This window comes from Miscanthus floridulus, chromosome 17, assembly GCF_019320115.1.
Source record: "Miscanthus floridulus cultivar M001 chromosome 17, ASM1932011v1, whole genome shotgun sequence".
In the NCBI taxonomy this organism is placed as follows: domain Eukaryota; kingdom Viridiplantae; phylum Streptophyta; class Magnoliopsida; order Poales; family Poaceae; genus Miscanthus; species Miscanthus floridulus.
Window position 1 is genome coordinate 77,395,516 of NC_089596.1, and position 72,089 is coordinate 77,467,604.

The 72,089-nt window shown below is 41.8% G+C and overlaps 3 protein-coding genes across 3 annotated transcripts; all 3 read right to left on the reverse strand.

Moving 5' to 3' along the window:
* Positions 1 to 15,729: 15,729 nt before the first annotated feature.
* On the reverse strand, positions 15,730 to 19,711 carry LOC136517189 (BI1-like protein). The gene is made up of 4 exons (XM_066510717.1): positions 19,306 to 19,711; positions 16,527 to 16,640; positions 16,283 to 16,440; positions 15,730 to 16,164 (listed from the first exon to the last, which is right to left on the reverse strand). The coding sequence occupies exons 1-4, from the start codon at positions 19,613 to 19,615 to the stop codon at positions 15,952 to 15,954; spliced, it is 795 nt and encodes a 264-aa protein (XP_066366814.1). The 5' UTR covers positions 19,616 to 19,711; the 3' UTR covers positions 15,730 to 15,951.
* Positions 19,712 to 25,355: 5,644 nt separating this feature from the next.
* Positions 25,356 to 29,323, reverse strand: LOC136518810 (uncharacterized). Its single transcript, XM_066512500.1, has 6 exons — positions 29,064 to 29,323; positions 28,174 to 28,275; positions 27,668 to 28,090; positions 27,511 to 27,596; positions 25,841 to 26,192; positions 25,356 to 25,727 (listed from the first exon to the last, which is right to left on the reverse strand). Exons 2-6 carry the CDS (start codon positions 28,229 to 28,231, stop codon positions 25,573 to 25,575), a joined length of 1,074 nt encoding a protein of 357 aa, XP_066368597.1. The 5' UTR covers positions 28,232 to 28,275; positions 29,064 to 29,323; the 3' UTR covers positions 25,356 to 25,572.
* A 1,293-nt stretch (positions 29,324 to 30,616) lies between these two features.
* Positions 30,617 to 41,168, reverse strand: LOC136516535 (probable manganese-transporting ATPase PDR2). The gene is made up of 22 exons (XM_066509951.1): positions 40,947 to 41,168; positions 40,584 to 40,872; positions 40,387 to 40,479; positions 40,091 to 40,293; positions 38,470 to 38,542; positions 38,228 to 38,400; positions 37,979 to 38,144; positions 37,394 to 37,498; positions 37,218 to 37,328; positions 37,049 to 37,135; positions 36,753 to 36,935; positions 36,631 to 36,681; positions 36,435 to 36,560; positions 36,251 to 36,330; positions 35,933 to 36,041; positions 34,751 to 34,879; positions 33,841 to 33,906; positions 33,656 to 33,727; positions 33,290 to 33,438; positions 32,779 to 32,890; positions 32,567 to 32,683; positions 30,617 to 31,909 (listed from the first exon to the last, which is right to left on the reverse strand). The coding sequence occupies exons 2-22, from the start codon at positions 40,830 to 40,832 to the stop codon at positions 30,848 to 30,850; spliced, it is 3,516 nt and encodes a 1,171-aa protein (XP_066366048.1). The 5' UTR covers positions 40,833 to 40,872; positions 40,947 to 41,168; the 3' UTR covers positions 30,617 to 30,847.
* Positions 41,169 to 72,089: the final 30,921 nt, after the last annotated feature.

Consider the following 72,089-nt stretch of genomic DNA (forward strand, 5'->3'; position numbering starts at 1 on the left):
TAGCATTCGGATTACATCCATCAGAGTTTAAATAGAATATTACAAACCAAGTTTGAGTGTGCGAAAGCAATATAGTTTAGTACAAAACATCATAGTTTTCAATTACATTGCCAAGTCTGAGTCATGTCCCACAAAAGCATTATCAGGTACGAGAACTAGTAGAGACCACGCCTAATGGTCTAGTCTTCATCCCCAGCTGGGAGAAGGCAGTACTTGCAGCAACCAAAGTAGAACTGGTCATCTACAATAGGTGGGAGATAAACCCTGAGTACAAGAAGGCACTCAGCTAGACTTACCTGTCAAAACCAAAAATAAAGGACACCAAGGGTCATGCAAGGCTTTTCAGGTGGGCTAGCTTGACACAGTTGCATAAAAGAGCTTATGATTATAGTAACCAATTTAAACTTAGCATCAAGCTTAACATCATTTACCTGTCTACTAGATTAGCACCTGTACTAGAGCACTCATTAGGAGCAAACAATATTAACCATAGCAGGTATAATAAGGCTGTCATCATCATATCATCATTTCCGAACCCTTATGTTATTTAGTGTATCTACTTTGGAGATAAGCCCATCAAGTTCTCACTAACCGGGAGAGACGACGACTCAAATCGAATTACAACTCAGCTGAGGGGGTATTCCTAACTCTCACCCTAGCATACTTAGCAAGGGTAGCCATGGGTCACCTTTGGAACATGTCAGGAACCAAATTCATGGGTTCGATCAGTGCTAGCACTCTCAGGGATTACCCTTCTGCCAGGACGATCAAGACTTTTAAATCACCTGCCCTTGGACTCACGCCTATGGCTCCCTTCCAAGGTGCACTTTATACTTATCGACTCCCGGCCTAAGGTGAGCTACTCAGCTTCGCGGTCGGTCATCGGACACGGCCAACTAAGAGAGAGGCATGCGTTCAACATGAACAGGAAAGGCTCCAAGATTCAGTCCTTAATCGACATAGACGGAGTCACTGTAAACCGGCAAGCCTCCGTCCGGTCTTCATTTCAAATTAAGACTGGTTCTTTTCCACGATAGCAAATATAGCCAACCGTGCCATATGTATCTTCCTATATCTCGCAGGTGATAGGAAATCACCTGACTTCTACCATGTTTAAGCAGGGCTAAGCACTACACAAGCCTGAGCTACATAGGATTCAGGGTAATAATATTTGGACAAGGATTGGGTAACCAATGCAGCAAGTGTTTACATCCAACACCTAAACTTAATGCAATAATATATATATGTAACAATAATACTGTAACTGCATTTCGGAAATTAGGAGGCTTAATATGCTCCGGGGCTTGCCTTTCACAAAGTTGCAAGGACGGTGATCCGGGCACTCAATGGCGACCTCGTCTGGCACTTCTCCTGAAGGCTGCACCTCCTGAACTTCCGGTGTCGGCTGCTGCTGCTCGCTCGGTTCCTCGAACTCCAGCAGTGTTACTCCCTCCGGTACACCTATTGCATGCCGATGCATGAGATAAATCTCATGGATGCATAAGGAATGACATGATGCTCATGATGAATGGATCACAGTAAGTGTTTACGAAAGCATTACTGGACACCCATTTACCGAGTAAAATAGCTCTATTCAAATCACTTTAAGCATGTATCTAACTTAACTTAAAGAACATGATCAACTTACCTAACTTGCATAACCTAAGATAAAGATGCTCATCTTCAGTTAAAGGCCTAATACCTAGGAACATTACCACAAACTTAGAAATAGTAAAGGTATACATAATTTAACATTTAAAGTTTCATATGCATTCAAGTAGTCCCTTAATTCAATCACAACCAGAGTTCTACAATTCCAAATGACTTGTATGAGGACATTCTGGAAAGCTTATGAAATTCTCTATAAATCAATGGTAAACAACAAAGCATGATTCTTACGTTAACTAAATCAATTTCCAGTAAACCTAGAATCTGTCTAGAAATGACAGGATTACTAGCTTAATTATTTAATGATGATGCAAAAGCATAATTTGACCAAGCCAAGTTAACCAACTTGTTGCACATACTAGAGAAACACTAGAAAGTATAGTGCCAACTTCTAAATAAATTATTTAATATCCTTTTCAAATTTATTTAGTTAATTAGGTGATTAAAGCAATATATAGTAAAACTGTTCATAAAAATCTACAAAAATTACAGTAGCTATCTCATGCTTCACATAGACTAGAATAAAAATTTCAAAGCCATTGAGTAAGCAGAACTTGCTGTATCCAAAATAACAAGTGGCATGTCCATTTTTAGCATAATTAGGAAACCCTATTACAAAGTGTCAAGCAACAGATTTCTTATTTTTCCTAGCATCATTCTAGCATAAGAATAGCACTCACCAAATTTTACCTTTACTGGATCTATAAAAAAATTATGAAAATTCACACAAGATCCATCCATGCAAACAAGAGAATTTTATATCTCCTACATACAGTGTCCAAAATATATAAAAATTTAACTACAAGCTATTCATGATATGAGCAATACACCACAAAAATTTCATGCCATTTGGAGCTACCTAGAAAAAGATATAATTACCCCTATTTCTTGCATGCTTAAAAGAGATAAATAGAAACTCCCATTTTCATAACAGAACATGGCATGAACTATATTTTTCCTAGAAACTAGACATTACCATGAACTCAACAAAATTAGAACCACATCATTTGGATCTACCATCTAAGAGCTACATATTTTTGAATATGTACATAAATCTGTGAAATAATAAAACAAAACAAAATAAGAAAACAAATCTCAGCCACTGTTGGGCCGGCCTGAAGAAACGGCGGCCCACGACGCGTGCGTGAGCAGCCCAGCCATGGCACAGCCTAGCTAGGCTCCCGCCTCGGCGCGCGGTCACTGACGAAGCGGTCCCATGCGACAGAGAGGCAAGCAGGGGAGAAGAACAGGGCGGCGGCGAAGCTCATCGCCGGTGACTCCTCCAGCGAACCCGATGGTGCTACGGTGTTCACTACATCAGTGCACATCTAGCAGTGTCCTTGATTGATGCTTTTGGCATGGCTACCGGGGTTGGCGACGAGTACGGCGGCGCGCGGCCATAGCATGGCCGGCTCTGGCGAGACGACGGCGTCGTAGCCCCTAATGGTGACCCTACGAGCTTCCGCAGTGCTCCTAGGACCTAGCGCGAGGCAGAGGAGGGGATGGGAGGGTCACGGTGGCGGTTGTCCACATGGAGCAACAACGCTGACGAGGTCAGCCATGGCGGCGGTGGAAGAAAAACGACGATTCGCCCTTACCAAGGCTCGATTGACCCGATTGCACGGTGGATAAGGTAGAGGGGATCATGGTGAGGCTCAGGGTGAATGGAGCAATGTGTTTTCACGGTGGCAAGCACGCACGACGACGGCGACGCGTGGTCGGCAATGGCGGAGCTGCTGCTCTGTTACTGTAGAGCCACGGGCGAGCGGAGGAAAGGAAATGGGACTGGTGAGCTGGTTGACAGGCGCATTGGGCGAGCTCAAGTCGTGGCCGGCCGTGCCAGGGCATCTGCGGCGCGTGGCAGCGTGCGTAGGCAGCCGGCAACACGCGGCATACACGTGTTGAAGGTTTTCTAAAACGGCCAACACTGTAGCTGGTCTGAAACGCGATTCAGTCATCCAATTCCTCGACTGACAGAGCAAGTTCTACGGTGATTAGCTCCTAATCCATGACGATCTAGACTATGCCACAGTTAACAAAGTTGAACATCTATATGTGAACTACAACTCTTACCATTGGAGCTCGAGCTGGTTTGGCTTTGTTAGGGAGATGCAAGGTGAAAAAGTTGAGTACATGAAACGAAATCCAGTTATAACACTTAGAAATTTTTCAAGTGTTGGAATCAGCCTTCAATTTTGACTTGTGGGCCATGTTTGAGTATGTTCTAACCATTTTCATGAAATGATCATAAAACAACTTTTGTTCCTTAATAAATTAGCTACAACTTTGGTAAAGAGTGCATAGCCATGCAAGGTCTCTAAGTTGGTCTTTTGAATCAGTCAAATAGTGACACTCCAAGGGTTATTAAAAGTCAAACCTTCACTTGAGGGCATTTTGGTCATTTTTATCTACATGAACAATGTCCCAACAAGTAACCTAAGTGTAGTTAAGGTGTATTAGACTATGATCAACCACTTTACCCAATTGTTATACCAATCCAAATGATCACATGTGATGAAACAACAAAACAAGCATTTCACCCAATTGTTGCAATGCAATGTTTCACATGTTTCATGACTTGGTTGTTATTCTATACTTGTCACATTACTACCATGTTGCCATGTTTCAAGGTATGAGAAATTCATGTTGCATTCATATGTTGCACTACCACCATTCATAAGCAATAAAGTACGAAACAAACAGAATATGCGAATGTTGCATATGTATGTTTCAACGATAATGGCATGATGACATAGATGATGCATAAGTTTATGAAATGACATGCAATTTAGTGGAAGCCAAACACCTAGGGTGTTACAGCCACATCACGGATGACCGGGGTCGTCAGCGACACGGTGGCACGTGGGTCCGAGACGTCGGCGTCGTGGCATCCAACGCCAAGTGCCCAACCTCGGCGCGGCTAGACTGCGTGCCGAGCTACTGGCTCCATCTGGAGCGTGGCCTAGGTGGCCCAACAAAGCACGGTGGCCCAGTAGCTTGGCGTGGGGTCACTTAACACCGAGCCTCCAGACCTCGGTGCGGCCCGACTCAACGCCGAGGTCTGGTCCCTTTAGGCCACGCCGAGGCCCCCTTCTTCTTCCTCCCTCCATTATGAAACCGCCATCCTCCTCTCTTTCTCTTCTCCCCCGCACCGCCACCAAACCCTAGGCCCCAAAATCGACCCTAGGTGCCACGATCTCGGCTCTCGAAGCTTCCTCGAGGTAATGGTCCCTCCCCTCCTCCAATCTATCCACGTAGATGTGCTTAGATTGTCCCTAATCATGTGGAATCATAGTTGTATGGTGTTTTGGTATATTTGTGTTTGCATTTGCAAAATGTATGGCTTATGATGATTGAGTGCATTGTTGTTTAACTGTTTTATGTGCTGAACATGTTAGGTTAGTTTGGTTTCTAGTTATTTTGGTCATTAGGGTTCTTTGTCTATTGTAGGTGTCATTTGGGTTAGTTATTTGTTGGTCATTAGGGTTAGTATGTATTTTATTTATTTGTTGGTCATTACATTTCAATTTTTATGACTAGAAATGATTATGTTGTTGGGGTTGAAAAAGATGAAATGATATATTTTAGTTTCTACTTATTGGATTGAAACTCGCATGATATATTCATATGTTACACTACTTGTTGTGTGATGGCTGTAGATGGATAAATTAGTGAGGTTGCATCATGGAGGCCATATTGTTAGGACAAGAGATGATAGTTTGGAATTTCTGGACATGTGTGAGGAGTTGTTGATTTTTCTGAAACACCATCTTTGACCTAGTTAGTGGAGCGAGTGAAGGTTAAGTTAGGCTGGAATGAAGGAGACGTGCATGTTCAGTTTGAAGGTGTCATTGATGTTGGGTCGTCGAAGGGTCCTCGGATCAAGCGTCTGCTCAAAATTACAAGCGAGTCTGAATGGAATGACTACAAGGCAGTTGTATTGGCCTCAGAAGTGAGATCTTTGGATTTAGTAGTAAGTAAGGAGTTCGGCTTAGGAAATGATAACTTCGAAGCATGGCCATGTTCCCCCGCTCACATAGGTTATGGTCCTTTGCCTAAAGAAGAAATACTTGTCACACAACTAGGCTACGGTGGAGATGAGGAAGAGAATCCGGTTGCCGATGGTGAGGGCAATCATGATAGTGATGAAGAGGATGATAATTATGTAATTGTTGATGCAGAAGAAGGTTTGGACGACGCTAGCGGAGACTTTTCTATTGAGGATGAGCTTAGCGACGAAGATGATCTTAGTAGTGAAGAAGACTTTGGTGATGCTAGGGCTATGAACCGTTTTGACATGGAGATAGCTAGAGATAATGAGTCCTTCATAGAGGAGATAGCCGAAGACTCTGATGACGATCGCCCTGTTGGTCGTCTGAATTTTAGGGAAATAGAGATATAGTCTAGGGTCTTGCCTTGGAGAGATCCACTAGTTGGTGATTTCGAGGACCTTAGCCATGGTCATAGGGCAGTAGCTGATGGTGGGCTAAGTGATACAACTGTGCCTGATGTTAGCGGTTGCCTCATCATACAGAAGGGCATATTATTTGCTACCATGGATGAGTTAAAATCATAGTTGCAAGAGTACTCCATTGTACACAACCGACCTTTTAGGGTCATCAATTCATTCAAGGAGAAGAGGTACACTATTGCTTGTGAAGAACAACAGTGTGGTTGGAGAGTATGTGCTAGGAAGACGAAGGCAGGCAAATGGAAGATTACCTCAGTGAAGCAACCACATGTTTGTGCCACTGCTGAGGCAGAAGAGAACCATCTGCAGCTCAATTCTAGGTTCATTGCAAGGCAATTATGCCCTGTGGTGAAGCATATGCCAACCATTACGGTGTCTACGTTGGTTGAGATCATCTTCCAATGGTACAATTACTATGTCAAGTATGGGAAAGCATGGAGGGCAAAGCAACGTGCACTGGAAATAATATTTGGAAATTGGGAAGAAGCTTATGAGTGCCTCCCTGTAATGTTGAACACAATGAGGGCTGTAAATCTTGGGATGCACTTCGAGTATTTACCTAAGGAGGGTGAAACAAGGAATGGTAGCCAGGTATTTGGAAGGGCGTTTTGGGCGTTCGGGCAGAGCATCGAAGCATTCAAGCATTGCAGGCCTATCGTCTCAATTGACAGGACCTTTCTTATAGGGAAATTTGAAGGCACAATGCTTATTTGTATTGGGATAGATGCAGAAGACCAGCTTATGCCATTGGCCTTTGCGATTGTTCGGAAGGAGGACACGGATAGTTGGTGTTGGTTTCTTAGGCTAGTAAGACAAGTGGTAATTGGTCTGGGACGTGATGTTTGTGTGATATCCGATAGGCATGCTGGCATTCTAAATGCCGTAGAACAAGAGTTTCCTGGTTACGGCCAAATACATCACCGGTGGTGCACCAGACACCTTGCTCAGAATCTTATAAGGCATGATCACACAAAGGACAACTTTAAATTATTTGAGGAGGTTTACAGGCAGCAAGAGGTTCAATTATTCAAAGACAAGTTAGATGCCCTAAAGTTAGCCACAAATGTTGATGGCAGGCAATTCTTGAGAGAGTTGATGGCATCGAAGGATAAGTGGTCACTTGCATATGACACCGGTGGTTGGAGATGGGGCTTCATGACTAGTAACATGGTAGAGATGTTCAACGGCCTTCTAAGAGGTTGTCGTGGTCTGCCTGTGACTGCTATTGCCTCATTCACCTTCTACAAGTTGAATTCTTGGTTTGTTTCGAGAAAGAAGCATGCGAGGTCTCTATGGACAGCAGGCAAAGCTTGGCCACTTTTAGCATCTCAGGAACTAGCTTTCTCAAAGAAAAAGTCTAAACGATAGAAGGGTTTATGTTTTGATCCGATCAACCATGGATATGAGATTCTAGAGGGTGGTGGAACTAACATTGGTGGTGAAGACCGGGGTGCTCAAAAACATAAAGTAGTGATCAATGAGAACAAGTGTACGTGTGGAAAACCGATCATATACCATAGGCCTTGCTCCCACATGATTACAGCCTGTCGCCTTAGACGTGTTGACGCTAAGGTCCCTCCCCATATGGCCACAGAGTTCTCTTTGAGGAACCTAATGAGCACCTGGAATCCTTAGTTCGAGCCATTTCTTGATGAGAGTCAATGGCCTACTTATGATGGCCCTAAGTATGTGGCTGATCTTGGTTTACTCTAGAAGAGTAGAGGACCTAGGCGGCGAAAGCGGTTCAGGATGGACATGGACCGAGCCACGAAAGGTAGATCAACCACGAGTAAGTTTGGGAGACATTTTGTAGAGGACACCCAAAAGAGCTGTTGCTCTGGTTGCCATAAGCTGGGCCACAATAAGAGAAAATGTCCTGAACTACTTAGACAACAGGTATCCACCAAGCTAGCTACTTGAATTGCTTTGTGTAATAGTACATTGGTTTACTTTTGTTTTTTTATTTTTATGTTACTTCATACCACATACACATGCTTTAACTTATACTAATGCTTTGGCATTGCTTATGTTGCAGGATGGATCGGTTCCCCTTCTTGATCCAAGGTTCGATGAGCACCACCGGGCTCGAAGGATCGAGAACGGAGAGGTATATTCAACAATTCGTATGAAATAGTGCATTGTTCATCTTTTGCTCTATAGTCCATGCTCTTTATAAAGTGACATGAACTAATACTTTTTCATGCTTGTCTTTTTTTGCAGGTTTTGAATGTGCTGAGGCCAATGACACATGAGGCCTCTACAACCATGGTCTACGACGAGAGGTACACGCCCCTCCTAAAGCTGGCGAACCTTGCTACCGTTGCTCGTGTTTGTCGTCGAGGCACGCCACCTTTCAACCCAGCGGCGCTGACGGTGTTGATAGATCGGTGGCGTTCGGAGACACACAGCTTTCACCTACCATGCGGGGAGATGACGGTCACTCTCGAGGATGTTGCCATGATCCTTGGAGTCAAAATCCGAGGATTCCTAGTGATAGGAGACACGAAGTCTGAAGGATGGCAGCAGCGGGTTGAGCACTTCTTGGGATGGCCCCTAGCGGCAGTTGAGGCTGGCAAGAAACAGCGTAGCAGTGGGGTGTCCCTGAGGTGGCTTTGTCAGCAGTTTCGGGAGTGCCCACCCAACGTAGACGCCGAGACCGTGACATACTATTATCAGGCCTATGTCCTGCACATGTTTGGTACAGTTCTCTTCCCTGACGGCACTGGAGACACGGCGTCCTGGATGTACATCCTGTGCCTTTTGAACTAGGAGGATGCCGACAATAGGAGTTGGGGCTCGGCTATACTTGCCTTCCTGTACCGTCAGCTTTGCGAGGCTTGCCGTCGTCCTGGAGGCGTGCATGCTACAATGTCAGGGTGCATTACACTGTTGTAGGTAATAAAGCAAAGTTGTATAAGTTTCCACTACAATTCAATATTTTTTCTTAACAAAAGTGATTAACATTAAAGTTTCTACTCTTTTTTGCAGATTTGGATGTGGGAGAGGCTTCCAGTTGGGAGACCGCATCAGCTTGATCCTCCACAACCTTGGTTTCCTCAAGGAGACGCAGTTGTCGCCCCTACCGTGGCACACCTCTATGAGCGAGCCCACGGAACATACCACGTGTCACGCCACGCGTACATCAGCTTCACCAACAAGCTGGACACCCTTTTGCCATAGCATGTAAGTTTCCCACCCTTTTGGCCTAATCGAGGATATGTGCACAAATTGAGCATCGACTAGTTGATGACGACGTTGTGTACAGGTTCAATGGCACCCATATCGGTGGAGGCAAGTCACGGATCTCAACTTGAGCTCCTTGTGCATGGCAGATGAGGACGTCTAGACGATGAGGACCCCCCTTATTTGTTTCTATGCAGTGGAGTACCATCTCCCTCACCGTGTAGCACGGTAGTTTGGTAGGCTGCAGCCTTCTCCACCCGATGATTTCTCCACCGGTTGGCAGCTCCACAAGTACGTAACATGCAATATTTTGTTCGTTTCACATGAATGAATCATTGAGTAGGCCTTCATATTGCCGCTTTGGTGTAAAATTTGCAGGTTCAGTAGACAAAAAAATAAGAAGATCACCAACTGGCAGCTAGAGCACCAACACTACATTGATGAGTGGATGTTGATGGAGCAGAACAACATGGGCATCCACACCGTCCATCATGACAAGGCATTCGATGATTACCTTGTTTGGTTTGGTCAACGAACAAGGCTTTAATTGAGGCCCGCTTGGACGGAGCAAGACATTGCTAACATTGCGAGCGACGATGAGGGCAACAACCCATATGACTAAGCTACCCAAGAAGGCAGGCAAGTTGAGATCGCCCCTGTGTTAGCCAGAGCTATAAGTGATACAACTATTTCCATCTTTGAGGTCTTTACTGTGATGGAGACTTAAATTCTTGTTTTTGTTGCATAGAGCACGGAGATAATGAGGACAGTGGCTGAGCAAGGAAGGGCATTGATGATTCCTGTGGGTGATCCTGATGAGGCCTCCATGTTACGACAGCACATTCAGGTAGTCTCCTCTCATTCAGTTGATGTTACATCTTTATATAGTTTTGTGACCAACCCCACTTACTAATAGTGCTTTCAAAATGCAGCGTGCCATGCATCGCCTCCGAAAGGTAGCTGCATGCCTTGGATGTAGACATTCCCCGGATGTGGCAGTCCCACAATAGCTTGGTGCTGGACCTTCTACTGCACATGTTGGAGGGACTTCATCTTCACATGGTGCACATGGTGGCAGGACTTCTTCTTCACATGGTGCAGCAACTAGTGCAGAGGGTGGTCAAGGACATGGTCATTATGATGATGAAGATGATGAAGGACAGGGAGAGTACTATGATCATGAGTATGATGAGATTGGCATGTCCCAGCTTGGAGATGCACCTCAAGGAACTCAAGGCCCCTCCGGTTCTGGACGTCCACAGAGGACGCTCAGACCAGTGGACAGGTACACTCCAGGTACCTATCTGTTTGGGAGGGGAAAGCGTTACGCTCGCCGTCCACGTTAAGGTACAAGGAGCGATAAAAGATCCAAAGACTTCATATGCTATATTTTGTGCATGGATTATGTATGCATTGGACCTTATGTAATGCACTATGTATGGACCTTGTACTATGTTTGGACTATGTTGGTTGATTGATGAAGCATATGTATGGACTATGTTGGATGTTGAATGTGTTGGACTATGTTGGATGTTGAATGTGTTGGACCTTATGTATGTATGGATGTTGAATGAATGTGTATGGACGAAGTGGCTTAGGAGAGTCAGGGAACTAGCGAGCTCAGGTCCGTTGTTGGCACAAGGTCATCATCGGCTGATTAGAGTAGTGGGCAATAGTGAAGCAAATCAAAGAAGAGATGATATATTTTGGTGAACCCAGGAGCTCAGCGTCAAGTGAACACACACCGAGTGTGGGAACCTTGGCGTTTAGTCATTTGACGCCGATGACTGGTACATACTAGAAACCCTTGCCTCGAAGCGCCGAGGTGCCCAAGCTCGGCATGTCGTAAATTGACGCTGAGCCATTAACCTTGGCGTGGGACGACTAAGCGTCGAGGTTTGGGCCAAACTTGGCCAAGGCCGTTGCCAAACCCTAGGGTTGGCGTGGGCCGACTCGACACCGAGCCTCAGCCCAACTTGCAAACGGCCGAGCCAAACCCTAGGGTTGGCGTGGGCCGACTCAACGCCGAGCCTCAGCCCAACACGTAAATGGCCAGCCAAACCCTAGGGTTGGCGTGGGCCGAATCAACGCCATGGTCATCTACCTCGGCGTCGTCCGACTTGACGCCGAGCCTATGAATCATAAAATAGAAAGAATAAAGTATTAAAGACAGAGGTAGGTAAACTTGTATGGTTGATTCCCAAACCCTTGGGCCGATTTGTATGTTTGTTCCTGTAGGAAAAACCGAATGTTGGTTCGATTTCAATCCCCTATTTTTAGAGAGAGTCAAATCTTTTTTTTAGTTTGGGAATCAACCATAGTACATGAAACTTAGAGGTAGGTAAACTGCAATTTATGAAATAGCAAATGCACAACGATTACACTCACATCAAAACTAACAATGGCATGTCGTAAACTAAACCTAGCATGCCTTAGGGGATTGAAAGAAACAAGTGATACAGACATTGCAAAGGGTACACACTCACATGAAAACTAACAATGGCATGTTGCAAACTAAACCTAGCATGCCTTACGAGATTGAAAAGAACAACTCATACAAGCATTCCACATTCGGATTGACTAACAAAGGTTGGTCCTAATAATGCTCCCACATATTGAACTGAGTTGCGCCTTCCCCATAGTATCCTCCAGTTGACGGAGGCGGTGGTGGTGGCGGTGGCGGTGGAGAAGGAGGCCCGTCCTTCTTATGGTACGGGCACTCGCAGTACGGATTATTGCATAGTGCCTCCTCTGCATCATTGCTGTTGTCATCGTCCGACTTGTCCCTATTACCACTTCTAGGGCCATACTCTAGGTCAAAGATGCGTCCCTATAGATATGTGATGTACTATTGATGGGGATAGATAGGAGGAGGGTCGACCCATCTAGTGAAGCCACAGTTATCTGGATAGCTTGAATCCTGAAAACCCATCTACCAATAAGTACTACTAGAAACCAAATGCAAATCTAAAATATGAGAGAGTTCAAAGGAAATATAAATCCTCGTGGGCATCTGAAGAAACGACGGCCTCCATCGTCACAGTCGTTGTACATCTACACAACGCAATCCAAACCGTGGCAGCATTTTGGCCAATCTTCAATGCGCTTCTCGTATGATCTAAGAGGTCTCTCACGGGTGAAGTCACTCTTCCTCTCCAAAGGAAATTCCTCTATTGGTTCTTCAAAAGAATCAGGACCTAGAGAACCCTCCCACACAATTGGAGGTCCCTTCCTCACCCCCCTTTCCTCTCCCTCCGCCGAAACCCTTCCCACTCGAGGAACCTCCGCTCGACATTTGCTAAAACTAAACCAGAAAACAAGTTGTGTGGATGTGGAGCAAGACATGGAGCACTATATATAGAGATGAAGGCAGGTTCACCATGAATGCTACTTGACAAAAAACTTGTGTGCGTACTCATTTATTGAATCTGCAAAGGCTAGATGCTTCATCTGAAAAGCCTACAACCATGACTGGTCATTTCATCTGAAAAGGCTACACCTGTGTTTTGTCACTTCATCTAAATGCAATACATCACTCTGATATTAATTCATTGCGTATACGGATACAACAGTAAACGAATCTAGGCTTTTCAGTGAGTTTTCAAATAGACTTGTAGCCCTTTCAGTGACTGCAACAGTACTTGTAGCCCTTTTAGTAACTGCAACAACACAAGTAGTCTTTTCAGTGATACAAACAGTAGCACTATAGTCTTAGGATAGTTAACGAAGTACAGGGCATAAGACCATCTGAAATAAAATCATAGTGCATTATAACATAATAAAAAAAGTCCAGGGAATAAGTTCATCTGAAATAAAAGCAGAGTGCATTACAACATAGTAAAAAAAGTTCAGGGCTACACGACATCGCTCGTGAATGAACCAAATACCTACTGAGTGCAACGAGGCCACTTTCCCTTTCTCTCGACATCGGGATTCTCCTCCATCGCTGCCTTCGCTCGATGCACACGCTCAAGCTTCTTCTCCCTCTCTGCCCTGTACGCAGCAACACGCCTCCTTTCCTCCTCTTCCTTATGCTCCTTTTCTATAGCCTCCAGTCTGCGTCTCTGCTCAAACCTCTCCTTAACCTCCGCATCCCACTCCTTCAGGCCTTCTAGACGCTGCTTGTCCGACTCCTTGATCTCAGTGTCAATCCACTGCTTAAAGTCACACAGTGGTGGAACGGTCTGCAAGAAAAACAAATTGTTACAAAACAAATAAATAAGCAATACTTAATATCACAAGAAAATTAATTAACATAATAAAAATTCCTCATAAACGATGCACGGCGCTGTTGCTTTGTAGGTTCCCATGCATAATTGGGACACATCCAGTACCTCTGTCTATATGTTTCCTCATCTTCAGAGATGTCTACCTTGCAAGGATCACCATAAAAGCACATTGGTCGAGGAACACCTTCAGGGAGAGGCTTTAGGTCGTAGGGATTTGCCCTCTGGCGACCATAGCTACAATTGAAAGAATTTAGTCATATTAACGGAGAACCAAACCTAAACCTAGGGTTTTCTATTTGTTGCACAGATAATGAATAAACATTGGGATTACCTTGGAATACGAGCTTTACCACGCCTTGGCATCCTAACATTACGTAGAAAAAAAATCAATCCAAAGTACCTTGCAACGAATGTAAAGGTACTAACACTAAATCACCATACCTCCCAAATAAGCTTTTCATTACTAACCCTAATGACACCTACAATAAACAAAGAACCCTAATGACCAAAATAACTAGAAACCAAACTAACCTAACATGTTCAGCACATAAAACAGTTAAACAACAATGCACTCAATCATCCTAAGCCATATATTTTGCAAATGCAAACACAAATATACCAAAACACCATACAACCATGATTTCACATGATTAGGGTAAGCACATCTACGCGGATAGGTTGGAGGAGGGGAGGGACCATTACCTCGAGGAAGCTTCGGGAGACAAGATCCGGGCACCTAGAGTCACATTTGGGGGTTAGAGTTTCGTGGGGGCCGTGGGGGATTTGGGAGCCGGCGGTCTTCAGAATTTGGGAGCCGTGGGGGAATGGAGGAGGGGAGGGAAGAAGAAGAAGGGGGCCTCGGCCTAAAGGGACCAGACCTCGGCGTTGAGTCAGGCCACGCCGAGGTCTGGAGGCTCGGCGTTAAGTGACCCAACGCCGAGCTACTGGGCCACCGTGCTTTGTTGGGCCGCCTGGGCCGCGCTCCGGATGGGGCCAGTAGTTCGGCGCACAGTCCAGCCGCACCGAGGTTGGGCACTTGGCGTCGGCTGACACGACGCCGACGTCTCGGACCCACGCGCCACCGTGTCAACGACGACCCCGGTCGTCCGTGACGTGGCAATACCTCGACGCCGAGCCTCATATCTCGGCGTCATATGCTAAGACGCCTAAAAATGGTCTATTTTCAGAAAATGTTTTGGCGTAGGTATTTTTCTAAAAATTGTTTTCAAAAGAGACCAAAATACAAAAATTTCACAAATTCAGGGTCAGGTGTGGTCCAGTATGAAGTCGGCGTTGACAAAAATTATCATAAGGTAGTAGTGCTAGAAGATACTTCGAAAGGAAGACAACTATTTTATCAGATTTGGATCATTACATTGGACTGATGGAGGAGCAGAGGAATCAAAACACAAGGTTGACATGGATCCAAGGGGACGGTGCAGATTTGGCAATTGGGACAGGGCTCCTCTGAGCACCTGACCCCTTATCGGTATCCCTAATAAAATCCTACGGGGCAAAGGTATCTTTTGTTTCAATTCGAACAACGGCCTTCGCCTTCCTCGGAACGAGCGAAACCTACGCATAAGTCGGGGAGAGGGAGCAACAGGAGTAGAACCAGTGAACTTCCAAACCGTTGTCAGCTGTGAGGATGATGCTTAATGCTTATCGGAGAGCCATGAGGCCTCGGCAGAATTTTGTAGAAAATGATCATTACTGGTTTTAGCGCGCGTGCCTATGCACGAGAGAGAGAGAACGATCAGTTCAGGGAGATTTCAGCACAAGCGTAATGTATACTTCCATGTCTCAAATTTCTTCGACGAGGATGAAAACAGTACGGATATTTTGCGACCGTATTCGAAACCAAATCCGTTTAGAGAGGTTGAGATCTATCCGTATCCAAGTTCGAATATCCAACATCCGATACCGTATCCGAATACTCAAATCACATATTTATGATATTGATATCCAATCGTATCCTATCCGTATTCGAATCCAAATCCGGACAGAAATATGAAAACAAATGTAATATCGGTGATATCCGTCCGTATCCGATCCATTTTCATCCCCAACACGTACGACAATTGAACTGTAAACAGATCGATATCTACGCAAGTTCCTTTGCCGGCAACGAATGAAATGTGGTGCACCTTTAACCAAAGCAAAATGAAAGAGAGCAAATAACGCGCAAAGCACAAACGATACAAGGTAATACCAATTATTGGCAGTATCGCAGTACATATTTGGTAACAGGCACGTGATGGGCAGACTCACTATACATTATGTTGCACTTTGATCCCATCCTCCAACTAGAGTGCAGGACCACATTACCATGGGTATACTGTGTTCAAAACATCACGACGCCCTGACCAGGTTGGCACAAGGTACATCTTGCTTGAGCCACTAGTTGTCGGATTGCATGCTCCTGAGCATGTTTAGGATGGAAAGGAACAGGTTCAGGATGTCAAGGTATAGCCCAACTGATGCCCAGATATACTCATCATAGGTGTGGCGCCTGATCAGGTTCTCGGTGTCATACAGAATGAAGCCTGCGAACACCAAAGCTCCTAGCCCACCAAACAAACCAACTGACACTGGTCCCAATGGGAAGAAAATCTGCAACACAGAATTCCACAGAACAAAAGGGTTATTGCAAGCAGTGGATTGCTCGTCTGGTAACAAAGCAGCATTTGCGAGTAGAGCCCATTCTTTCAGAGCTTATCATAGGCATTACCTGAAGAAAGCTAGTTAGGACAAGGATAGTAAGCGCAGAAGACAGAATAGGCCCCAGATACCCAAATTCCTTGCCCTTCTTTGAGGCCCAGAAAGCATACGCAGTCAAAGAAACCACCACACCAGCCGTCAATACTAAAGCCTCCAGAACAATTTTTCCTGCAATAAGTAAATGATTGTTAAACAAAAACTACAAGAAGCATCTACTAGAAACAAATCAAACTATTTGAAGAAAAGAAACAGACCTTGAGTGTTAGCACAAGCCACACCAATGCTGAAGCTCAAGCACAAAGTGAACAAACCCAGGTAAACGAAATTGTGTGGGTGCTTGTGCTGATAATGATACAATGGGATCATCACTGCCGCAAATATCAGAAAAGAAGTTAGTGAACAAAAACCAACCTACTAAGAGAAAATAACAATAATGGAAGTCCCTCTGCTAAGATTCTAAGCAAAAGAGAAGGGTATATTTTGGTGTGCTACGACCTACAAGGATACAATAACACTGGACAGCTTCTGATTAAACCCAGAAAAACCCAAAAAAAAAATCTTGCACTCTCAGATCTAATAACTGAGACTGTTTCTGATTCCTCCATAATCCACACAAAGATAAATCTATTGCTTTCATTATCAAAGCATTCTCCTCTGCCTGCGACAAACAGCACACCAAAAACTCTATGTTGAGCTAGATAACCAAAACCCTCAATTTGGTCCAACCATATATCAAAGTACCTACATTTTCATTTACTTGACATCATTGTCTTTGACTGTTACTTTTTGATTAACCACCAGAGAAACTATGCAGATTTAGCAAAGTACTTTTTGATTACATGTCTACCATGCCACTTTTATGCTACATAAACAAATACTTCAAAATTGTTACTGGCCAAAAACCTTGATCAGTCAAAGTCAAGCCAACAATATCAAGCAAACGAAAATGGATGGGAGTATGCATACAACTGATTCTCAAAGGCTGTCGCCCTACCTCCCTCTCTGAACTCCACACTCGACTTGTACTCTTTTGTATGAACAATGAAGAGGGTAAGATAATAGGGATACTCCTTGAAACTGAAAAATGACAACTCAGTTTCATGCCTCCTTAGCAAGATGCCATTATTTTCTATTTTCTCATATTCTCAAATCATTCCTCAACTCAAATCCCACTATCAACCACATGACATTAGAAATACTGAATCAGCCTTCTTTGTAAGCCTTCATTATGCAATTATGTCTTATGTTGTACATGGATTCTTGTGTGGGTAAGTAACTAAACTCAGGCCAATTAGAACTTAGCAGCGACTCCTATTGCTAATTCTAATTCAACAGGGAAGTAGGATGTCTCACTGTTGATAAATAAACAATATAACAATAACAACAGTGAGATAAAGCACAGCACTACAAGTCTACATCACATATCTCCTGTTCAAGTTTGACATTAGTATTTCTTCATCAGCAACATAATCACAATACAACAGATTATCAGCACAATAACAAACTACTAAGCTTCCTGTGTGTTAAATCAAGGCAACTTGCTGTGATGCTCATGTGAGCCCATTATCATGTTACTAATGTGCTGCAACATCATTAATGAGCAGCTGACAATCAAGCACTCTATCACATAGATATTAAACTAGAACAAGAGACAAAGGAAAATGGGCTCACTAATACTGTAATATGTTTTTCCCGGGTGAACAGTTTAGCTAAACTAAGGCCCATTAGAAGCAACCGGCTACAAACTGCTTCTTCTATTGCGAAGGGAACCTCTCCATCTCCTTATAATATTCATAGTAACCACTTATACAGGGCCAGGGAATCTCATCTACATGCAATATCAAGGGCATAAATAAAGTTGAGATAAAGCTTGGGACAACAACGCATCTCTCTTGTTTCAATTTATATTTTCATTGAATCATCAGCAACATGACCATAACATCACAACACGTTATCAGCACGATAACAGTCTCACATTGACTTTCCGGTAAGTAGTAAGTCAAACATGTTAGATGGAGGCAGCCACCAGGAGCTATGTGAGACCATTATCATGTTGTAACGTGTTGCAACATTATGGTTAGGTTGAAGATGATCAAGAAAAATATTAAATTGGAACAAGAGAAATGGGTAGCAATCCAATCTCAACTTTGTTGTGCAATTAGCCCATTTTAATGTTGTACCATGGGTTTAACTGCACTAAAGCTCATGAGATGCAAATGGTTCCCATATACTGCTTATTCATTTACACAGTGAAGTTCCCAACTCCTGACGTCAAAGAGGCTTCATTATACTTGTAGTGTCAAATCCACAATATACTCGTGGTTGTATTATTGTGGAGAGACATTTAAGGACTACAACACGTTTCTCTTGTCCCAATTTAATATTCATTTGATCATTGGTAATACAACCACGAGTTCAACAACACGTCTTCAGCACAATAATGCTCATGTAGGTTTGTTGGTAACTTGATACAAAACATGTTAGACCAAGGCAAGTTACCATGAAGCCTGCATGAGATCATCGGCTTATAATGTGTTGCAATATCATGATTGAGTTGCCAAGGATCAGTTGTACACAACCATATAAACATTAAACCGGAACAAGAGACAAGTGTAAGTAACATCCTTCAGAATCCATAATTAAATAACATGCGACTAAACTAAGGTACTAGACCTAGCAAGCCAATTGCCCCTACGAAACCTTAGTTTAGGTAACATCTACCCAATAGCAAAGCAAAAGGAATTTGAGCAGCAAATTTGCATTTCAAGCTTGGATCGGTTATTTATCTAAGATCTACATGCCAAAGTCCTGATCCAAACAGCCATTCATCATAAATAACAAGATAACCTAATAGGAACACTGCACCGACCTGTCTAGAATCTGGATCCAACCAACTCATCTAACTTATCGACAATTTGTGTAGTTTCAGCAACACATCTCCCTAACCAAGTGGTGATTGATGACCAGAAAAGAGTAGATTTCCCCACCCAGCACATCAAACCCCGGCATCGGATGGAGAACAGGGGCGCTTACGGATGAAGGGCAGGACGGCGAGCACGAGCGCGAGGCCCGCGGAGTCGGAGAGCGTGGCGTTGAGGGTGGGGTGGAGGACGGTGAGGGCGGAGACGGCGGTGGTGAGGAGCAGCTGCGCGGCGAGGATGCCGTAGACCTTGCGGACGAAGCCCCAGCGGAGGGCGCTCTCCCCGCGCGAGATCCCCGGGTACAGCGTCTCCCCGGTCCCGGCCTCCAGATCGACCTCCGACGCCTCCACCTTCTCCTTCATCTCCGGCGCCCGTCGGTACCCCGCCGGCGCGAGGGGCTGCATCTCCGCAACCGACGCCATCTCCCTCTCTCTCTCGCTCTCCGACGGGGATGGGGATTGGGTGCGGTGCGGGGAAGGGGAAGGGGAAATGCGGATTCTTCGCCCGAGACGCGGGTTGCGCGTCGCTGTTGTAGACTTTGTTGGGGGCGGTTGGGGATTTTTTTTAGATTCGCTACGAGCACTCGTGAATCCTGCCAAACTTGTCCTCGGCCACTGAAAAGTAGGGCCAAATCGGGCGGAGGGGTGGGCGGAGCACTCAAAAACTCGTGCACTAGGCCAGCTTAGGTAAGTTCCGTGCTCACAAATTATTTTTCTGATGAGAGAATAAAAATATCGACATGCAAATGCTCCTGTAGTTGACTTTTTTTTAGGAACCTGTAGTTGACCTTTGCATAAGTACTACTCCTTTCGTCCCAGAAAGAAAGTTGTTATGGAATACGTGCAGGTCATATTTTCTCAACTTTAGTCAGGTTTGTAGAAAATACATGCAACATTTATATTTCCAAATAAGTTGCTTATGAAAATATATTCAATGATCTATCTAATGATATTAATTATGTATTATAAATATTAATATTCTTTTATATATAATTAGTCAAAGTTAAACAAAACATTGACTTCTCCGGTAACGAGAACGACTTCTATTTTAGGATAGAGAGAGTACTCCTTCTGTCAAAAAAAATATAATTCTAGCTCTGAATCTGAACACACGTCCTATTCAGATTTAAAGCTAGAGTTCGTTTTTTTTCTGGACGGAGGGAGGACACCCTTTTGATTAAGAAAGATGCGTCGCTTTGATTTGCTACGTTTGACAATATGTCAATATAAGATGGATGCCGCGATGCCGCTAGAATTCAATAGTAAAGTACTTTTTTAACATATATTTATAAATTACATTTGGTTGGAATGTTTTATTTCCGTATATAAATCCAAAACTCATCATGTACTAAAAGGACATGTATTTTACGGATGCAGTTGCTCGGTTAATTCTTCCATTTTGCTATGTTTTACTATGTTATTATATCTTTGCACTATTCGTAGCCAAGATAACAGTTAGATGCTGAATCAAAAAAAAAGTTACTCTATTTTGGTACTTTTTCTGCCTATAAGCCTATAAGGTGATTGTTAAGTATCTATCTGATGATCACTTTGATCAGTTCTAAATAACTTTTAAATGTTTTTGTCCGTCTCTCATGGACTGGGTAATATCTGTTCCTATGCAATATGTGACTTATTGCCGTTTTTTTACTTTATTACTTGATGTGACTGTAGTTTGCTGCCCCATGTTTGCCTTTTCTTTTGCAAACAATCAAACTAACCATACCAAAAAAAAAGGGTCAGACTGTCACTTCATATACCTAATGCTGTCGGATCGCTTTGTAGTTACCATTTAGGGCGTCTCCAACTCCATCAACATGACCAAATCACTAGTGGAGTTAAGAAAAAAAAAAGAAAAAAAAACTTATCGTGGAGCCATGTCAAATGATCATCTAAAAATGGCTCCTTGCAAAGAACCCAGAAACGTGATTTCTTTCGGCTTCTTGCAAACTTGACACAAACTATTATAAAATTGTCACTGGAACTATTTTGTCAAAAACTTTCTAAAACGGCTTCAACTCTACCAAAGAAGTTGTTCCACAAGTGAAGCTGGAGCCTTACCAGACTGGCTCTAATATCTAGAACGGGAGAGCACGAGTCGGAGAGGGTAGATTCCGACCTAGTAGATTTATTTGGTGCGTGAGCTTTGATTACAAGATCGCTAACACACCACTTGTTTCCGTTTTCTTCCCTCCAAGTCAGCCAAAAACATCAGCAATAGATATTGGGTCTGTTTGGATCTCATTCCCGTAGTGAGAATACGGATTCTAGTAAAAAAAAAATAGAAGTGTTTGGATCTCATTTTTATAATGATTATTGTCTTTGCACATCGAATAATCTCCAAATAGTAGGTTTGAGTTAGATAGTTCCAAGTGTTTTGAATTTCATTCTCATTGCTTCACCTTATTCTCATTTTTCTTAGTAGATTTGACTAAATTTATAGGAAAAAGTATAAATATTTGACTAAATTTCTAAAATTGTCACCTTATTCTCATACCTACCAAGGACATCCTACACCCTTCATCCCTGAATAAATTAATTTCTAAAATTGTCATAAGTCAAATTTTTATAGATTTGACTAAATTTATAGGAAAAAGTATAAATATTTGTGACACCAGATGAGCCATATTATGAAAGTTCTATTTATAGTGTATCTGATGGTATTAATTGGTGTCTTAAATCTTGACGCTCCTTTTTATAAATTTGGTCAAACTTAAAAAGTTTGATATGAGACAATTCTTAGATTTGATTTATTCAAGGACAAAGAGAGTAGCATTCACAAGAGTCGAGAGTCGTGTCTCATCTGGTAAGTCACTTTTTTCTTACTAAATACTACAAACACTAACACGTATAGGGTGTGTTTGGTTGAGCTGTGGCTTCTGAAAAAGTTACTATGAGTTGGTGGGTTGTGGAAAAGATGTTTTAGGTTATGGGCTGTGAAAAAGTTATAAGTTGTTTGATTCACACAACTATTAAACTTACATCCTATCTCTATTTTCCGTGGAACTGCTGTGCAACAACTCTCTATTTTTATCATTTCAAAAGGCAGAAGACAAAAGCGGAATCCAAAGTACTTCAAAACTGTATCCAAAAGTAGTTGTTTATGAGAAACAGCTTCTGGTTTTCACTCTTTGGTTGGCTTTTGGTTTTTTAAGCAAAAACAGCCTCAAAAGCTAATAAGGCACCCACCCATAAAACATCATATTCACCTATATAAAAGCATGTAAACACCTCATCCCTATGAAAACATATGAGAGATTGTATTGACATATCTTGAGATTGACATATGAAAGAATAATTAACCATTAATAGTGCCTAGGCTGAGTTGGAGACTCGAACATGGGTTAGAAGTTTTCGTCGTAAAGAACCTAAAAAGCTAATACGGTGTTTGGTTCAGTGAATGGTAATGCAAAGGAAATGAAATAAGATACCACTGTAATCGGAGTGGTTCAATCCTTATCTAGAAATGGTAGTAGGATCTGATAATACTGATTACAAACAGTGAGAAGCAAACATGTGTAACGGTACACACATAAGGGCAAGTACATAGCTACACGTAATGGTCTCATACTCTGTCTCATGTAGTGCCACATAGGACTTTTGTTGATACGAAGGAAATGAAGAGGGGGAGAGAAAGAGGTCGTTTTTCGCGAAACAAGTGTCTCATAAGCTAAAATTTAAGACTATGAGTAACTATTATACAATTGTACGAGTTGTTGTTGTTGTCATGCAACTCAAAAGTCATGACTTTATTTTTATTATATGCATAAATTAAGGAATTGTGAGTTACTATGAGACAAGTTAAAAGACAACCATTATACAAGTTGTCTATTAAGCCGTGTTAAAATTATATGGCACTACATGAGACTGCCTACGTGATAACACCAATGTAGTTGTCCTAATCGATTACATTAAATTTTAGCCAACCAAACGGCTCATAAGTTCACATTGCATAACAAATCACGATGATTTTTCAGCAAAAAGGTAAGTAAGGGAAAGATGCTAGAAGCAAGTAACTTCTTCTCTTTGAATATATCCAACCAATCCAATAAATCTCTTGGACGGAAGAAAAAGTTGATTCATAGCAATAGTAGAGCAAATAAAGTTAGAATGGACGATCAACTCAACCAGTTAGGTTTCTCAGAACATGTTTGTAACACCTCAGGCTTGGCACCCAGCACCCAGCACAGGCCCACTCTGTCGAGGGGTGGGCTTCACCTACGTAGCAACCCGCTTACGCTTTCGTCCTCTCTTTGCGTAAAACGATTAACCGAAGGTTAATACATGTCCTTGGTCTAGCTATTTAAGCTGGTTCGGCGAACTCAGAATTTACGGTACGGTACTAAACTTCTTGACGCATAGTGTTTTTCGTAACTACAGTAGCTCACTCGCTACAGTAACCCGAATTCAGTCCGACCCGATTCAACGTTATAGCTACAGTAGCTCAGACCAACCATAATTCGGCCCATGAGCTGGGTCTCACATCCACCCACCCTCAATGGGTTCGACGTCCTCGTCGAGCTATCGAACCAGCTTACCATACGGGACAAATGTTCAGGATCGACTTTCTTGGCCACGTTCATATTCCCAGCTCCCCGCGTCCAAATGCCATGCTCTTGCAGATTGTCCGAGCTTCCGAACCATACGTCCGTGAAACCACGAGAGTTGGCTCTGAATACCATTTATAATAGCCCAGGCCCGGCACACGGCACATGCCACTCTACCCAGAGGTAGGCCCTACCTACGTAGCAACCTACTTACACTTTTATCGTCACTTCGCATAAAACAGTTAACTGAAGGTTACCTTGGCCTAGCTATTTACGCTGGTTCGATGAACTCAGAATTCACGACGGGTAACTTCCGGTCACAAAGCGGTGCACAGCGTTTGGCGCAGCTACAGTACTCGACGCTATAGTACCAAATTCGGCCCAGCCAATTCGTCGTTATAGCTGCAGTAGCTCGACCCAACCGCAATTCAGCCCTTGAGCTGGGTCTCACAATGTTCGCCCAGGTTCAGTCATCGACTCTTAGAGACAGGATGTGTGTGCCGGTATTCGTATATGTATATAAGCGCTTGTTTCAGGGAAAAAAATAACGGAATCCCATGTATGCTCCAGCTCATTTCTTAGCCTGTGGGTTCCAGAGGCGTGGCAGTAGCATTTAGAAAGAGGTGCTCGAGTGTTGTGGAGCCGGTCGAGGGCAGTGGTGGACTTTCGGGCCAAATCACGTAGCCCCTAAGTTCTCACGTACTCCTAAACGCGTACGCTCGTTGCGGTTGGGGTCCTCCTGCTGTTTGTGTTTGGTTTTGGTCGTCCGCACGATGATATGCCCAGTGGATGACTCACGAAGAGCAATATGAATCTGATCCAAATGGGTCTCCAGTATTTCTTTGCACCTCCCCGAATCAAGCAATCCACCGAAACATCTGGCTTCACAATCCCTCACTCCAAATGGATCTTGACTATAGGCCTGTTTGATACGAGTGATAATTACTAGCTAGCTAAAATTTAGTTAAAATTAGCTCTAGTGCATCTAAACAGGAGTGCTAATATATATGCTAATTTTTTTTGTCTAGTGTTCAACTAGTTGTTAATCAACTAGCTAGCCAACCATAATTAATTTAGATTAATTTTTAGTCCCAACTAGTAATTAGCCAATTAACCATGTGTATCCAAACAAACCATATGAATATGTCCATGTGTAGTACATGATCTGCAAACAAATACTCTTAGGGCCTATTTGGGGGCTAATTGTTAACTAGCTAATTTTTAGCTTAAATTAGCTCTAGTTTATCTAAATAGGTGGGGCTAATTTTTTAGCAAAATCTTCTAGTTGTTAGCCAATTAGCTAGCCAACTAAAGATAATTTAAATTAATTTTTAGCCCTAACTTGATGTACATTCAAACTGTTCTTTAGGCTTAGTCTTGTTGCACCATGACTAGATACGACCTCATTTTCAAATCTGAGCATCTCGCCCCAGCAATTACGAGGTCAAACTTCTTTCATGTGCAGATGAAAGAAGTCGCAATAACACGGACAGATAACTAATCGATATTTTACTTTTAAAAAAAAATATAACCTCCAAAAGGCTAGTAAAAAATATTGCTCTGAGCTGCAAAAGCTTAGCATAACTAATCTGAACTTTCTATTGTGCATCAACGGATACTCATGCAATCATTAGCTTATTCAGTAGCTGATTCAGGACATCAACCAGACAATATCATTTGAGGAGATGTTTCAGGAGAGCATCTTTCAGCTCAAACTACATAGTTTGCTATAGAACAAGAAACATATACCATCTTACTATATAGATTGCTACAGAACAAGCAGCATAAACGATAGCACAAGCAGAGCTTTCAGTTTCGGTGGGCATAGATTCTTCAGTTTGCTCCAATATCTGGAATCACTGGCTCATCTTTCAGCTCAAACTTAACAGGATTGTTGTCCAGAAATGGGTAGTCGTCAAGCTCCAGAAATGGGTAGTCGTCAAGCTCATCATCAGTAGGAGAATCTTCAACCAGCTGTGCTTTGTCACCTGCATGTGAAAGTGTATGTTACATGCAAGTAAACTGAAACATTTTGAAGAGAAGAAGAAACCATGTGCTTACTGAAGAAACCAAAGAGGAATCACAAGACTTAGATTCTTACGTTTGTCTTCCACGTCCTTATCCAGCTTCTGAGGATCATTTCCTGTGAATTGAGCACCCTCCGACACATCATTAGCCCATTCATGACACTTTTTGGTCTCTTCAACAGTGAATATTTTCACTGGGTTCTTCACAGCTTCATGGCTGCGCAGAGCAGGCCTCCCTTTGATGGTGTTAGACAAATCCTGAAGAGCCTTTCGTTCTTGAAGCTTAGGCTTCAGTAATGGCTTCAGTGGTTTGGCCCTTGGTGCATCATCCCTCTTGCCTGAGGTAGAGAGACGCCAAGTGATGTCTGGAAGAATCTCTGGTTCCAGCTCCAGCTCTTTCGATTCCTCAGAAAACTTGGGAACCTCCTAAATCATAAAGAGACAGATTATAGCACATTTTTGGTTTAATGATGAGATGAGAAAAATGGAGAAGTCAAGAAATGGTGTTTTGTGGAATATTATGCTTCCACTTATGTTGATTACTTGCTTAAAAGTTACGAATTCAAATATATCAGATAGCGTATAAACAAATGGAGCTACATACAGCAGGAATAAATCATATGATGTATACAGAAGTTTAAACTTTAAACAGTAACTGATCATTTTGTATGTGTCAACACAACCACAAAAATACACTCAAGACAGATTTTTTCACCATTGGTCATAAAAGACTATACAAAAAAAGGGTAAAGAAACATAATAGAACTAGTGCGACAAGTGTTTTAATGCTCTTAGAGAAAGAAAATAAACCAGAAATGTTGTTGACATGTGACATGATTATAGACAAAATTGAACTTCTATTGGTACCTATCACTATATCAGGGCGGCCATTAAGCTAAATGTACAGGGCAACATTTAGAGAAAACAGCCCAGGACCCCAAAAAACAAACTTATACCAACTTTAGTAGATACTAGCAGCACTGTTATACCAAATGACAAGTAAGATGTGCAGGACTGCTTCTTCTGATGTCACAAGATATTGTTAGGTGACATAAAATGAAAAATCTAAACCGGGACAAGATGTCCATATCTTGTGATGCAATACATATCCATAGATAAGCAGTATCCTTTAGTACTACTACTGGCAACGAAAAAAATTCCAACATCTAGAAACAGGGTAATTATATTCAAAGACACTTTACATTTCAGAATATGCTTCTTGATAAACAAATGCTGCAAGTGCCCATTTCTGAATCTCACAAGCTATCTTGTCAAAATAATTATTACCGGCAACAATACCAAGCTTGTCAGTCCATAGCAATATATAACCTTACATGACAAAAGGCATGATATAGTTCATGCTAGACATGGATGAACCATCAAAATTAAGCTCTTCTAATCAATTTATCAACCAACTTCAGCTAGCAGAAGTGTGGAACAAGTGAAATTTATCGCCACAAGTTCCTCTTCCTTGCTTATGGCTACCGGAACATACTAGGACAAAGTATTAAATCACTTAGGTGAACTAAGCAACCAAATAGCAAGAAGATATACTTTTCCAATTTCCTATTTAAGAACAATAAGTTTTGTTTGCCTGGTTTGAATTTGCACGTCATGGTCATATAGAAACAGACATGACTATTTCAAAAGTAATACGATTTATCGTCTAAATCTCTGGTAAAGTACTTGGACCTTACAGACACCCTGAATTAATTGTGAAATACTGTACTGTTGGGTCACATACCGCAGCCGGAAACATCACAGGATCAAATACCTCATGTGACCAGCCATGCAATGCTGATATAACTTTCGCCACTTTCTTCTTGACACCTATATCAAATGCATGATTAGCCCACATATTAAAGAAACAAAAAGAGCAATTGTCAGACTTTGACTCTTACGTTTGTCGAGCGCATCTTTATCCAACTTCTGAGAATCATTTCCAGTGAAGTGAGTGCCCTCAATCCCATCCTTAGCCCATTCATGACACCTTTTGGTCTCTTCATCATCAGCAAAAATATTCACTGGGTTCTTAATTGCTCCATGGCTACGCAGAGCAGACTTCTCTTTCAGGATGGACCTCTCATTGCGGGTGTTAGACACATCCTGAAGAGGATGCCTCTCTTTCAGGATGGACCTCTCTTTGAGGTTGTTAGACACATCGTGAAGTGCAGGCCTTTCTTTCAAGGTGGAGCTCTCTTTGATGGTGGATCTGTTCTTTAAAGCAGTGACTTTATGAATGTTAGACACATCCTGAAGAGCTTTCCTCTCAGGTTTTGCTGATGATTTGAGTGGTTTAGCACTTGGTGCATCAACCCTGTTTTCTGAACATGTGGATCAAACAAGTTGGTTATATGTTTCATAAGCTTCCTAGACACAAAACAGTTTCCAGGGAAAACAATCTCACCTTTATGTATCTGCATGTTCTCATCAAGCAAAACAGCTGCTGCAGCTGGCAAAGCCATGACCGGACAGAAAGGTATCTTTCTCTACCTCGATGAAAACCTGACTGGAGTTCAATTGATTGGTAAGGGGGAGATACTCAGAATATAGAAATACTAAACAACAACTTCCCTACACTATTAAGATATACAGAAACTGAAAACGATTTCGAAATGTGCTAAACAGATGCTAATTTAAGACAGACTGAACATTTCAACCGAATTAACTAACGGGAAAAGCACAACTGCTGCAGAGTTGCATTACGTCTTACAGAGATAGATTCTGAAATTTGATGTAGCAAAAGTATACAGCTGGTGGCAGAGCAATCTAACACAGACTATATAATAGCACTTGTCATGGGGAAGCCTTAAGGGTTATCATCAAAGCGCTTGGACCAGCGGCAGCCTCTGGTCTAGATTAGTTGAAACTCTAGCCCAAGAACATCAAAACGCACATCTCGTCTAGAAAAATCAGACAATATCGGACTGAAACTTTACATAAATAGCCTATAACAAACTAACAACGGAAGGATTTCCTTTTGGCTTCCCTGTCATAGCATTAGAAGATACAGGACGCGACTAGAATCCTTCAGCAAAACAAGAGGGTTGAAATCTTAGGCGCAAGAAACGAGATAAATGGATGGAATATCTACCACGTGGCAAAAGTGAATAAGGGTGAACAGAACCCCCAAACGAGGCATCCCATCCCTAGAGCGCGCGATTACATGAAGAACAGGACGGGACATCGCGGCAGCCTTAGGGTTTCGATTTGGTTGCGCACATCATAGCAAGGGGACGGCGAAAAGAAATCAGTGCAAAGTCGAATCGATGCAAGCCAAGAAGCGGTAGGGTTTACCCGCGCAGGAGAGAAGTCAATCGGCCCGTTGTATCTCAACTCAACTCCGCTCCGGGACGCAGCAGCAAGGAGGACGCGGACAGCGGACTGGAAGAGAAGGGACGACCGCTCGGCGGCGGTTGCGCTCGCTGTTTTGCCAGGTATCGATCGGCACGCGCGGGAGTTGTGGCGTTACCGGCGGCCCGGCGGTACCTCGGAGGATTTGGGGGCGGCGAGAGAGAAAAGACGAAGAAAAGGGAAGGCAACGGTCGGATTTTGGGTCGGGGAATGTTTGTCTACGGACCCATAAGGCGGCAAGGCCTTTTAAACTCCGTCGCAGACCAACCCAACGGTGAATCCGTCCAGTCTGTTTCGACCAGCGCTGAGCCCACTTCCCAGGCCCATGGAAAGCATTTGCTATGGTCGTGCGGAAGGACCTGTAGAGCCTTCCTAGCACGTCAGATCTGGGTTCAAGTTTTCGTTAGAACAAATATTTTAGACTTTAACGAAGCTATGCTTTCAGGTGCAGGAAATATTCTCGTCGATAGCAAGACGTCTATGATAACTTTGTCAATTTTGAGAATTTGCCGACCCAGTCTTCGAAGGAACTCATAAAGATAGGGTTTGCATTCGTACATTCGTATGGGTGAGTGTGCATGTGTGCGTTGTGAGCGTCTGTAGTTCTAAAAAAAATTGCTATGGTCGTTAGGTTGTGTGTGTAAATATTATTTTTCTTGGCAATCATTTCGTTTTATGTCATGCTTATTAATATAGTTGGTTTTACTTTTCTGTTATTGTCACCATCAATCATCAATCCCTTAAACCGAAGAGAATACTGAAGAACGGACATATGGATTCCCTGAAACAGACCATAACAGTCTATCGAGCTCAGTGATTATTTAAGCATGATCAGAAGCTTCTTTGTAGTCTGTACTCTTACCAAGGTTAATCTGTACTGGATCAAGTTATCAATCAAAGCTTTCACTAAATTATACTAGTATATTTGCCCGTGCTAACGCTACATGAAACCAAAAGATGTTTTTTTTCTATAAAAAAGAGAGAGGGAAATAACAATAAACACAAAATTCTTAAAAATATTCCAGCAACAAATCAGTGCCAGGTTTGACGACTCACGGGGCCGTACAGCGAGTTCACATCCGCAACAAATCAACTATTGCGATGTACACTGAGACGGATCTTCATCGACACAACCCAGAAATTTTAGTTTTCGACATCGATATTGTGATGTACACCTCAAAAGGGCTACTAAGATCAGTGCGCATTTATAACAGTAAAAGAATGAAAGCCTAGCATAGCTTTTGTATTTTGCATTGCACTCCCTTCGTCCCTAATTATCAAGAAGTTTGACCAAATGTATATAATAAAATAATAATGTTTATGATACCAAATAAGTATAATTAGATTCTTCATTAATTATATTATTATATTTTTATAGTGATGTCATCATTTTTTGTAATTTTCTCTATATAATTTTAGTCAAACTTGAGATGCTTTGAATATGCAAGAAAGTTAGAATAACTTATAATTTGGAATGGAGAGAATACATCAACCTATATTCATGCCATCTAATATCAGCTTACATATGGTAACTGAAAATTTTAATAATCATGACAAGTATGTAAAGTGCCGACCCTGTATCCTATCATTTAGGGCCTACACTCCCAAAATTCCCCTAGGCTACAGATTAGATTGCAACTATGCCAAAACATGATCAGTATGTACTGCCAAGTAACCAATGGGCAGCAAAGGGTAAAGAATAAAGTGCAGACACAGCAAAAATGATTCTAATCTCGCTTTTTCTCCAAGTTTGCAACTGCCTGTTTCTGGCGCTTCTCCCACGCAGGCATCTTTCCTGGGAACATCCATCGCAGAAGCCGCTCCCATCCGTAGCAACCACAAAACATTAGAATAGCCCACAACATCAATTTGCCACGCATTCCCTCAGGCAAGGGTTCAAGCTTCATGTAGTCATTCAAATCCCTGAACATATCTGATGTGATCACTGTGAAGAAAGCAACCGCTCCATAGAACGCATACTTGAAGGGCTTGTTCTCAGATATGCTCTGATTAAATGGGTGGCCCATGTAGTTTACAGCAAAGGTTGCCACCTGGATCATCATGTTCACCATGTATGAAACTGTATTCACAAGGTTTGGATGGAAGTCTGAGTCGGGCTCAATGCATTCCTCTGGCATATGCTTTGATGCTTCATTGACAGCTGTGATGAGGAAGAATATGTGCATGGCGAACTGGCCAAGAATGGAGAGCAGAACGTATGCACAGAATATGTTAGGGTGAGGCCGCTCTGCAGACAGTGTTTGGAGTGGCCGAGCATGGGAGATGAAGAGGAAGAAGGCTGCAGTAAAGACACCAATGATTGTAGCCTGAACATCGCCCAGTTTGACACCATCCAAGTACATGACACTGAGAACGTAAGCCGTTGCAAGGCAATTGAGCCCAAGAATCTTGAACATTTGAAGTGTAGTGACTAGCGTGCTTCTCCCCTGACGGATGATGTCAAGAGTAGGGGCAACAGAGGCATGCTTTGCTGTGAAAGGTGAAGCCATAGAAGCATCACCAAGCTTAACAATTGGTGCTGAACGGCCATCACTTTCATCATTCATTTCATCCAACATTTTCTGCAGCTTTTCTCGCTGCCTCTCAGCAGCAGTCATGGGGCGGCTGCTCGATGCTTTAGCAGAACTATTAGCTGCTGGAGTCACTTGTGATGATGCTTCATTAGCAGGCTTCTGTTTTTTCAATTTCCCAGATTTATTTTCAGCTTTGGATTTTGAGTCGACTTTCTGAACTGGTTGAGCATTCAAAAGAGCTATGCCAACATGTGCCTGAAATTTTTTAAAAGATCATGAAATGAATGGCAAAAACAATGATATGATAAGGTAGTTAACAAGAGTCCTATATTTCAGTAAACAAATTCAAAGTGTCTGTAGAAAAATAACAGGCCTAACAAAAGCAATGTAGAATTTGCCTGAGGTCAGAAATTTTAAAATTATTATCATTCAAGTGGTTCACTATCACCATATTACAGTTATGACTTATCATCAAACAGGTAATGAAAAGAACAAAACACCAGGCCAATATTGGTCAATTTGCATATCAGTATTCAGTAGCATGGACCTCTGCCACTCACAGTTACTGGCTCAAACTTCTTCCATATGTGCCATACTTCTAGCATAAGTATAAGCCATCTCTTAAGAGAGTGTAAAGAATGTCCAATTACATTCTGTTATATTACATAACAGGTAAGAAGTATTACCATGATGCCCTCAACTAATAAAACAAGAAACATGAATATAAGGCACCAATTGTAGCGAAAAATCTCTACACAATCAGTGTCAGTAAACACTTCCAGGATCAATGCAATAATTGTCATGGCAACAAATAATATGCCTGTGTGGAATAAGGTCGTAGAAACCAGAATAATAGAGTAGTTTTCTATGTAAATTGAGCAAAACTAAGTGGGATACAGGACAGGTAATCACCTGCTTCAGTGCACCAACATCATTGGTTCCATCTCCACACATCAGTGTCACCCTCCCAACACTTTTGAATGTAGTCAGTACAAGTTCTTTTTGTTCTGGAGCGACACGTGAAAAAACCTAAAAGAATGACAATTAAACTATAATAACCGCTAAGCATACAAATGAAAGCTTTCATATTTTGTACAGGGGATGTAATCTGTTCACACATATACCTTCACATAAGGGATAACCTGGAGAACAGCCTCAGTACTTTGTAGCATTTCAAAACAGTCCCCATTAATACAAAGGTCATGAGATTCTGATAACACTGCAACCTCCACAGCACTGCAAAACAACATATACACAATATCAACTCAAAAGGACACAAACAAGCCACAAACTGTATGTGATAACAATGCCAGAAGAGATGCTAAACAACAGACTTAATATATCAACACTAAGTCTGAGAGATTAACAAGAGAAAAGAAATTGTATTATTTGTTAACTTGAGGAAATGCTTGTAATAATAATCATTTTTCCTGGACAAATGGGACACAATTATAATCTTTATAAAAATTTAGTCTGATAAAACAAGCAACATAATATTTGTTGCGAAGAGAGAGATCAGACTACTCTCAGTCTCTCGCACTGGAACAGGGTAAAGATTTGCCAGGCAACAAAACAAGGTACGAGCTCAACACAAAAGAATCAGCAAAGATACAAGCACTGTATATAGACAGTTACCTGTATGGAGCTCTATCAGTTTCATCTGGCGAAACCCACTCAAAACCACCAGTCTTTATCCGTGTCAAGATCAAAACAGGTTTGGAAGATATATGTACTTGGCTAGCAACATGGCAGGCAGTCAACGCTTGGTCTCCAGTGATCATGACCTAATAACACCAGCAAGCCAATAAGCACATTAGTCAAACAAAACAGAAATAGCATTACAAATTTTCAAAGGTTGCTGCTACGAGTACACTAGCATGTCTGCTAGCCTTTGGCAATGTACTTGTATATGTATAACATTACTGGCACGAAAACAAGTTTCCGGCACAGCTGAATTTATTACCAATAATAAATGGTTACAAGATAAATAGGAGGATATACCAAGTCATGGGAAGATTGTCCCAGTTCTTGTAAGACAGCACCAGAGTCGCTCCTTATAGGACAGTTGAAGACCTGAGTCCAACAATCCAACACAGCCACAGAATTAAGATAAACATGTCATCCAACGTAACTAAGATAATTTTGAGAGAAAAAAAAAAAAGATGCATAAGAGGAATATTACATACCGCAAAACCAGCAAATGTTAGGTCGCTCTCTACTTGATCCCTTTCCAAACTTCTAGCTTCACTAACCTGTTATTTAAACACCAAGAGGTCAAACAAATCTAACCTGATACACTTTTCATAGAAAAACAAACAAAAAGATATGAAAAAAATGCAATAGCTGTAAAATTCGAAGGATAATAAGTTAAATGTATGCAGATAATAAACTCTGTTTGAAAGTTTAAATAAATAAGTTAATGAAATATGCTTCATGAAATCTAACTTCTAGACCCCCAAGCCAGTGAATAAACATCAAGGGAAATGTATTTTATTTCAAAATACATCATTATCCGACCTTTCAAGAATAAATTAGCTCAGTGTGACAGATATCATGTGCACGAATCAAAACATATCAAATAGCATATAAAGAGTACAATTATGAAATTTGTATAATGATGCATTTCCAAGTTCCCATTTTTGTACAGCAACAATGATTTGAACAGCAACATTTCAACTAGCACATCAGCACCATCAAAGTTAATAAAAAACACAGGATCCCAATTTCCAGTAAATATTCCATCTGAGTATCACATCAGCATGTGAAGTATCATTGGATTATCACAAAACTATGTTGGTACAGTTGGAATTTGGATGATCCCTTTGCAATAATCAAAAAGTTTTGTGCTTTGTTCTGGCTCGGGGAATTTATAATTCCATCCGATCATGCCACAAGCTGCATGCATGTAGAGTGGATTATCACAACCACAATGCTGGGACAGTTAGAATTTGGACAGTCCCTTTGCATCAAAGAATCAAGAAGTTTTTTGCTTTGTTCTAGCACAGGAATTTTATGGAAGTACACTGACAAAAGAATAACAGAATAGAAGAGAATGGCTATAGGCAAATGACATGATTAATATCAACAGAAACTTACAGGCATCTCAGGAAGCAATTTGTATGCAAGAGCCAAGACCCGAGAACCTTGCCGTGTGTATTTCTTATATGTCTCCACATATGCAGCAGGTAAATCAACTAATCTCTCTTGGATGGTCTCTGGTGCACCCTGAAGATCACAAAATATAAGACACATGGATATATCTAGAAAAAGAAGATCAAGTTAAACAAGATCTTGGAAAAAGAATTAAAAGGAATCTCACAGGACCATCAACCAGAGAAACAATTTGACTGACAAGTTCTTATGGACTGAAACAAAAAAAAATCATGCCTTCTTGTTTTCCAAATTATGAAACTCAACAGATATTGTGATTTTACTTTTTTTTTGCCAGCTACAATATTCTCCCTTTTAACTGTGGTAGAAAGCAAGATACTGCACATGACTACTGAATAACAGCTATTCTAATGTAGATTGATCCAACCATAGTTTCAAATGGAGCATTGGTTGCATCATTAGTTCACTGAGGTCCATATATTATTGACATTTTTTTTCTGAAGACTTGACATTACCGTTTTGGAAAATTCTAGAAAAGGATTTCCTCTAGTTAGCAGAAACAGAAGTGGGGCTCCCATGGTGATTTCATTCAACAAATTTAGTTCATATACAGGCAAATAAAGATAAAAAGTATACCATAGTCACACTAATAGAGAGTACACAGGCAATTTGAGATAAGACTTTTCAAAGATTTGCTCAAACTGCAGATGACCAAGATGAACTCAGCTTTCAACTTTAAATAGATCGTGTGGATGAATGTTGGGGAGCATAGAAGAGATCTCTGCTGTCAATATAGATCTGATGAAAATTTCTGCCTTTTTTCCGGAGCAATGGTATGGACTACAGAGAATTGTCTTGTCATTTGCTCCAAACCTCAAGCGCTAAATATTCAATGTATCAAAACCCTATGAAGATCATTTTGGTTCGTCCAAGGTATAGATGTCTTGGAACAAGAGAAAATACTATGTTTCATTATGTTACAAAGAAATACTATGTTTCATTATGTTACAAGCAAATAATATGTTTCATTATGTTACGACTATGATCACATTTACATTCAAGGCAAAAAGAGACTGTTTCTGAACTACCCCAAATAGGAACTGACGGAGTAACAACTTGTGTAAAACCATGAGACCAAAATTTCATTGGATCTCTCAGAATTCTTACCTTAATGAAAGCGTAAAATTTCTCCTGAATACGGACGATAACAGACATTCTCTTCAAGTGAGAAGCAAAATGGTACCTGTGCACAATCTGTACAGGTTGACCACCAGGCCTGCGATGAAAGAAAACATGAATTAACACATACAATTTAATACCTTATGCTCGCAGTGGAGCAGGAAAAGCAGTAATAACTAATAACCACCCAAGATATTCTTTCCTGGTGACAACAATAATATTGAATTTTATGATTTCATCAGGTTCACTTGATCATAAGCTCACTTGCTTACATATTTATGCAGGTTAATACATACGACAGCTTACTTTTTAGACATGGCCTTCTCATCAGATGTGTAGATCCAGTCTATGCCCTTTATAGCAGCCTTTTCGAGGGGATCACCAACCTTTATTAAGATGAAAGATACCATCAAATGTTTTCACAGTTACTAGGTTATATGTCAGACCACCTAAAAAGCAGTTAGTTATTAGATAATTGCACACGACATACCAGCTTGTTGTCGACAAATACCAATGCATGGCAACTGGAAAGCACTTCTTGAGTTTGGAGGGGCAGCTTATTTGCATCAGATATTAACTCATCGTCACCTTCCAAAGTAACTATACCTTGGAATTCCTGAAACACAGGGTTTGTCATCCCCCCAGCCTCTGATTGAATAAGGAAATAAACTAAGCATATAACTTACCATATCATCTGATGTCAGAGTCCCTGTCTTATCGAAGCAGCATATGTCAACCTGATCAAAGAAAACTCTTAAAAAGCTTGAAAAGAAAGGAGAAACATGGACTCATAAGGTTTCTTCCTAACCTTCCCAGCAAACGGTATTCTGAACGGCTCTGTGCAGAAAATACCACGCCTAGCCAATGCAATTAAAGATGTGTTGACTGCTATGGAGAGCTCCATTGGCAATTCCGGGGGTATCACAGAAGTAATAATCAATGAACAACTCAATAACAGTTTATATCTACTCCTTGTTGGGTCCTCTAGTCCCTATACACAAATAAAACAACGGTTCAATAGAAGACAAGAGGAGGCAAAATGGGCTAAAGAATAGGATAAAAAATAATGATTCACTCTACAGATAATATAGTTACAGGTGTTACCTTCGTAAGCACATAACCGGACGCAATAATTGCAAAGAAGAGCAAAAAGAGTATAAACAGGCCACTTTCCTTGTTATTTGCAGTAACCTGTTATTTTCATTAAAATGCAGGCATCAGATTTTCATGACTTCGGATAATTTACTTTCATTACTGAAGAAGAAGATGTTACCCTCTCAGTTGAAAATAAGATAGTCCTCATCAATTTCCCTTGGCTAGTCTCAAATCCAGTCCTCAATACAAAAGCTAGACAGCCACCATCAGGTGCTCGAAGAATTACAGACTATAAAAATAAACATGTCAGCAACGGAATTGGGCACAGACAGCTAGCTCAGGAGATGTATCTACCTTATCTGCAGTGTGTTGCAATACTTTAGTGCCACCAAATAGGATATGGTTCTTATCCCGCTTTATAGATAGCATATCCTCAGGACCACGTCCAGCAATTGAAACCTATCAGTAGATGTGGTCAGAGCCAAAAAAAAACAAATAATTATGCAGTTAAGGCATAAGAATAGGGTTTTGTGCGACAAAAATACAGATGCTATTGAAGCATACTGTCAATTTCATCCGCTTCCCATAATGATTGAACTATTAATAGCTATACAAAATGAACTGGATATAAGCTTGGTTTTTCTACGGAACCAATGCCCTCCGGAAACTTGGTCGCAAATTTTAGTAGTTTCATGTAAAGCATTGGTTTTTAGTTTAATATTTAAGCACAGTTGACTGTTGTAAATTGTAATGGATTCAAACAGAATGTGCAAGAATGGCATACTGTAATAGTCCAGTAAATGACTCTTCAGTTCCAATTTATAAACTAGAATGGCAACCAGAATGCATTATTTAAAAATAGGATTGAAAGCACAAACTGTCACAATGAAACTATTTTTTTCTAATTTTAAATACATCCAAGAGAAAACAAAAGAAAACCTTCCACTGTGGAGTAGATTCTCCTGTAAGAATAGCTTCATTTACTATTGCAGACCCAGCTAACAATAGCATATCTGCTGGTACGGATCTATCTTCACCACTAGTTGAGCGACCTATTGACACAATATCTCCTGGTAGTAGTTCAGTTCCAGGGATTTTAACCCATCTGAACAAAAAACACGCAGTTAGGATGGGACATATGCTGAAACAGAAAGAAAAAAAAACTTAAATGAAATGGAGGATCCATACTTTCCACATCTATAGGTCAACACAATCTGGCTATCAACTTTCACACGTCTTAGCTCAGTCAATGTCTTCAGCCTATTCTTTGCCATAGTAGACTCAAACAGGAAAAGCATGAAAAGTGTAAACAAACTGTAGTACCAATACTCATCCAGGCACCAAAGAGCAACACAAAAAACCTGCATAAAAAAGCACTCATTAAAGATATATAAGTGAGTTTACTCAGGATTGAGATAAAAGAAAGTAACCTGGAAAACAAAAAATGGTTCCATGATTTGCTCCTTCATTAATTTCTGAAATGTGGGCTGTGGATACTCGAATCTGGAGAGAACAATAAATATTGTCAGCCACTATTGCTAGACAGATTCATATGGTAAAAGAGATCTATTATGTTCAATTTGATGCAAAAATCACTAGTACATTGGTTATTTGATTTAAGACATACAGATTCAGATGCAACCATGGCCACTGTCCATAACTGAAATTCCCTAGGCACATACTATGTTCTTACTTTAGTTCTACTAATAGATCATCGCTGCGGCAAATATTCCTCTATTTAGTATTCATAATTTGGAATTAAAAAAGTTGGATGTTGCAGATATTACTGCATCCTCCCACCGGTTTAGTCACAAATACATGTCGTTTTGGATGGTAGCATGGTCTCCAAAATGCAGTGATCACTAAAACATATTACCTCCGGTCACAAAAAACTTGTCGTTTAGGACAAGATTTGGTCAAACATAAACCAGATACATTAATAAATACTCCCTCCATGCCAAATTGTAAAAACGTTTTGGACATAGTGTATATCTAAGTACATAGCAAAAGCTATGTATCTAGTAAAAGCCAAAATGTCTTACAATTTGGAATGGAGGGAGTAATACATTATTTTTATTTGGTAGCATGTAAGTTATATGTGCCTATTTGTAATTAAAATGCTTGTAAAATCTCTTATATTTGAAGGATTTTAAGAATATACTATGGTCAAATATACGAAATGAAGACCATGCAAAGTCAAATGTGTCAAGTATTTGTGATCAGAGGGGGTATCATATTACATGTACAAAAAACAAAATTATAATAATTGCCAACATCCTTTCCCTACACAGATCCAGGAGTCCAATCTGAACACTTAGAATATTTATAGCCAAAAGTTGGATAGCAAGTATGTCCAAAAGGACAAGGATTTGTGATCAGACGAAGGGCCTGTTTGGATACACATGGCTAGTTACTAGTTGGGGCTAAAAATTAGCCCAAATTAGCTGTGATTGGCTAGCTAGTTGGCTAAAAACTAGTTGAAGACATGGCAAAAAAAAAAAAAAAAATAGCCCACCTATTAGCCCTCCTGTTTTGATGCCCTAGCGCTAATTTGGGCTAATTTTTAGGTAGCTAGCAATTAGCCCTTGTATCCAAACAGGCCCTAAGTATGAAGGGAATCCACTATAGCAACAAGTTATGTAGCATATCCATGTATGCACAAATTCCTTCAGCTACTTGCCTACTCTTTTAAATCTAGTCCACAATTGAATCACCTGTTATAGTACAAGTCTACTTTGGATAACATGTGAAATAAACGTGCATCACAGGTCAGCAACACTCATCCCCTCTCATAGTGGGTTCCCCATAAGTTGAATTGTGAATTTCCTTCAGGTAGTGCTGCATGGAGCAAATTTTAATATCCAATTGGGCATTGTTAGACGTTAACCTTAAATTAAGTTCAGCCTTAGCCTCTTAAACTACATTTGTGTTTCTCGTGTTTGTTTGGTCTACACAATTCTTTGATCTACGCAATTCTTTGATTAAAGGTTCTGTAGCTCAACAACTGAAAGCATAGAATGAAATAGGGAGGGGAGCAGCGATGCAGCTTACACGTTTCTACCCCACTTATCCACAGCGGTGCCAATCTTGGCCTCAGTTCCATAACCAGTGCCCTTGGCATAATGACCGATCAACTCCTTCGTTGGGTACCGGAGTTTTAAAAAGTTATCTTTCTCTGCCGAGTAGATGAACCTCTGCTTCCGAAAATCAAAGTAAATCTCCTCTGTCTCACCTGCAGCCGAAGTTGAGGCCACCTGAACGAACACTCAAACAACACACTCAGTAACCCCCAAAGAGAACTGAAGGCGCAACAAGCTCTCAGGGAAAAAAAAGGATTTTGAACTCACAACTCTCTGTATGTGCAGGGGTACAATCTCCTTTGACCCCGAGAACTTAGCCGGAGTCACCTTACACGTGTTAGCGGCACGGATATCCTTGACCTACAATATCGCCAAGCTCAAGCCGTTCAGCCCTAAAATCTAAAGAGTTAAAACAGATATGGATAATGCTGACTAGATGGGTTAAGGATTGAGAGGCAACTCGCCTTGGAGTACCCAACAAAGGCCCGGAAATCGACGGACCAGGCGGTGAAGAGGAAGGCGAGGATGTGAGCTGCGGAGAGCGCGGCAAGGACGATGAGAGCGTCGCCGAAGTCGAGCGCCGGGACGGCGAGCAGCAGCCAGAGCGCATAGAGCGCAAGGAAGGGCCAGAAGTCGAGGCGCGACGCCCAGTGGCGCCGCCGCAGCAGGTCCACGCCTTGCACCGACTTGCCGTTCACCTCGAACCGCGCCATGCCGGCGCCGCGGCCACCCGGATCGGAGAGCGCTGCGGAGCTGCCGAGAGTCTCAGATCGGGTCCTGATGCGGACCAAACAGGTGACACAAGTGGAGATTTGGGGAGGGTTTACCGATTAGGCTCGACGGGACTCGACCGGCGGCGGCGACCTGCGGTGGTGGGCGGGCGCCGGGCGGCGGCCGCGACCGACGCGAGGGCTTTTGTCGACGCTGCTGCTTCGCTGCGCGGTTCTACTCTCCGTCTCGTCGTCCGCCTCGTCTTCAGTGGTTTTACGATGCGGAATCCCCACGACGATCTGAATTCTCGAGAGACTTTTCCTTTTCGTTTTCCTTTCGTAATTTAAGCAAAGTTTGTGCCAAGCTAAAACAGGTGGATCCGAGAGAAACTGAACGGTTTGATGAACAAGATGCTAAAGTTAAAGTATAATAGCACACTATTTTTAATTAGTTATATATATATAGCTAGCAAACATGATGCATCTTTACGGTTTAATTTTTTTTTCAAATGACTGTGTCATACGTTCCAATTCATTTTGTAATCAAACTCCTCGATGTACTTGACGAGTGACCATGACTTGCAACGCGGCAAGTTAGACGTGTGTTTGGTTTATTGTTGTAACTGTGGCACACCGTACTTTTTTAACATCTTATCTCATATCATAGATTTATTTTTTTTCAAACTTTACCATAAAAATGGCTTCAATTTTGTTTGTCACGCTTTTCTATGGCAACCAAAGTTTGCCTAAGATTCAGCGTGGCAAACTTTAGCATGAAACAAACAGGCCCTGCTTAAACTCACATGAGCATCGGAGACTAAAAGACATGTTTGGTTGATGTACTCCATCTATCCTCATTGATGAAGTCGTATAAAACTAAACTAGTAGTATGTTTGGTTGGTTGCATACATTTACGGGTAAATACAGGCTTGTGGGATATGCTTGAATACTCGAATTGAGCTTTTCTCCTGAGACTTAAGTCGATGGATGCAATATGAGGATGACAGACCCATACTCCATTCTCATACGCTAGGCAGATTGCATCCGCTTATGCATGTAACAAACATCATGAAAGTGCATCTAGCTCTTTAGTGGGTTTTGGATTGAATAATAACGTGATTAAAGATCTAACATATTTGCTAAGTTGGATAGGAAGTTGGTTATCTCACAGGTACTTGGTAAAAACCAAAATGATGTATTGTTGTGTAAACAATCTAGTTCAAACACAAGACAATAATGCAAATGTAATTCATATAAGGCTTATTTGTTGTGGGATTTCTATGATTCATAAGAAAGCAAGCATGTTGAGAATTAATTAATGAGACATGAGAGATTACGTATGAAATTGTCTCATATTTGAAGCTTGCCATACATATGAAAGGATGTATTATGGATTAAATGAATGATTCAACACAAGGTGTGACTTGATGGCTCGAGTTGGTGAAGATAGCAAGAAAAAGTTTCGAGGTACTAAGCAAAGGTGAAGGACAAGCAACGGCTTGACAACCGAGGAACTTAGTGCTAGAATAGAGCTTGTATTCTGAGAAGGGGGCAAAATGCCACCATATGTACATGTACAATATGCGGAAGCACCCTTGTGCAATATGAAAATACAAAATACACACATATCTCTAACACCCCCCTCAAACTCAGGGTGGATCACGAAAACTGAGTTTGGAGAGAAAGAAACAATGTTGAGCTCTTGTCTGTGCTTTGGTGAAGAAATCAGCTAACTGGAGCTTTGAGGGCACATAGCGAAGAACAATGACATCATCTTGGACTTGAGCTTGAGTGTAATATGCATCAACTCCAATATGCTTTTGTGAGCTCATGCTTTATCGGATCACGAGCTATGTTGATGGCACTATGAAAGGTCCTAATATGGCTAGAGGGGTAAATAGCCTATTTAAAAACTCTATAAGGCACTAGAGCAATTGATTAGTACAACAAACGACGTAATGTAATTTTGCTCTAGCTCTACAAGGGTTGCAAGCCACCTATCCCAACAATTCTAGTTGCTATGATCACTAGACACACAACACGCTAGGTTACTACTCACTAAGCTAGTGTGCTCTCAAAGACTAACTAAAGAGCCACACTAACCAAACTAACAAATTCTCAAAGACTAACTACACTAAAGAGCTTGACAACTAGTTTGCAAGAAATGTAAAGGAGTGAGTAGGATGATTATACCGCCATGTCGAAGAATGAACCAATCACAATGTGAAGACAACAATCACCGGGAGAAATCCAATCACAAGAATGACACATAATTTTTCTCATGAGGTTCACATGCTTGCTGGCATGTTAGTCCTTATTGTGTCGACCAACACTTGGTGGTTTGGCGGCTAAGAGGTGTTGCACGAACCTTGTTTAACAAATGGACACCGCAAGAACCTACCCACAAGTGAGGTAACTTAATGACACGAGCAATTTACTAGAGCTACCTTACGGCTCTTCACCGGGAAAGGTGCAAGACCCCTCACAATCACTAGAGCAGGCCATGAACAATCACCAACACGTGCCGAAGCTCCTCCGCTGCTCTAAGCTGTCTAGGTGGCGGTAACCACCAAGAGTAACAAGAACTCCGCAGCCACAACGATCCCCAAGTGCCACTAGATGCAATCACTTAAGCAAATGCACTTAGAATCACTCAGAATCTCACTATGAGGATGAATTAATGATAGAGATGAATGGGAGATGTTTGCTTAGGCTCATAAGGATGTCAAGTATGTCAAAGTGCTAAGAGAGTGAGCCCAAGGCCAGCCAAGACACTTAAATAGGGAGCCAACCATGAAAGAGCCGTTGGCCCCCACACTGTCTGCTGCTCGAGCCGACCGGACGCACGCCCTCAGCGTCCGGTCAACCATCGCCATCCACGTGTCACCTCCTTCAAACTTGCGTCGTTCATCCCCAACGGTCAAATCCCCGATCGCTCGCGTCTTAAGTTAGGATCGAACACGCTGCTAAAGTGACCTAACGCGCCACCGATTAGAGTCCGATCATTTACAGTAAGGTTCTAGAGCGCAAATTTACTGATCGGACGTGTCCGGTCAATGTTGACCCAACGCACCCCAGCGTCCGGTCCTCACTTCGTTCTGCTGTGCGCTTCCGATGTGCTAGCGTACGTCAGCGCGGACTTGACGTAGCCCCTGTGCGTCCGGTCGCACGCTGCCGCCAGCGTCCGCTCGCCACCATGTGCTACACCTCCTCATGTTAGCATGACCGGATGCACAACCAGCGTCAGGTCACTGCGTCCGCTCGCTCTCGGCCAGCAACCACGACAATGGCTATAATTGACCGGACGCGCAGGTCCACCCCGACAGCTACGTCCGGTCAGGGACTTTCTCCTCCTTTTCTTTTTCTAAGTCCACAACCACTTCACCCTTGCTTTCAACTTGCTAACCACAAAGTGTAGAACTTGTGTGCACGTGTGTTAGTATTTTTCAAAGTATTTTATAAGGGTTAAAGTTAGCACACTAGGTTCTTAAATGCATATGCAAGAATCATGTCACCTAGTGGCACTCGATAACCTCTTAGCCAAAGACTTCCCCTCTTTATAGTATGGATATCAATCCTAAATGTGATCACACTCTCTATAGTGTCTTGATCACCAAAACAAAAACCCTAGTTATACATTTGCCTTGATCTCCAAGGTTTTTGTTTTCTCTTTCTTCTTTTCCAAATATGAAGCACTTGATCATCTCTTTTGTGGCCATTACCTTTACCATGACCATCATCTAGCTTCACCACTTGGATTGGACTATCTCATCTAAATCACACACTTAGATCAAAGGTTAGTCCTAGGTTTTATCAATTATCTAAAACCAAACTAGAGCTTTCACACTGGTACTGTCAGACAAAAGTAGAGTGGGCACAGAAACTGAAACACCAAAATCCTCAAGTAACCATCAAAGCCAAGTAACCTCTATGGTAGCAAGAGCCATAGCTTGCAACTCCGCCTCTGCACTCGAACGACATACCGTGGTCTGCTTCTTAGTCTTCCAAGCAATGAGAGAACCACCAAGGAAAATACAATAGGCAGAAAGAGAGTGGCGTTCAGAGGGGTCGCTAGCCCAAGTAGCATCAGAGTAGGCTTGGAGGTGAAGAGAGCTAGAGCGCAGGAGGAATATACGATGAGTAATGGTCCCACAAAGGTAACACAAAACCCAAAGAAGATGGCTATAGTGAATGTTGGTGGGAGCAGTAACAAATTGGCTTAGAATGTGCAAAACATAAGAGATGTCAGGATGGGTCACACCCAAATAGACAAGGCTCCCAGTAATATGGCGATACCGAGTGGGATCAGTGAGAGGTTCACCATCAGTGGCACAAAGCTAAAGATTGAGCTCTATGGGAGTCTCAACAGTGCGATGATCAGTGAGGGAGGAGCAAGCAAGAAGATTTTAAATGTACTTTTCTTGGGGCAAATAAATACCATCAGAGGTGGAAACCTCAATCCCAAGAAAGTAACGAAGAGGACCAAGATCGGACATAAGAAACTACTCATTGAGATGTGCCTTGACAAAGGCAATATACTTAGTCATCGCCAGTGATAATCATGTCATCAACATAAAGAAGAAGAAGAAGAGTGTAACCATGAGGCGAGGTGTGAATAAACAAGGCAGGGTCATGATCGCTCGGAGAAAAACCAGCAACAGTGATCACAGAGACAAAGCGCTGAAACCAAGCACGAGGAGCTTGTTTTAGACCATAAAGAGAGCACAAAGATGACAAACCATGCCATCAGGAACAAGATACCTAGGAGGTGGTCGCATGTAGACCTCCTCACGGAGCTCACCATTAAGAAATGCATTTTTGACATCAAGTTGAGAAATGGACCAAGCATGAACAGAGCCCATAGCAAGGAGAGTGCAAATAGTGGTCATGTGTGCCACAGGAGCAAAGGTCTCATCATAGTTGCGACCATGCTCCTACTGAAAACCATGAGCAACAAGATAGGCCTTGTAATGCTCAAGAGAGCCATCAGAGCGAGTGTAGGGTCAAGATGGTAGACTAGAGGAGGGTGAATAGTCCTTTCTAAAACTTAATCGCTCTAGCTAACCAAAACAAATACGAAATTAAAACTATTGTGAAAGCATCTAGGGCCCTAGTTAGGTTTCGGTGATTAATGACAATACATGATTACTATGACTAACGTATGTTTTGTAGAGGTAATTAAGTTAGGTCATGGTAATGACAATTGATTAGGCAATCATGGTTGTCATGCCCCTACGATGGAAATCATTTTGGTTTTCAAAGGATGGACGACAAGGTTAAGGATGGACTAGTTCTAAGTGTCATTTGGTGTTGAAGTGTGGCAGAACCTCCTAAATTATAGGACCCACATGCACCTGTCACTGTTCAATGACCTCTGACAATTATGCATATGTTCCTGGTAACTTAAGAAGACTGTCGGGTGTCCTCGGGGAACCCCGAATCATCCACGATTTCCGAGCAGGATCCCATTACAGAGTCATTGCAGTATTACAACATTTATTCAAATATCTACATCAGAGTAAAGTAGCGGAAGTCTTACGATAACTTAGTTTACAAACCAGTTGTTTCAAACCTTACACACTAAGTTCGATAATTATTATAAACCATAATAGTAGTGGAGTGGTATTATAACATAATACAAACACACAATATAAGTATCCTGCCCAAGGATCACACATTCACTTATCGTCATCGACCTGAACAACAGTCATGCAGCACGGTCCACAACAGACCTGCTCATGAGGCTCACCTACAACAAGGGTTAATGAACCCTGAGTACAAAAGTACTCAACAAGACTTAACCGAAATAAAAATTTATATAACGTAGGAATGCAGGCTTAGGGATTCAAGGTATGACTTTAGCAATAATCAAAGTTCTTTTGCGTAAAAGCTCTTTAACAAAATTCTTTATATCAACATTTGAAACTTCATAAAATTCATATACAAAGCTGACATGATCCACATTGAGATCATGAAACTTCATATCCAACATCTTCTCAAACCATCCTAAGTTTCAGTTATTAAACTACGATGATGAACAGTGAGTTGAGTCTCCATAACCGAGGAGCAACGACGATTTGAATTGATTAAAAACTCAGCTGAGGATTCCAGACCACATGACATATGTAGGTCCCTGACCTACATATACCAACCTACACTCGAGTCCCCTAAAACAAGAACAGGTCCGCGCCACCTGAGAATATAGTACTCTATCAATCCAGCCCAATGCCACATGGGTACATGCTATTCCCGCCATCTCTCCACTCCCAGTACGCGAGTAGCCAATCTCGTAATAGAATCGCCAAGTTAAGGCTTACTAGAGTATGTGGTTAGTACTATAAAGTATCACCTCATGCAATTCAACAACGGACGGACCTTAATCGACACAGGCGGAAAGAAGCCGCTCACAAGACCTCCATGTCTTGTGGCTCTCACACACCGAGTCCGTCCGGTCTAGATTTATTATTCCACATTCCCATATCACATGATAACATAAGTAACCAAAGTTCCATTTAAAACTGGCAGATGACAGGTAATCACTTGACTTTTATCGTTCTAAGCATAGCTAAGCACAACTAGGCATATACAAATTAAAACTGGTAACAAGATAGATATGGAAAAACAAGGTTGGTAATGCACCAATTAAGTTTTCACTTAACTCCTAATCACTCAATGTAGTAAAGAAGAGCAAAAGTGAAATCAATTTGTAAATCACAAGTTAGGTTTAAATGCATCCGGGGCTTGCCTTCGTTGACGGAAATGTCTGGTTCCTGAGACGTTCCACAATTATCAGATCTGACCCCAACAGATGGATTAACCACCTACGCAACTTGATTAACTACCACGTGTTCACCTTCGTTCACTACACGTAGTAACAATGCCATGTTTAACATGATGCGCGATATAAAACATGATGCTCCATGATGGATGCAAAAATTAACAACTTGAATACAACTTTCCTTCACGGTACAGTTACAAGTCAACTAACTAAACCTTTTTTTCATAACACTTAATCCCATTGCCAAGGATCATTATCAACTAATGACCCAAGGTCATCACTCAATCCAAAATTTAATCAAAACCTAAATCATTAAAGGTTACTATTTGCTTTTATAAATTAATTATTTAATTGCAAATTATGAAATAAATCAACTTATTCCAATTGACCTCAAAATTTTTGTAAATATTCATCTCATGATAACTAAGTGGCAAAACAATTTTCATAATTTTTGGATAAAGAAATAAGCCTAGAAAATCATGAAAACTCATTTATTAATTAATTGAGCAATTTTTATCATATTCAAAAAGTACTAAAAATAACATTTCATATTTTTCCTAAATAATATACATCACAGAGAGGTCACACAAAAATTTTCATAATTTTTGGAGTTCTAAATAATTCTACACAAAAATAACAAAAACATACACTATTCATTCATCTCTGAAAATTGAAAAACTCATTTTCAAACCGCTGAGTCACTGACAAGGTGACCCCACCCGTCATCCCCTTCCTCCCGCTTTGACTACAGCGATGATGGCACTAACCGATGATTTATCGCCACCGATGAGACCAACGGCGACGGTGAAGACACCAACACATTCACCAAGACTAGGCGCACCTACTAATGTCCCTACTTGCACTGATTATGGCACAACCCGAGCTCGGCACCGGTCATGGTGGACACAGTGGCTCGGTGATTAAATAAACAGCACAGGAAGGTCCAGCAGCTCACCCCGATCACGATAGAGCAGAGAGCAAGGCCAGAGGAGCAATGGAGACATGGTTCGACGATCACAGCGGCCACGGCGGAGCAAGCAACAACGACGGTGGTGCTCCAGTGACTGCGGTGGACAAAAGGAACAATCAACCAGTCATTGAGCAGCACGGGAACAAGGCGGAGCTAGAGGTACACTAAGCAAGAGCAACGGCTCACCGGAGAGCGCTTGCCACGATGACGCGCTTGCGACGGTGACGCTACCGGCCACGAGGAAGAAAAGCGTCGAGAGGCGTTTCCCGGCGATGGTAAGCGATCAGGGCTGGTTGGCTAGGTGCACAAGGATTAGGTGAAGCTAGGACTGGCCTTGCCAAGACGATGGAGGCACTATGGCGACAACACGGGCTCGCCGAAGTTGAGCGGTGGCGACGGGAAAAGCAGAGGAAGAGAAAGGGCGAAGACGACGGCGACGTAGGCCTTATAACGCGGCTCAGAAGCAAGGAGAAGCCACGCCACGGCCTCCGCCATGCTAGCATGAAGCCGAAAATGGCCACGAACGCGCCTGGAACCGAGAAGAAGGTTGCCGGCGGTGTAGCTTGAGCGGCGAGCACTGTTCACCATATTTACAGAATTGCCATCCGATTTGAAACTCAATTTACTCCCAAATTTATGTAACAACTCAAAAATCTCCAAAAATAAAAGTTGTTCAAAATCCAAAGTTCTAGAACTTTGCTTTTATAACCACCCCCTAATTCAGTCTACATTTTGAAATGCAATTTTGAATTAAAAAATGGAACATTTAAAGAATTACGTCTTTTCAAATTACATCAATTTTTTTCTAAATAACTTTGAAAACTCCAAAAACAAACTTTATATAACTTGACAAGCTCTACACTTTTGCTTTTAGGCTCAACCCCAAAATATGCTTAGATTTAGAAATGGGTTTTCAGGGTAGAATTTAAATACTGAAAATCAGGGTTTTCGGAAATTCAAATGCAAACAAAACTTTGAACTTGATCCAAACCATACAAGGCAACACCTATAACATAAATGTAAACTTGTTTTAGTGTTTGCATATCAAAGTTTTCACTAATACGAAATGATGTACAATGCATATGATGACATGGTAGGTTTTAGTATTTAAAACACCCGAGGTGTTAGAATCCTTCCCCCTAAAAGAAATCTCACCCCGAGATTCAAAGTCATAGGGTAAGTAATGGAAAAGGAAATGTGTTAGTTGAAAATCATCCAAAACCTGTCCATAAAATAGCTGAGGTCCCTTTACAAACAGGATTCTTATCAATAAAGCAGACTAACATTGTTCTATATCGACGCAAGAAACTCTAGAAACTTTTCTAACAAGTAATCTTTAGATTCCCAAGTAGCTTCTTCTTTGAAATGTTGATTCCATTGTATCTTGTAGAACTTGATTGTCCTCCTTTGAGTAACACGATCTTTCTAATCCAAAACTTAGATAGGATATTCAGAATAAGTCAAATCCGGTTCAAGTTTTACTCCTTCAACCTCAACATTCTACTCAGACACTCGGAGACACTTCTTTAATTGAGAAACATGGAACACATCATGTACAGCTGATAAATGTTCTGGTAATTTCAAGCGATATGCCACTTTTCCATACATCTCTAAAATTTGAAATGGTCCAATATATCGAGGTGCCAACTTGCCTTTAACACCAAAATGGGTAACTCCCTTCATTGGTGATACCTTCAGATATACAAAATCTCCCTTGTTAAACAACAATGGTCTACGTCACTTATCCGCATAACTCTTTTGTCGGGACTGAGCTATCTTCAAATTACTTTGTATTTGCCTAACCTTGTCTTCTGTTTCTTTCATAAGGTTAACTCCAAAGAATCTTCTTTCTCCGGGTTCAGACCAACTCAGTGATGTTCTGCATCTACGACCATAGAGTGCTTCAAATGGAGCCATTCTAATACTTTCCTGATAACTATTATTGTATGAGAACTCAGCCAAAGGTAAGCATTCATCCCACTTATTGGAATAGTTAAGGACACAACACCTTAACATATCTTCAAGTACTTGATTGACTCTTTCAGTCTGACCATCGGTCTGTGGATGATAAGCTATACTATATAGTAGTTTGGTACCCAATGAAGAATGCAATTGTTTCCAAAAGCTAGAGACAAACTGTGTACCCCTATCGGACACAATGGTCTTTGGTATTCCATGGAGACTCATGATTCTTGCTAAATATATCTTGGCATATTGGACAGTGGGGTATATACTCTTGACTGGAAGAAAATGTGCTGACTTGGTTAGTCGATCTACAATCACCCATATTGAGTCAAATCCCTTTGATGTCTTGGGTAGACCAACAATAAAATCCATACTAATATCCTCCCACTTCCAAGCTAGAATAGGTAATGGTTGTAACTCTCCAGCAGACCTCAAATGTATAGCTTTCACCTTTTGACAAGTATCACACTTAGCTATATATCTAGCGATCTCTATCTTCATTTTGGTCCACCAAAATCTTTGTTTCAAGTCATGGTACATCTTGTTGCTTCTCGGATGGATAGATAACCTAGTAGCATGTGCCTCTTCAAGAATTGACTGACGCAACTCAGGAACTTTTGGTACCACCAGGCGATCCTTGAACCATAGCACACCTTCATCATCTATATTGAAGCATTCTGCTTTTCCATTTCTAACTCTTTCCTTGATATGGGTTATACCCTTGCTTTCCTTCTGAGCAGCAATAATTTGGTCTCGAATATTGGCTTCAACAATTATGTTGGTCAAGCTACCTTGTTGAATTATCTCTACATTCAACTTCTCCATCTCTTGACATAAAGTCAAATTCATTGTTCTTACTGTTAGACAATTGCAATAACTTTTGCGACTGAGGGCATCTGCAACCATATTTGCTTTACCCAGGTGATAATGTACCTCCAAGTCATAATCTTTAATCAGTTCTAACCATCTTCTTTGTCGCATGTTCAATTCTGACTGAGTAAAGATATACTTTAAACTCTTGTGGTCTGTATAAATATAGCACGTATTACCAAGCAGGTAATACCACCAAATCTTCAGAGCATGGACAACTTCTGCTAACTCCAAATCATGAGTCAAATAGTGTTCTTCATGTTGCTTGAGTTGTCTAGAAGCATAGGCAATGACTCGGCCTTCTTGCATCAATACACATCCAATACCAATACCTGAAGCATCACAATAAACATCAAATGACTTCTCGATATCAGGTTGGGCTAATACTGGTGCAGTAGTCAACAGTCTCTTCAAAGTCTAGAAAGCCTCTTCACAATCAGATGACCAGACAAACTTGACCTGGTTCTTCAACAACTCAGTGATGGATTTGGATACTCTAGAGAAATCTAGAATAAAATGATGGTAATACCCTGCCAATCCTAGAAAACTCCGAACTTGATGAACTGTGGTTGGCGGTTTCCAATCAAGCACATCCTTAACTTTGCTTGGATCCACTACAACTCCTTCAGCTGACAAGACATGTCCAAGAAATAGTACTTCCTTAAGCCAAAAATCACACTTGCTGAACTTGACATATAGTTGATGTTCTCTCAAATGGGTTAGGACAATTCTAAGATGTTCTACATGTTCCTTCTTGTTTTTGGAATAAACTAGGATGTCATCAATAAACACCACTACAAATTTGTCTAGCTTGGGCATGAATACTGCATTCATCAGATATATGAAATGAGCTGGAGCATTTGTTAAACCAAAAGACATTACCAAGTATTTATATAATCCATATCTTATGGTAAATGCCATTTTGGGAATATCATCAGGCTTAATCTTGATTTGGTGATAGCCTGACCTCAAATCTATCTTGGAGAAAACTTTGGCACTGGCCAGTTGATCAAAAAGCAAATCTATCCAAGGTAAGGGATACTTATTCTTAATGGTCACTTCATTCAACGGATGATAGTCAACACATAACCTCAGGGTCTCATCTTTCTTTTTCACAAAAATTACCGGACATCCCCAAGGTGATGAACTAGGTTGGATAAACCCCTTCTCCATCAATTCTTGTAACTGAGTCTTCAACTCGGCTAATTCCTTGCGTGGCATCCTATAAGCTCTCTGAGAAATCAGAGCTGTTCCAGGTTTCAACTCTATGTTAAACTAGACATCCCTATCAGGTGGTAGATCGGGTAAATCTTCAGAAAACACATCAGGAAATTCACACACTACCAGGATATCTCTAATCTCTTTTACGACAGTTGCACAAACCTTGCCCACTGATCTTCTTAAGGTTGGAAGTTGGATGAGAAGTTGAGAATTACTATCTAGCAAACTCACCCTTATAGTCCTATTCAAAGCATCTATAACAGCCTTATGCTAGTACATCCAATTCATCCCCAAAATTACATATATATCCTGATCCTTTAGGATAATCATGGTAGTGGGAAAAATATGCCCACCCAGGTTTATGGGTACCTGGTATACCATTTCCTTAGTACATAGATGTCCCCCGGGCGACTGTATAAAGAAATTTTCCTTTGTTTCCCCAATAGGAATTTCATGCTTCACGACAAATGTTCTATTGATGAATAAATGAGATGCACCTGAATCAAAAAGCATAACTACAGGATGATTGGCGACAAGAAACATACCCATCATCACTGGCTCCCCTTTAGGAATCTCTCTAGCTTGAATATAGAAAACCCTTCCTGTCTTCCTTTCATCTTTACCCTTCTGAGCATTCTGATTGTTGTTCTTATTCTGTACTTGACCGTATTGTTGATTGGTAGGGGCCTTCTAAGAATTTGAATTATACTGTTTGGGATACGGACATTCCCTGGAGACATGACCGGACCTTCCACAATTGTAATATGGATAATTGTGACCCTAGGATGTTGGAGCATTGACATCAGGAGCATTGGTCTGTTGTGGATTCTGGTAAGTTGTAGCAGGATAGACATTTGATTGTTGTCCGACTTGGAACTACGGCGGACGATAAAGAGGACGATAATGGTTGACTAGATGATAGATTATCTTTTGCCTCTTTTGATTTCCACCAAAGGATCCAGACTGCCCACTCTTTTTCTTCTTGATCTCCTTATGTTGCCGATACTTTTCCTCAGAAGCAATTGCAATATTTACTGCCTCATGATAAGTAACATTGGTACAAGTGGTCATCATTGTCTGTAGCTTGGTATTCAGACCTCTCATAAACCACCTCTTCTTCTTGGCATCTGTATTGACATGTTCAGATGCATATTGTGATAGGTGATTGAATCTTCCCACATACTGCATAACCATTTGATCCCCTTGGTTCAAAGCAAGGAACTCATCTAGCTTCATAGCCATCACTCCTTCTGGAATATAGTGGGCTCTAAAGGCAGTATGGAACTCAGCCCAAGTTATTGGAATGCCAGCTGATTGCATAGCCACTAAGTTTGCCCACCAAGCACTTGCTGCTCCTCGAAGTTGCTGGGCGGCAAACGCAGGTTTTTGATACTCCATGCATGGAATAAGATCAAATTTTTGCTCCATAGTCCAAAGCCAATCATCAGCCTCTAGTGGTTCATCTGCCTTGGTGAACACCGATGGTCTTGTATCGGTGAAATCAACATATGTAGCTTCATGCCTGTTATGATTGTGACCATGGTTTCCCTACACCATATTCTAATTACTCTGAGCTATCTCTCAAAGCAATCGAGCATTTTCAATATTCATATTGACAAGGGCGGCGATAGCATCAGCTAGATTTGGTGGAACTGGTGGCGGATCAGGAATGCCGTCTTCATCTTGTGAAGTACCAGGAATATGCAAACCCCATGTACGATGCATTTGTTCATAACAAACCAAACTTTACTCACAAGCCTTTATTGAATTGCAACAAGAGTTTACTCCAAAACACATTACATAGGGTTTATTAAGTTATACACAAGACTGCATCTAAACAAGACTACTTAACTTTAACTAGAACTAACTATTATACATCTCTACTCCTTTCCTCGATCACTTCAAACTTCAGGCTCGGTATCCATTCTGGAAATATTTCCGCCCTCATTATCACTTTCATCGATCATCACTAATTCTTCCGGATCTTCTTCTTCTTCTTCCGATTCACTATCATCGGCAAGGATAACACCTGGGTCCATTACATCATCTTGAGGTTCATGATTTGGATCTAGGAGGTTGCTTAGCCTATGAACTTCTTCATGTAAAGTAGTATTATGTTCTTCTAAATCTTCCACATAAAATTCTAGCTCATGAGTTCTAGCTCTAGCTACATCTTCTCGATGTCAAGCTTCATTCCTTCCCTCCACTATATGAACTAACATATGTTCGCAGTTCCTGTGAGCGGTGGTGAGACGCCTCAATTGATCCTGTAATTCTCCTACCTGTATGGCATCCAAGGCCCTATCTCTAGTAGCTTGTGCTAACTCTATAGAAATCCTCTATATCTCTGCCTGAGAATCAGGCCTAGAACTGTTACTACTAGCACCATCATTCCTAGGGGTAAGTTGGTGGCGAGGAACTCCTTTGGGTCCAACGGACTTATGGGGTGTCATCTTGGTACGAGCCATACTGTAGGGAGCAAGATTAATCCAAGTAAGACAATCTGACAACCGTCTCAATAACAGCAGGGGTGGATTACACAACTCAACCCAAACTCACTACCCAACCCAGACTCAGAGGTGAAGGAAGTAACAAGTGAATTAATCATGACGCATGAATTGTTCTTATGAACAAAAACACCAAAGCTTAAAAGGTACATAAATAACAGTTGTTTTTATATAGGACATAATAATATTACTAGTCCACCACACAAAGCCTTTTTAATCAAATAAGAAATGGTGAGAAAGAAATAAGATAAGTCAGAAGCAATTTGGACCAAATTAACAAGTTATAAATACTTGTTCTAAATCATTTTGAAGTTTTTGTAAAACAATACAACAAAGACTTTGTAACGATCGCTCTGATACCATTCTGTGGCAGAACCTCCTAAATTATAGGATCCACATGCACCTGTCACTGTCCAATGACCTCTGATAACTATACAGATGTTCTTGGTAACTTAAGAAGACTATCGGGTGTCCTCGGGGAACCCCAAATCATCCACGATTTCCGAGTAGGATCCCATTACAGAGTCATTGCAATATTACAACATTTATTCAAATATCTACATCAGAGTAAAGTAGCGGAAGTCTTATGATAACTTAGTTTACAAACCAGTTGTTTCAAACCTTGCACACTAAGTTCGACAATTATTACAAACCACAATAGTAGTGGAGTGGTATTATAACATAATACAAACACACAATATAAGTATCCTACCCAAGGATCACACATTCACTTATCGTCATCGACCTGAACAATAGTCATGCAGCATGGTCCACAACAGATCTGCTTATGAGGCTCACCTGCAACAAGAATCAACGAACCTAGAGTACAAAAGTACTCAACAAGACTTAACCGAAATAAAAATTTATGTAACATAGGAATGTAGGCTCAGGGATTCAAGGTATGGCTTTAGCAATAATCAAAGTTCTTTTGCGTAAAAGCTCTTTAACAAAATTCTTTATATCAACATTTGAAACTTCATAAAATTCATATACAAAGCTGACATGATCCGCATTGAGATCATGAAACTTCATATCCAACATCTTCTCAAACCATCCTCAAGTTCCAGTTATTAAACTACAATGATGAACAGTGAGTTGAGTCTCCATAACCATGGAGCAACGACGATTCGAACCGATTAAAAACCCAACTAGGGATTCTAGACCACATGACATATGCAGGTCCCTGACCTACATATACCAACCTACACTCAGGTCCCCTAAAACAAGAATGGGTCCGCGCCATCCAAGAATACAGTACTCCACTAATCCATCCCAATGCCATGTGGGTACACGCTATTCTCGCCATCTCTCCATTCCCAGTGCATGAGTAGCCATTCTCGTAATAGAATTGCCAAGTTAAGGCTTACTAGAGTATGTGGTTAGTACTACAAAGTCTCACCTCATGCAATTCAACAATGGATGGACCTTAATCGACACAAGCAGAAAGAAGCTGCTCACAAGACCTCCATGTCTTGTGGCTCTCACACACCAAGTCCGCCCGGTCTAGGTTTATTATTCCACATTCCCATATCACATGATAACATAAGTAACCAAAGTTCCATTTAAAACTTGCAGATGACAAGTAATCACTTGACTTTTATCGTTCTAAGCATAGCTAAGAACAACTAGGCATATACGAATTAAAACTGGTAACAGGATAGATATGGAAAAACAAGGTTGGTAATGCACCAATTAGGTTTTCACTTAGCTCCTAATCACTCAATGCAGTAAAGAAGAGCAAAAGTGAAATCAATTTGTAAATCACAAGGTAGGTTTAAATGCATCCAGGGCTTGCCTTTGTTGATGGAAAAGTCTGGTTTCTGAGATGTTCCACAATTATCAGATCTGACCTCAATAGATGGATTAACCACCTCTGCAACTTGATTAACTACCACATGTTCACCTTCGTTCACTACATGTAGTAACAATGCCATGTTTAACATGATGCGCAATATAAAACATGACGCTCGATGATGGATGCAAAAATTAACAACTTGAATACAACTTTCCTTCGTGGTACAGTTACAAGTCAACTAACTAAACCTTTTTTCATAACACTTAATCCCATTGCCAAGGATCATTATCAACTAATGACCCAATGTCATCACTCAATCCAAAATTTAATCAAAACCTAAATCATTAAAGGTTACTATTTGCTTTTATGAATTAATTATTTAATTGCAAATTATGAAATAAATCAACTTGTTCCAATTGACCTCAAATTTTTTTAAATATTCATCTCATGATAGCTAAGTGCCAGAACAATTTTAATAATTTTTGGATAAAGAAATAAGCCTAGAAAAACCATGGAAACTCATTTATTAATTAATTGAGCAATTTTTATCACATTCAAAAAGTACTGAAAAACAACATTCATATTTTTCCTAGATAATATACATCATAGAGGGGTCACACAAAAATTTTCATAATTTTTGGAGTTCTAAATAATTCTACAAAAAAATAACAAAAACATATACTATTCATTCATCTCTAAAAATTGAAAAACTCATTTTCAAACTGCTGAGTCACTGACAAGGTGACCCCACCCGTCATCCCCTTTCTCCCGCTTTGACTACGGCGATGACGGTGCTGACCGACGATTTCTCACCGCCGGTGAGACCAACGGCCACGGCGAAGACACCAACACGTTCACCAAGACTAGGCACACCTACTGATGTCCCTACTTGCACTGATTATGACACAACCTGAGCTCGGCACCGGCCATGGCAGACACGATGGTCGGCGACACTATGTCGGCGACAGGAGCCCAGTAGCGATTAAATAAATGACATAGGAAGGTCCAGCAGCTCACCCCGATCACGACAGAGCAGAGAGCAAGGCCGGAGGAGCAATGGAGACGCAATTTGACGATCACAGCGGCCACGGCGGAGCAAGCAACAGTGACGGTGGTGCTCTAGTGACTGCGGTGGACAAAAGGAACAATCAACCGGTCATAGAGCAGCATAGGAACAAGGTGGAGCTAGAGGTACACTGAGCAAGAGCAATGGCTCACCGGAGAGCGTTGGCCACGATGACGCGCTTGCGACGGTGATGCTGCTGGCCGCGAGGAAGAAAAGCGTCGAGAGGCATTTCCCGGTGATGGCAAGCGATCAGGGCTGGTTGGCTAGGTGCACAAGGATTAGGCAAAGCTAGGACTGACCTTGCCAAGACGATGGAGGCACTACGGCGACAACACGGGCTCACCAGAGTTGAGCAGTGGCGACGGGAAAAGCAGAGGAAGAGAAAGGGCGAAGGCGACGGCGACATAGGCCTTATAACGTGGCTCAGAAGCAAGGAGAAGCCATGCCATGGCCTCCACCACGCCAGTGCAAAGCCGAAAATGGCCACCAACGCGCCTAGAACTGAGAAGAAGGTCGCCGGTGGTGTAGCTTGAGCGGCGAGCACTGTTCACCATATTTATAGAATTGCCATCCGATTTGAAACTCAATTTACTCCCAAATTTATGTAACAACTCAAAAATCTCCAAAAATAAAAGTTGTTCAAAATCCAAAGTTCTAGAACTTTGCTTTTATAACCATCCCCTAATTCAGTCTACATTTTGAAATGCAATTTTGAATTCAAAAATGGGACATTTAAAGAATTACGCCTTTTCAAATTACATCATTTTTTTCTAAACAACTTTGAAAACTCCAAAAACAAACTTTGTATAACTTGACAAGCTCTACACTTTTGCTTTTAGGCTCAACCCCAAAATGTGCTTAGATTTAGAAATGGGTTTTCAGGGTAGAATTTAAATACTGAAAATCAGGGTTTTCGGAAATTCAAATCCCAACAAAACTTTGAACTTGATCCAAACCATACAAGGCAACACCTATAACATAAATGTAAACTTGTTTTAGTGTTTGCATATCAAAGTTTTCACTAATACGAAATGATGTACAATGCATATGATGACATGGCAGGTTTTAGTATTTAAAACACCCGTGTTGTTACATGAAGAGACACTTAGAGTAGTTTAGGACTTTGTTTTCTCTTTGGCCATACTATTAAGGGGGTATGGACTAGTAGCTTGACCTAGGTGAGTCTAGTGGGTTAGGTGTGGTGCACACTTGTCAAATCTAGCACTAGGTAGCTTTGATGTAGCCCTAAGATCAATTGGAGCAAACTTCATTCACATATATTGTTGAGTTGGAAGTGAATGGAGAGTCAAATGTTGACTGGACGCTGACAGTAGAGTCCGGTCAGTTCATTTGATCAAGGAGAAGTCATCTAGTTGCGACCGGATGCTAAGTGGAAAGTGATCGGACGCTAGGTGCCAGAGTCTGGTCAACTCCAATAAGATTCTAGAGAGGGAGAATCTTGATCGGACACGTCCAATCAGTGCTGACCGGATGCTGGTCAGGTTCCGATTACTGACCAGACACTGAACAGTAAAGTGACCGGACTCTGGGCTCTAGCATCTGGTCAACATCAGTAAGGGTCCAAAAAGTAGTTTTCATGACCGGATGCAGATCAGAGTCTGGTCACAACTTAGCGGCTCTATGGCGGGGAGAACTGACCGGAGCATCTGGTCACCTTGATCAGAGCATCCGGTCACCCCGCAAAACACTGACGCAACCTCTTAATGGTTTATTTTGAATGAGGGGGTATAAATACTTTGTCTATTCATCCAAGAGAGGTCTCTTGCCCATTTCATCAGCTGAGAAATACCCTTGAGAGTGCTTTAGAGAGCAAGAGCCTAATGAGATGATTGTGATTTAAGAATCCAAGATTAAGGCCTCATTAGTGCAAGGAGAGTAGCAAGTGTGCATCCACCCTTCTCATCAGGCCTATTGTGGTCAAGTGAGAGTTTGTGCTTGTTACTCTTAGTGATCGCCATCACCTAGATGGCTTGGTGGTGATCGAGAGTTTGGTGATCATCCAACGGAGCTTGTGGATGACCCAACTCAAGTTGTGAGCGGTTATAGATGATTCACCATGACAAAGTGTCAAAGAATCAACCCGTAGAAAGCACTTGATCCTTGTGCGGATCAAGGGGGAGCTACACCCTTGCATGAGTGCTCCAACAAGGACTAGTGGGGAGTGACGACTCTCTGATACCTCGGCAAAACATCACTGCATTCATTCTCCTTTCTTTACTTTGAGCATTTACTTTTGAGCAATTCAATTCTTGTCTTTATATTCTTAGAATTGTCATGCTAGAGTAGGATTGGAACTTAGGGTGCTAAACTTTTGTGTGGTAGATCATTAGAATCACATTCTAGGCACAAGGGGTGAAGTGGGCTAAGTGTAGGGCTTAATTATTGCAAAGAATTTTAGAATTAGTCCAGTTCACCCCCTCTTGGGCATCTTGATCCTTTCAATTGGTATCAGAGCCTCATGCTTACGTATTTAGGCTTAACCGCCTAGAGAAAGATGTTCCACGAGGATGGACCTCCTCCTATCTTTGAGGGAGATGATTTTCCTTATTGGAAAATCCGCATAGAGGCATATTTAGAAGCTCTAGATGTTGGAATTCTTAGAGCCGCCTCTCAAGGTTTCCCAAAACCTAGGGATCCCACGCACCTTCAAGGCGATGAAGTGAATTACAAAAAATGGAATGCAAAGGCTAGAAACACCATCTTTAGAGGTATTTGCAAAGATGTGTTTAACCATGTGAGGAACCACAAGAATGCCCATGCACTATGGTCAGACATTTTTTAGCTCCATGAGGGAACAAAGAGTGAGCATGAGGAACATTATCATCTCGTCATGAAAAAGCTTAATTATTTTGAGATGCTTCCTAAAGAGAGTGCTAATGAGATGTACTCACGCTTAAATGTTCTTGTAGAGGAAGTCAATGGGCTTGGACTTAGTCAAATGCAACTATCTGATGTTGTAAGAAAAATCTTGAGTGTCCTCCCCATTGACAAATATGGGCATATTGTGACCGTGCTTCATCAAGGTGATCTTTCCACTGCTACACCAACTCAAATCTTAGAAAAGATCAATGCTCATGAGATGTACATGCACATCACACCATAAGATGGCTCATCCTCTACCAAGAAAAAAGACAAAGACTTGGCATTCAAGGCTAGCCAAGAGAAGGGCAAAGCAAGAATTGAGTATGAGAGCTCAAGTGATGATGAAATTGATGATGCAAGTCTTGGTCTCATGGTGAGAAGAACCACCAAGATGCTTAAGAAGCTCAACAAGAATGGCGTCAAGTTAGATGGGAAGAAAAAGAAGTTCTTCCCTAGCAATAGAAGGAAGCCAATCTCCGAGATGGATTGCTATAATTATGGAGAACTTGGTCATCTAGCACATCAATGCCCCAAGCCCAAGAAAGACAAGTACAAGAAGAAGTACAAGGGCAAGAAAGATGACTCAAGTAATGAAGATAAAGATGAGAAGAAGAAAAACAAGCCATACATGAAGAAAGATGGCAAGAAGAAGGATTTCCACAAGAAGAAAAAAATGGCAAGGCATACATTGTCGGTGATTGGCTCACGAACATTGATTCATCAAGTTGCTCATCCGATGATGATAGTGAGAATGAGAAGGTGACCACTATTGTGATTGACTCTTCATCATCTTCACCGATATCACCGCTATCATCCTCTACACACCTATGCTTTATGGCCAAGGGTGAACGAAAGGTATCAAATGATGATGAAAGTAGTGGTGATGAACATGCTTGCAATGATGATAGTGATAGTGATGATCATGAATTTGAATCACCTTCATATGATGGTCTTGTTAAATTGCTAAATCAATATACTAAGATCATTAGAAAGTCAAGAGCTAAGAATGAAAAGCTAGAACTTAAGAATGATTCTCTTTTAGCTAAATGTGAGATAGCAGAAAAGGCTAGTGTTGAGCTTAGAGAAGCAAATGATACCATGTCATCCAAACTCAAGGAGCTCAAATCTTCTAAGAAAGAGCTTAAAGATAAACATGATAAACTTGAGGGGATACATAATGAGCTCATCGCTAGCTACAAAATGCTAAAAGAAGAATATACAAATCTCAAGATCAATCATGATAATCTTGTTATCTCTCATGAGTTTTTATCCAATGAGCCACATGATGCTACTAACCATGTTGTTAAGATTGATATAGCTATATCATGTGATGATTTAATTATTGAGAGCATTGAGCAAGGTTCTAGTAGCAAAGACAAGCAAGTGGTTGAGTCTGATAACTATGATGAGTATGATAAGATCAAGAATGAGAATGAGAAGCTAAAGAAATATCTTGAGAAGCTTTCAACCACCAACACCATTGTGATAGAGAACCTTGACCATGATAGTGATCTATCTCTTGAGAATGAGAAACTTAAAGAAGAGAACAAGAGGCTCAAGAAGGAGAAAAATCATGATGAGCTAAAAGAAGAGAACAAGAAGCTTAAGTTAGAAAAAGAACATCTCAAGACTGGGTTGAGCAAATTCACAAGAGGTCAACATCTTCAAAGTGAGCTACTAATGAACACCGTCATGAAGATGGATAGAAGTGGAATTGGATACTTGGCACATCAAGAGAAGAAGGCTCAAGCTCAACACCAACAATAACACAAGTCAAAGCCAAAGCCAAAGAGGTGTTTTGAGTATGGACAAAAAGGTCACTTTGCCCATGAGTGTCAAACTCCACTACCACAACCCTTGCCCAAGCATGCTAGACCCTTTGCTTTCAATGCTCATTACATGCTTAGAAAGGATTCTAGTGGTAAAATGAAAGTCATGTTCTTAGGACCTCCCAACAAAAATAGGCCTAAGAAAATTTGGGTTACAAAGTCACTTGTTGAGAAAATGAAGAGCCCTCAACAAGTTTAGGTCCCTAAACAAGCTTGATCTCTTGTGTGTAGGTGAACTACAAGACCGGTGGAAGTCATTGGGTAATTGATAGTGGTTGCACTCAACATATGACTGGTGATCCTCGTATGTTCACCTCACTAGATGAAGAAGTTGATGGCTAAGAAAGGATAACATTTGGTGATAACTCAAAGGGCAAAGTAAAAGGATTGGACAAAGTGGCAATAGTAAATGATCATTCAATCTCAAATGTGTTATATGTTGCTTCTTTGAGCTTCAACTTGCTATCCGTTGGACAATTGTGTGATCTTGGCTTCCAATGCTTGTTCATAGAGAAGGAAGTGGTTGTATCTAAGAAGGATGATGATCAAGTTATATTCAAGGGATTTAGATACAACAACCTATATCTAGTGGATTTCACATCCGAAGATGCTAACTTGAAGACATGCCTATTCACCAAAATATCACTTGGGTGGCTATGGCATAGAAGACTTAGAATGAGTTCACTCAAGAAGCTTATGAAGAATGAATTGGTGAGAGGGTTGAAGGATGTGAAATTCGAGAAGGACAAGCTTTGTAGTGCATGTCAAGCCGGCAAACAAGTTGCAAACACTCATCCTACAAAACCTTTCATGTCAACAACAAGAGTGCTAGAGCTCCTTCACATGGACTTATTTGGACCAACAACTTACAAGAGTTTGGGAGGAAATCTTTATTATCTTGTAATTGTTGATGACTACTCAAGATATACATGGGTGTTCTTCCTTCATGACAAGACCGAGGTTGCATCATGCTTCAAGAAGTTTGCCAAGAGAGCAAAAAATGAGTTTGAAGTGAAGCTCAAGAAGATTAGAAGTGATAATGGTAAAGAGTTTGACAACAGAAACATTGAAGCCTATTGTGATGAAGTTGGAATCAAGCATGAGGTCTTCGCAACATACACTGCTCAACAAAATGGTGTAGTTGAGAGAAAGAACCGGACACTAATCACACTTGCAAGAATAATGCTTGATGAGTACAACACACCTAAAGCTCTATGGGTGAAAGCTATCAACATCGCATGCTATGCATCCAACCGCCTATTCCTTCAAAAGTTTCTTGGCAAGACACCTTATGAGTTGCTCAATGGGAAGAAGCCGAACGTCTCATTCTTTTGGGTGTTTGGTTGCAAATGCTACATCTACAAGAAGCGGCAACACCTAGGGAAGTTTCAAAGACGTTGTGATATTGGCTTTCTTATTGGTTACTCATCAAAGTCCAAAGCATATCGAGTATTTAATCATGCCACGGGCTTGGTTGAAGAAACATATGATGTAGAATTTGATGAATCTAACGGCTTCCAAGGAGCACATGAGAATCTTGATGATGTAGGTGATGAACCATAAAGGGAGGCCATGAAGAACATTCTGGTTGGAGACATCAAGCCCAAAGGTGATGAAGATGATGTACAAGTGATTGATCCACCCTCTTCATCAAATGTGCCACAAGATGGTGATAAAGATGGGAGAGTAGAAAATGAAGATACTCATGTCTCCCATAATCAAATGGTGGCACAAACTCAAAATGTTGATGCTCCACAACCTCCCCCTCAAGTGGTTGATAGAAGAAATTCACCTCTACTTCGAGCTTATCCACAAGATCTCATCATAGAGAGTCCTTCAAAGAGTGTAATGACTTGATCTCAAAAGCTTGCTTCATTTATTGAACATCACTCTTTTGTCTCTTGTGTTGAACCTAAGAATGTAGAAGAAGCTCTTCAAGATTCAGATTGGATTAATACCATGCATGAAGAATTGAACAACTTCACTCGCAATGAAGTTTGGACTCTTGAAGAGCGACCACAAGGTGCAAGAGTCATTGGAACAAAGTGGGTGTTCTGCAACAAGCAAGATGATCAAGGCATTGTAGTGAGGAACAAGGCAAGACTAGTTGCAAAGGGGTTCTCTCAAGTTGAAGGATTGGATTTTGGAGAGACCTTTGCACCGGTTGCAAGACTTGAAGCCATATGTATCCTCCTTGCATATGCATCGCATCATGAAATAAAATTATATCAAATGGATGTTAAAAGTGCATTTTTAAATGGCTTCATAAATGAACTAGTCTATGTTGATCACCCTCCTGGGTTTGAAGACCCTAGATATCCTAATCATGTTTATAGGTTGCCCAAGGCGCTATATGGGCTTAAGCAAGTCCCAAGAGCTTGGTATTAGTGTCTTTAGGATTTCCTCATTAAGAAGGGCTTTACTATTGGGAAGGTCGACACCACACTATTCACCAAGAAACTTGATGGAGAAATCTTCATTTATCAAGTATATGTTGATGATATCATCTTTGGATCATCAAATGAAGATTATTGCAAAGAGTTTGGTGAATTAATGTCGAAGGAGTTCGAGATGTCAATGATTGGAGAGCTTACATTCTTTCTTGGTTTTCAAGTCAAGCAAATGAGAGAAGGAATTTTCATCTCTCAAGAAAAGTATACCAAGGATCTTCTCAAGAGGATCAATATGGATGAATGTAAGCCAATCAAGACACCAATGCCATCTAATGGACATCTCGACCTAGATAAGGGAGGTAAAACGGTTGATCAAACTCTCTACCGCTCTATGATTGGTAGCTTGTTATATTTAATCGCATCTAGGCCCGACATTATGTTTACTATGTGTTTGTGTGCTAGATTCCAAGCTAATCCTAAGGAAGCTCATTTGGTTGCCGTTAAAAGAATCCTTAGGTACCTTAAGCACACACCAAGCATTGGCCTTTGGTATCCCAAAGGAGCTAGATTTGAATTAGTTGGCTATTCTGATTCGGATTATGTCGGTTGCAAAGTCCAACACGGGGGCCACCATATAACATCGCCATAGTTTGACCTAATCCCCACCATTGCCTACACCCGCACCGACATCGTCGCTGTGCCTCCACTGCTCACCCAAGTTGTCGCACCTCCGCCGCTTGTGCTCGCTCGTGCTAGTGCCCTAGCTACACAGCAATGCTTCGCCATGCCCACACTGCTCCCACACCGCTCCCACACCACCGCACGCCCCCATACCCATGCTAGTCTTCCACACCCCATGTTGTTGTGCCCTATGCCAGTGCTACCGCCATGCCAACAATTGCTCGCCCGTGCCATTGTGCCACCGTGCCAGCAACCACAGCCATGCGCTCGCGCCATTGCTCGACGTCGGTGCCCTAATCCATCACTACCTTGCTCGATCGTCGTCCGCACATCACCGGAACCCTAGCCCTTGCTGACCCAGTGGTGCCCTTGTGTTTCCGTTCCTTTGCTCTTTGGATCGCTAGTTCGTCAGATAGCAAGCCCTAGATTCTAATTTCATATCTATTATTTGCTTCTTAGGGTTTCATATCTCTAGATGTATATTGTAATTATTCATATATCCGATGTATTCTATCATGCAATGAGTCGATGTTTGTGAGGTTCTTTTGGCAGTGGTCAGTCAACTCGGGGCCAAGCTCGTGAGTACAGATCAAGGCCAAGCCTCAAAAGTGACAGTTGGCAGTTGATTCTTGTCAGTGACAGTAGTTCTCTTCAACTCCAGCAATGGCTCATGTGAAGAATGTCGGAGGTGGTCTAGGTGATGAGGATCCAAGGCCTCCACCTCGCCTATCTGCTGATGTGAAAGGCATGGCAAAGAAGTTGACAACAAAGAAGTGCAAGTTTGCATATGCCAATACTGAGAGAGCAATAGTAGTTGTAGCCGCCACAGAGCGTGCAGAGAGAGGAGCTTGGAGTGGTGTTTGGATTGTAGACTAGCTTTCACTAGCTCAGAGGGCCGCTATCGAGCAGGTTGAGCGTCATCATGGTAGTCTAGCTAGGACTGTCATGCTTGAAGGACGGCGGGTCGCTTTAGAGGAGAGTCAGCCTTAGGGGGAGCCACAATAGCAGACATAGCCAGCAGAGCAGTCAAAGGGCACCCAGCAGATAGAGTAGACTTAGGAGGGAGAGTAGGCCGAGGAGATAGAGCAGGCACCTTAGCCACAGTTATAATGCTCTAGTCGTACTCATGATTAGGTGACACCAAGGCCAGAGACATAGTGGAGGGGTTCTCATCTGCCTTCCCGACCATAGGGTCCACCTCCAGTGACTCATCTTGACTTGAGGGCAGCTATAGCCAAGTAGGTGCAACAACTCAGGTTTGTGTAGTTCGAGGACTGGTTCCCACCGAGGAGGGATGAGCATGCTTCAGAGGGATTCTATACACCACTATAGGAGGACTTCTACAATGCTTATCTGAACAGTGGTGTGGCTTTCAGATCTTAGTGAGTTTGCTCCATTAAGTTAGTTATTACAGCAGTAGGAGAGTAGATCCACCCTCACCTATCTTATCTACCAGGGCTGACAGACTTACTTGGACGGACTGATAGATATGTTCCATCATGGGTCCATGAGTTCTATGCTTCACTTTGGATTGACCTAGGCCATAGATTCATTCACTTTGCATTTAGAGGCTGTGACTATAGGCTGATGAGCTTTAGAGTTAGAGAGATCATCAGGATTCTAGAGGCACCCATTTGCCTACATGAGGTGTGCTATAGTCAGACAGAGCCTCCCAGATGCCCTCATGGCGGTCTTGTGCCTCCTACAGACTTGGTCCGACCCTGCTTCATAGAACCTTTTGGTGAGGGGTCGAGCAGGACACCAAGAGATCTTACTCCTACAGCGAGGCTACTTGATGCTATCATGAGGAGGACCCTACTTCCGAGGATGGGTTATCACGAGGGATTGACTCGCATTCAGCTATTTTTAGTGAACTCCCTAATCCAGTAGATAGTTTTGATATCTAGGATATTATTCTATCAGAGATGGAGGACACTCTTGTAGAGGGGTTCAGAGGCCATCGTCAGCTGCCTTATGCTCACTGGATTACATTTTTGATTCACAAGGTAGTTATAGTGAAGTCCCCAGAGACTATGGCTGAGTACATAGGAGCTACTACAGAGTTTCCACCATATAACATGACTCAGATGCTCCGCCACAGTGCAGTGAGGACACCTAGCCAGCCATGTCGTCGCCTAGAGGTGCTAGAGACTGTAGCCTAGTAGGATGAGATCATTAGGGGCATTGCATCGATAGAGGAGGAGTAGCTAGATGCTCAGTAGGAGGGTATTATCGAGAGTGACCCTAGTGACAACTCAGATGATGACTACCAGGCTATCCCTCAGATGCCTCCTCGATGACATGACAGTGAGGCTAGTGGCTCCAGCTCAGCTCCACCACAACCACCATAGACAGACCCTGCTCTCCTTGCTATACTTGAGCAGATGAGGCAGGATCAGGCATGTCAGGCCTAGGAGACTGTAGCAGCCCTAGCATAGGTTCAGACTAGACAGGATGAGTTCTAGCAATAGTAGTAGGCTATACAATAGCAACAGCAGGCCATGCAGTAGAAGTAGCTCCTTATCTAGTAGCAGTTACTCAGGCTCATGAAGCATGTTGTTACTGCTATTGGGTCTACACCACCACAGCTTACACCTTAGCTCAGCCAGCCAATCACCACCACAGTGACTCCATCTATACAACCCAGTGGGCTTTAGAGTTAGGGATAGCCAGCAACATAGTTTGCTTCACTGATAGAGCAGGTGTCCTAGTGGTTTGCTTCTCTAGTGCCAGCCCATGGTCCACAGTTCACACCGGTTGTTATGGGCTTCACTCTGGCTTAGAGCTCCTCAGTACTTATGATAGACACCCCAGTTTCTAGGAGCCTTGGTGCTACATTCAGTGAATTGATAGGGCAGCCTACACCGCCAGAGCTACATGTCCCTCCTCCTTCCATAGTTGCTCCTATTACTGGGACTACAGAGACACTCCCTTCATTTGTTGCATCATCAAAGCTACCTACTTCAGTGATACCAACAGAGTCATAGGCTGCACCAGTCCTAGATCTGACCCAGACCACTTTTGCTTTAGTTCCAGCGATAGAGGGTCAGACAGCTCAGAGCTCTAGATCAGAGGATGATGCTACCTAGTTTTAGATCGCTCATCGCACCTCAGCGCCTGACTCGTCTGCTCCAGCCCCGCCGACCGACCCTTAGGTTTTGGTGCTTGACACCAAAGGGGGAGAGGGATCGAGTATGATTAGATCTAGGGGAGCATATTTATTATATTTGGCTTTTTATATGTGTGATACATTACTATGCATTCATGTTTACTTTCATGCATTGAACTACATAAGTGTGATTATGATATTTATGTGATATGTGACATGTGTGCTCTCTACTTTGATCTATTTATATGTCATGTCACTTGGTTATGCTCATTTGCTTTGCTTCTGTGTTTTACTCCGATTCAAATGAGCTTTATTTCGTGTACTCATGCTTATTACATATCTATTGAGTACATCATGTTGGCTTGGATCATATAAGCATGCCTAACTCTTTTGTTCTTATTGTCAAATGCTTATATGAACCAAGCATGTTGAAAACCTCATCTTGTATTGTCATCAATCACCAAAAAGGGGGAGATTGAAAGCATCTAGGCCCATAGTTGGGTTTCGGTGATTAATGACAATACGTGATTTCTATGACTAACGTGTATTTTGCAGAGGCAATTAAGTTAGGTCATGGTAATGGCAATTGATTGGGCAATCATGGTTGTCATGCCCCTACAATGGAAATCATTTTGGTTTTCAAAGGATAGACGACAAGGTTAAGGATGGACTAGTTCTAAGTGTCATTTGGTGTTGAAGAGACACTTAGAGTAGTTTAGGACTTTGTTTTCTCTTTGGCTATACTATTAAGGGGATATGGACTAGTAGCTTGACCTAGGTGAGTCTAGTGGGTTAGGTGTGATGCACACTTATCAAATCTAGTACTAGGTAGCTCTGAAGTAGCCCTAAGATCAATTGGAGCAAACTTCATTCACATATGTTGTCGAGTTGGAAGTGAATGGTGGGTCAAATATTGACCGGATGCTGATCCAGTTGTGACCGGACGCTGATCGTAGAGTCCGGTCTATTCATTTGATCAAGAAGAAATCATCTGGTTGTGACTGGATGCTAAGTGAAAAGTGACCGTACGCTGGGTGCCAGAGTTCGGTCAACTCTAGCAAGATTCTAGAGAGGGAGAATCCTGATCGAACGCGTCCGGTCAGTGCTGTCCAGACGTTGGTTAGGTTCTGGTTACTGACCAGACGCTGAACAACAAAGTGACCAGACTCTTGAGCATTTACTTTTGAGCAATTCAATTCTTGTCTTTACATTCTTAGAATTGTTATGCTAGAGTAGGATTGGAACTTAGGGTGCTAAACTTTTGTGCGATAGATCATTAGAATCACATTCTAGGCACAAAGGGTGAAGTGGGCTAAGTATAGGGCTTAATTATTGCAAAGAATTTTATAATTTGCCCAATTCATCCCCCTCTTGGGCATCTTGATCCTTTCATATCGGTCTATCCAAGACTATACCCTCTATCTAAGTTCTCAAGCACCTTACAAAGATCCTAATTAGGCAATAAAGGTGTCGGGCTAGCTAGAGCTCACCTAATCAATTCTAGAGCAAGGTCACACAAATCTATGCCACTAATACTTCAAGCATAGAGGAGCTCCTACACTACTAGTATGCAAAAGCATAAAGCCTAAGCTCACTAGCAATGCTCAATAACAAGGCAATTAATGCCAAATTAGAGAGCACAAATTACTTAGCTACACAAACTAAGCAATGTGACTAACAAGGTTACTAAAACCAAATTAGCCACGCAAAGGAGCTACTTCTATGCTACACAAGCAAGAAGGCAACTAGCAAGCTACTAAAGCTAAACTAGTCACAAGAGCAACTACCCAAGCACAATGTATGAAATGTAAATACAAGCTTGTGTTGCGTGGAATGCAAACCACCAAGAAGATGATGAAGACAATGTTGACATGGTGATTTTCTCCTGAGGTTCACTTGGTTGCCACCAAGCTACATTCCTGTTGTGTTGACCGCTCACTTGGTGGTTCAATGGCTAATTGGCATCACTCGCCAAGCCCACATGTCGGGCACCATAAGAACCTACCCTAAAAATGAGGGTAGCTCAATGACACGCTCAACTAGAGTTGTTCTTCGTGATCCTCGCGGGGTGAGCATAATCCCCCCTCACAAATCCTCCTCTGGAGTACTGCACAATCTTCTCATATGCTTCAATGGAGTCACAAGCCACCAAGCCATCTAGGAGGTGGCAACCTCCAAGAGTAACAAGCACCACCGGCTTACAACCTCATGATGAAATTGCACTAGAATCGCTCACTCACTCGATCGGATGAACACTATCAAGCATAAGTGAGTTAGAGGGCTCCCAAGCACACCTACACAAGCCACCAAGGCTTAAGGGTGCTTAGCAACTAGCCAAAGGCCGGCCAAGGGGCTATTTATAAGCCCCCACATGAAAAGAGTCGTTGTATCCCTTCACTAGGCAAAACTCAGGGTGACCGGATGCGCAGGTCCAAGTGACTAGATGCGTAGGTCAAAGCATCCGGTCGCTGCCATGCATCCACGTGTCCCGACCATTTGAATGTAGCCATTGGCGCCCAATGGCTAACTTCTCGCATGCCTTCAGCTAATGACCGAACGCGCCACTACGAGATAACTTGATGCCCGAGTGAAAGCTCTAGTTTGGTTTTGGTGAATTGATGAAACCCTAAGTGCTAACCTAGTTTATCAAAGTGATCATGAGATAGGTAGCACTATTCCAAGTGGTGGAGCAATGGTGACGATCATGATGATGGTGTGATAACCATGGTGATCAAGTGCTTGGCTTGATAAAGAAGAAAGAGAAAAACAAAAAGCTCAAGGCAAAGGTGAAACTTGATAGGAGCTTTTTGGTTTAGTGATCAAGACACTTATCGAGTGTGATCACATTTAGGATCAATAGCCGTACTATTAAAAGGGGTGAAACTCGTATCGAGATGCGGTTATCAAAGTGCAACTAGATGCTCTAACTCATTGCATATGTATTTAGGATCTAGTGGAGAGCTAACACCCTTGAAAATGTTTGTGAAAATATGTTAACACACGTGCATAAGGTGATACACTTGGTAGTTGGCATATTTGTTCTTGGGTGACAAAGTTGGTGAAGTCAGGGAGCTCACTAGAGTTGATCGGATGCAGGATCAGACGCTGGACTTGCGCGTCTAGTTAGTGGTGGCTCAGTGGTGTTGCCCTTGGCCTATGACCGGACTCAGGTAAGGGCAAGCGATCGGACGTG

Coding starts and splice junctions, on each gene's coding strand:
- LOC136516535 (XM_066509951.1), bottom strand. CDS start 40,832: ATGGCGCGGTTCGAGGTGAACGGCAAGTCGGTGCAAGGCGTGGACCTG. Junction 40,294..40,386: donor CCCTGCACATACAGAGAGTT/GTGAGTTCAAAA, acceptor GTGTTCGTTCAG/GTGGCCTCAACTTCGGCTGC. Junction 36,561..36,630: donor CTCTGACATCAGATGATATG/GTAAGTTATATG, acceptor CCTGTGTTTCAG/GAATTCCAAGGTATAGTTAC.
- LOC136517189 (XM_066510717.1), bottom strand. CDS start 19,615: ATGGCGTCGGTTGCGGAGATGCAGCCCCTCGCGCCGGCGGGGTACCGA. Junction 16,441..16,526: donor GGCTTGTGCTAACACTCAAG/GTCTGTTTCTTT, acceptor TACTTATTGCAG/GAAAAATTGTTCTGGAGGCT. Junction 16,165..16,282: donor TCCTAACTAGCTTTCTTCAG/GTAATGCCTATG, acceptor TCTGTGTTGCAG/ATTTTCTTCCCATTGGGACC.
- LOC136518810 (XM_066512500.1), bottom strand. CDS start 28,231: ATGGCTTTGCCAGCTGCAGCAGCTGTTTTGCTTGATGAGAACATGCAG. Junction 27,597..27,667: donor TAAAGATGCGCTCGACAAAC/GTAAGAGTCAAA, acceptor CATTTGATATAG/GTGTCAAGAAGAAAGTGGCG. Junction 26,193..27,510: donor CTGTGATGTTTCCGGCTGCG/GTATGTGACCCA, acceptor TTTATGATTTAG/GAGGTTCCCAAGTTTTCTGA.